The sequence below is a fragment of the Chenopodium quinoa genome, unplaced genomic scaffold, assembly GCF_001683475.1.
Source record: "Chenopodium quinoa cultivar QQ74 unplaced genomic scaffold, ASM168347v1, whole genome shotgun sequence".
NCBI classification, from domain to species: Eukaryota; Viridiplantae; Streptophyta; class Magnoliopsida; order Caryophyllales; family Amaranthaceae; genus Chenopodium; species Chenopodium quinoa.
In genome coordinates this window covers 530,889-602,977 of record NW_018744062.1, presented here as the reverse complement: position 1 = coordinate 602,977, position 72,089 = coordinate 530,889, and the positions used below count along the sequence as shown (strand labels likewise).

Genomic DNA, 72,089 nt, shown 5'->3' with positions numbered 1-72,089 from the left:
CGTTTCAAGGTGATGAGGCATATTTGGCACATGTGTTAATTGGCTCATAACATAAGGCATAACAACTACTCCGTAATAAATTTATATTACTCCGTATTAATTATTAATAATTGTTTGTCTTAGAATGCAAGGAAGAAAGAAAATTTTTAAGTACTAGTTTACATGTATATTTAATTTGTGCTTAGTAGTTGATTGTTTGATTGATTATAATATTGTTGGCTTCATCTTAGTTTTGTCTCGATTAATAAGCTATAGGCTTAAGAAACATTGAGAAGATACCTAGAACATGCAAAATTGTACCTAAGAACCTAATCTATATTGACAAAAATATTTGAATCAGATATCAACATCTTTTATATACACTCAATTACACATATAGGTAAGTATATTCAACGGTACTTTTTTGTTTAAATAACATATTTTATAAAATACTTTTTTTTACTCATCTTACGATATGAAATAAGCAGAACAATCTTTGGTTTTTTGTTTAAATACTCCGTAACATTTTTTTTTTAACTCATCTTACGATATAAAATAAGCAGAATTACCTTTGGGTGTAAGCATAATTTTTTTAATTATTTGGATATAAGATACAATGATTTTCCAATAAAAATTTCAGATTGAAATGAAACAAGAAATGAAAAAAATATGGCCTTAAAGCAACTTAAGTAAGGGCCTACACTTATCTCGAATTCAATTGTTATAAAATTAAAATGACCAATTGATTCACCAACTTAATTCTTATTTTTTTTTATCGGGTTTAGTGTGATTAAAAAGATTAACTGGTAATATTTTGATTGACATACTTTATTTCAACTTATTTTAATTTACGTAGTTTTTATTTAATTTATGTTATTTAAATTTATTTGAAATTAATTTTCTTCATTAAAAAAATATATTTTTTTCCTATAAATTTGATTTCTATAAACCTATTTTGATTTCAAAATTCTTGAATTCACCCTTAATATATATTCTAGCTACATTAAGGGTGTGATTTTTTTCAACTTATTTTAAAATTTTGAATTTATTAAAATTATGAATGTAATTGGTTTGAACTTGTGGGTATATATGTCTAATTTGTTATTGATGCTTATTTTACCTACATTAAGTTCAAGCTCAATCTCGTAAAAAAAATAAATAAAAATAAATAAAAAAAATAAGTTCCATCCAAATCCAATCTAATATGAAAGTCCTCCAAAACAAAATTTAAATCAACTTGAAAATCCATCAACTCTTAGGCTATTATTGATGCAAATTTTATTTGTAATGCTTTGACTTTTATACTTATTAATACATTTTAATTACTAATAATAAAATTAAAATTATAAATGTTGATAATTAAATATATACCTATATTTATTTTTCTTTTTGAGGGGAAATATATGCCTATATACATTGAGATAATTGTAACAAAGTCTCACATGAATGTGTTTTTTTCTTAGTTGTAATTCACCAAATAGTACCACTATAATAAAATTGTCTTTTCGTAGCGATTGTACATTCACTACAATATATAAAAGGTTAAAATGAGCGATTACAATCGATACAAAATGTTAAAATAACCGCTACGAAAAGGATTTTTTTTTTTCCTTTTAGTGTACAAAGTATATAAAAGGTATGAGCTGAGTATATAAAAAAAAAGTCAACATATATATTGCATACAAAAAAAAAAAAAAAAAAAAAAAAGTATGTAATGCTCCCTTTGTTTTTATAAGTTGATTCTTGATAATATTCATAAATTACAATGCAAAAAGTTGATAATATAAAACTATAATTATTTGAGACATTTCTAACAAGTATTAAAATGACTATGTTTACTCTTGTATATAAAGCATAAATATTACAAGTAGTCTAAGGGATGTATAAAAATGGTGTAAAAGTCAAAATGAAACACTTAAATAAAATTGAGGGAGTATATTTTTTCAGTTTAAAAGAAATAAAAACAGTCACTTTGATGACCTACCATATTGCTACCAACTACTGTCAATCTATCAGAAGAATTGTCTGATCAATTCAAAAACATTTGCATATGATTGAAATTAGTTAGTTGCTAAAGGAAGAACAATTGTGATCAACTTTAATTGGTCGAGCACAAGTAGATGAGTGTCCACTGCCGCACTGCGTATAAGGCCTTTAAGGTTCCATCTTAAAACCAATTGGTAATAAACGACTATGTAAAGTAAGCTATAGGAATTAATTTAGAGACACCATAAGTTAATTGTGCACATAAATAAGCATTGCAAATCATGTTTTCACATTACGTATGCCAAAGTTATTTTTTGATGCGGTTACATCAATTTTCATAACCCATTTTATCTCCATTTCAATATATACTAAACAATTAGTCTCAAGTCTATTCTCAATTTACATTTGAGTTATTTTTCCGACAACTTAATATTTGAATTAAGTACGGAGTAACATAAATAGTAAAGTGATGGGTGTGACACTGTATGTTCTCTACCTTGCGGCCTTTGAATTTGGCTTTCGATATGAAAACATAATGATCTATGGAGTCAGGGCAACTGGACAAAGGTGTATGTACGTCGTAGCCTTTCTAGCTAAGATAGGCAATCAAATCATATTTATTACAAATTGAGTAGTGCCAAATCGGCGTGTACATCAAATTAATTATTGAAGATGCTATTTTTTATGGTACATTCGTCGGTACGTAGAAATAAAATTCATCATGCAATGATAAAAAAAAAAATATTTTGGTAAATTGAGTAAACATATAGATAAACCAGTTTAGTTGTTATACATATTCTATATGTTTTGCATTATATCAATGGATGTAATAAACTAGTTATAGGTAGGGGTGGGACTTTTCAAACCGAACCGTGAAACCGTCCGTTACCGAACCGAACCATCACGGACCGATCCGTTTATAAACCGATAAATGTAAACCGAAAACCGAACTGAACCGTTCAATATCAAACCGAAACCGAATTGAACCGCTCAATGTCAACCCGTTACGGACCGTAAACCGATAACAAACCAAACTGCGCAAATCCGAACCGAAACGAAACCGAACCGAATGGTTTATAAACCCGTTAATGACCCGAACCGTTTAAACCGAAAAAAAACCGTTTAAACCGAACCATTTGTAACCCGCTAACCGTTTAAACCGACCCGTTTATGAACCGAAACCGTTTAAACCGCACGTATAAACCGAACCGTTATAATCCGCTAACCGTCTAAACAGAACTGCCATAACCCGTTAAACCGTTAAAATCGAACTGTTTTCGAATCGCAACCTGTTTAAACTTATCCAATTACAAACTGCTTAATTCAAATTGAATTATTTACAACCTAAATGGCTAAATAGTAAATACAATTAAATAATTAATGTTAATAAATGTAGATCTAATCAAACGGCTTAGGTTTATACAAAGGTTTATATCACCTAGATCTAGGCCAACGACATTATTAATATCGTTTTAGATTACTTATTTATTTTAATTACAAGATATATCATTTGTATCTTTTCATTCCAGTAATAAAAGTCCACCCAAATTATCTTCATTGTTCCTTGATATTCATGATCATCCAATAAGATAACACAAGATTGGAGATAAATAACATTAAAATTAGAGTAATATCAACAAGCAATTAAAAAAAGTCACCATTTTCATTGATTAAAATTCACAATACATATACCAATACATAATGAAACTACTATCACTACTACCCAGATTAGATTTCAGATTTATCAACTGAAACATCATCAAGTTTAGGGTTGCAAAAAATGATACATGATAAGATGAAGGGAGGAGTGAGAATGTGAGTGATTTGGGAGCAGAATCTTGAAGCAGAATCTTGAAGCAGCAGCCCAGCACCCAAGAGCAGAGGAAATAGAAGCAACAAGCAGGAACCAGCACACGCAATAACATATCAACAACTTATCCGAAGCAAGGAATAATATAAGCAGAAGGGACTCAGCAGGAACTTATTTTTGTTTTTCAAAATTGCTCTCAGATTTACGTTTATCGTATCATCACTGAGCAATGGTTGTTTTAACATAAAACTTGAAAAATGCTGCCAGCAAGTACATATACATTGAAGTCTCAACATAAATGACAAGGGCAACGATGATTCAAGAAAAATTAAAACAGCAAGCATAAGAAACAGCAGCAAGCATAAGAAACAGCAGCAACAAAACAGCAGCAGCAACAACTCAGCAGAGACATCAACCAAAAGGCAAAAGCACTACCAGCAGGCAGCAGCTCATAACAAGTTCAAGCAACTTCAAAATTATAACTTTTGTTTTTTAAAATTGCTCTCAGAGAGCAATGGTTGTTTTAACAAAAACTTGAGAAATGCTGCCAGCAAGTACCAAAATACATTTAACTATTTAAGTCTCAACATAAATGACAAGGGCAACGATTTTAAAAGTCGTGAAAAATGCTGCCAGCAAGTCTGAAAATAAATGACAAGGGCAACGATTTTAAAAGTCTTGAAAAATGCTGCCAGCAAGTCTGAAAATAAAAGACAAGGGCAACGATTTTTCAAGATAAAATAAACCACAATGAGACACAAATACCAGTTATGCAGATGAAGCACTTTCGGCTTCAATCTCTTTACCAATAAGGAGGACGTCTTCCTCAACATCCGCTTGATAACCACGGCACCAATTTTGGGTGGTAACCAATGCCTCAACATTCTTTGGCAAAAGTTTACCCCTATATTTGTTCAAAATACGACCACCCAAACTAAAAGAAGATTCAGAGGCCACCGATGTAATAGGAATGGCCAAAACATCCCTTGCCATATTAGCTAAAATAGGAAGAGAAGAAGCTTGAGATTCCCAATACTTGAGAACATCAAAATGTTCCCCTTGAATTAATCGCGAACGAGGTCCATTCAAATATGCCTCAAGATCAGCCAGAGGGCATCTAGTTGAATCATCACATTCGTCATCAACCTCACGCAACTGCAACAGATTTTTTATTATAAAAGTTAAATTATGACATTACAAATAAAAATAGAAGACTACCATTAATATTGAGTATATTGTATAACATAAATACCGTGAAAATATTTTGAGATCTCAACGTACGATTAGAATTTTCAGATTGAGCTGTGTTTGAAGAGGCAGGATTTCTGCAGCTTGTATTAGATGCAGTAGAATAAAATTTATAGAGGTCATAAAAAGCTTCCTTAATCATCATAATCTTTTCGTCGCATGCCTCATCATTATACAACGAGTTCAACATATGTCTCACTCGAAACAACTTATAACGAGGATCAAGAGCAATAGCAACTGAAGGTATCAAACTATAATCCTCCCAATAACTCTCAAACTTCTCAAGCATAACTGCTGCCATGGGTGCAAGTTTAGGGTCTTTAAAGGCTTGAGTAATAGCGTACTCAATTTTTAAAACACTAACAAAATACAAATTAGAAGTGGGATATTCGGTACCAGAAAATAACACAGTTATATCATTAAATGGCTGAAGGAAATCACAAATTTTTTGAATGGTATCCCATTCATCAGCATCAAGTCTATAAGAAATACCCAAAAACCTACTAGTATATAGAATCAAGGCATCCTTAGCTTCTAAGGCTTTTCGGAGCATTGTATAAGTGGCATTCCAACGAGTCACAACATCAAGACATAACTTACCATTAAAAGCAGAATCTAACTCAGACAAAGCATTCTCAAATTGAGTTAATCTAGAATCAGAAGCATCAATATATTTAACAACCTCACGCAATTTTTCAACACTTTCATGAACTTCTTTTAAACCTCTTTGAACAATAAGATTTAAAACATGAGCTGAACATCGAACATGAAAGAATTTCCCATTACAAGGAAGAGGAGAGCATTGCATTAATTCTGTTTTCAAATATTCAACCATAACATCCATAGAACGAGCATTATCAACAGTCATTGAAAAAGCCTTACCTTGAAGGTTCCACTCTTTAATCAGTTTAAACACAAACTTTCCAACCTCAACACCAGTATGGGGAGGGCCACAATATCTAAAATTTAAAATTTTAGACCTAAGAGACCAACTGTTATCAACATAATGAGCAGTCAAAGTGAGATAGCCTCGGTTAGTACATGCAGTCCACAAGTCACATGTAAAGCTAACTCTACCAGAAACATTAGCCAAAGACTCAAGCAACAAGGATTTATATTTATCATGCTCAGCAATAACATACTTTAACATAGTTTTTCTACAAACATGCTGCACCTTAGGATTCAAATATGCATGAAGTTCCCTAAGATATTCATGCTCTACAATATTTAAAGGATATGCATGGCAGATTATAGCTTTAGCAAACTTTTGTAAATAAGTTTTTTGATCAAATTGTGATTCGTTACCGGACTGGAGACCATGCTTTTCTAAACATGCATTAATATGAGCTCTACAAGTTGAAGTACCCGCTTTACCAGGTGCTTTATATTCTTTGCCACACAAATTACAACGAGCATAATCTACATTTTCATTACCTATCGTCTTTACAAAAAAAGTGTAATGCTTCCATATACCTGCGGTTCTTTGACGTTTATTAACAGAAGGATTGATAGTGCCGGTATTACTAGCATCATCAACCGAGACAGAGGCAGCTTGAGAGCTAACAGTATCAAAATTTGATTGCCTCTCATAGTCAAATTCATCATACTCGCGAGACATGACTGAAACAAAAAAAAAAACAGCATTTATAACTTATAAGTACCAAATTAAGTGACAGATTCTACTAATAGTGAGCAATTAAGCATGCATTGTCTCATGTGACTGACACTGAAGTCACGACAGTGAATCCTATTCACTCAATACCAAAATTCAACTAAATAGATAGTTCATATTTCAGAATTTTATTTGCACTAGTCAATGTTTCAAAATTCAGAATTATACAACAAACGTGATTACAACATATATCCTAACAGAATATAGAAAGTTATATACGATACAGTCACATATGTGTACATTTTAAGTACTAACTTTAAGCCAATCATATACAATGCTTGTATTCCAATAATATGGGTTAAAAATATAAAGCTAAAATCCCAATAAATAAACAATGCATGTATTCCAACAATAATAATCACATAATCTGAACAACCCATCATCATTACTTTTAAATCGAGCATAATAAACAACAAAACAGCACAAATCTACCATTTTCCCGTAAAAAATAAAAATACAATCAACAACAGATTTTACTCATTTTAGGCATATTTCGACTATATTCAAGCAAGAACAACAACAATAATCAAATACAAAAACAGAAAAACTGTATTAAAAAAAAACAAAAATGAAAAAGTAATTACCTTTGACGGCTTGAAGGAGATTTGAAGATGGAGAACTTAACAAAAAATCGAATAAATTAACAAAAAATTTACCTTAGGGTTTGACAGCTTGAAGGAGAGGAAGATTTGAAATCAGAAATCAGAAATCAGAACTTAGATCCAAAACAAAAATGAAACGAAAACAAAAACCCTAAATAAACAAACCGAAACAAAAACGAGAAAAATCAAAACGAAAACAACAAAAATTAACAAAAAAACGAGAATGTAAAGCGAGAAATCAGAAATGTAGATCCAAAACACAAATGAAACGAAAAAAAAAACCCTAAATAAACAAACCGGAACAAAAACGAAAAAAATCAAAACGAAAACAACAAAAATTAACAAAAAAAACGAGAATGTAAAGCTAGAAATCAGAAATGTAGATCCAAAACACAAATGAAACGAAATTGAGCTTGAGATTCTTGAGAATTTCAGAACGAAAGAGTGAGAAACTGAGAAGTTAGAGAGAGAAACTATGACAGATTGTGAGATTGAGAGAGAAACGGCTGAATGAGTGAATGAGAATGGCTGAGAGAGTGAGAGTGGGTTTTTTTTCTAGGTTTAGGTTTTACTTCAGTTGATCTAACCGTCCATATTCAATCTCAACATCTAAGTTAGATCTAACCGTTCATTTTTTTTTTTGTAGATTCTAGAATATTCATCTAGATCTAACGGTCTAGATTTTCTTTGTGCTTTTCTAGGTCTTTTTGACCGTTTTTTTTAATTATTTATTTATTTATTATTATTATTATTATTATTATTATTGTTAGTATAATTATTTGTTAATATTATTATTATTACTAGTTTACTACTACTATTATTATAATATTATTATAATTATTATTATTATTATTACTATTATTATTATTATTATTATTATTATTAGTTTATTACTTATAAGTTATAAATTGTAAGAAACGCAAATGTTTCAAAATTGAAATTGATTCAATACGACATAGTTAATGACTTAATGAGTTAATGGCTTAATGCTCATCAATATGACAATATCTGATATCTGTGAGTCTGTGATTGTATATCAGTATATATAATAAACTATAAAACTAATAATAACTTAATAAGTAATAATACTAATAACTAATAAAGTAATGAAAATCTAACCATTGTTTTTCATGGGCATTCAATCTAACCGTTGTATATTTGACTATTCGTACATTAGTATTGCATAATGCTTTCATCACCACTTTAATTAGTGATTTCGTGATTTCGTCCATTTAACTTATTAAGTTGTTTGAGTTAGTAATCTAAATAAAGTAACAAACTAAATAACGAATCCATTTAATCTCGTGTAAGTTATAATTTATAAGAAATGCAATGTTTGGAAATGGAAATTGATTCAATACGATATTGTTAATGTATATGTAATTATAGATTAATTATTATGTATATCATATCGTACGAATGTATGGTTGGTATCATTATCATACTATCATAAGTATCATTGCCTCATTGAATTATTGGTATGTACTACAATCTACAATCGATAAACATATTTACATATCTGATTATTAAAACTTAAAAGTTTAAAACACTTGTTGATCAATCTAATTGAATATTTGTACATTCTTAATTATCGATTTATCGTATTATAAGTATCAACTCATTAAATCATGGTCATGACGCGATCTTTAAAACAATCATGAATTCAATTCATGACCCAAACCGCTTATAAACCGAACCGACATGATCCAAACCGTTCATAAACCGAACCAATTGAACTGTGTAAACCCTCTACTAAACCGGCCCATTTCAAACTGAACCGACATGATTCGCACCGTTTATAAACCGAACCGATATTGACCCGGGTAAATCCGCCCCTAAACCAACCCATTTCAAACCAAACCGGCTTGATCCAAACCGTTTGTAAACCGAACTGACATTGACCCGGGTAAACCCGCCCCTTAAACCGACCCGTATCAAACCGAACCGACATAATCCGAATCGTTTATAAACCGACCCGCTTATGACCCAAACCAAATTTAAACCGCAAAGAAATAAACCGAAACCAAACCGAGCCGTGACTAACCCAAACCGAACCAAACCGACCCGCCAGCTAAACTAAACCGTTTCAATCCGAACCGCTCCAAACCGAAATCGACTAAACCGAGGTCAAACCGAACTGCCAGACCGAAGTCCCACCCCTAGTTATAGGTTATTGTTTATGCTAAATTTTGTCAAGTGAGATCGAATAGCAAAATTTAGGTTACAAATCAACCAAGTAAAACCTTAAATGAAAGTAACGCAAAAATAAAGAAATGACACAAAGGGTTGGTGATGCGGAAAACCCAAAGAAGGTAAAAACTGCGAGTATAATGAGGATCTACCAAACTTTCACTATGTAAAATATTTGAACGAAAAGGTTACAACATATGCTCGATGTATTTATGTAGCTAGGTTTAAAGGTGACTAGCGTTGATGATGCCTCCTCCTTTTATAGATTATTATTAGGGTTTAATGTAGTCGTTATAAAATGATAAGATGCCCTCCTTATCATTCGGAGCTATCCCCTTGAATACTGACCCTAAACTCAGCCCACTAACGGCTGAATTTAGCTGGCAAGAGACCAAGTTTTTGAAGCTTATATTATCACGACCTGGAAAATAGGGAGTTAGTTACTTGAGTTTCGTCTGTCAAGTCTTGAGTCTTTGATGCTTACACTCTGTCGTTGACGACCTTGGCTGACTTGCGTTGACTTTGACCTACTGAAATTTATCCATAACAGTTTTTTTTTTTCTTTTTTGGGTTAAAGGGATAATTCAAGCTTTATTTTCTTCGCTTTATTTAATGTGTTCAGTTTAGGCCTTGTTCTTTATAACTGCTCTGCTGACTTAATCTGCTCTGCTGAAATATGCTTTGCTTTGCTTAGAATATCGATTCTAAATCAATCAATAAAACAGGTACAGTAATAACTACGAAAAAAATAGTAAGAATAGGCAAATAGAACAAAACACCATCTTAAATTCTTAATGACAATAATTGTACATATTTTGTTGAGACTTGAGAGCATTATGGTTGCAAATTGAGCAAACGTAGTCCGTGAATGTTGGGGTTTACAATTAAAATTATGCTAATTCAACGAAGCTATATGCATGGAGCCCTCAGCTATTGGTAGCCTTGTTTGATGCTACTTGTAGGCTTATAGGATTATCACTGTAACACTGTACTTAATATCTAGTCGTATGTTATTACTCATTAGCCAATGATAACAATATCGATTTTGGAATGTGAGGTTTTAAATTCTTATAAAGTTTATGTACCATTTTACTACGTATGTAATTTAATTCCTCGATTTTTTTTAATATTGTAGAAAATTCATCATTTATGTTCCATTTGTGTACTTTTATATATATATATTTTTTGTTTCTTTTTAATTGACACGTTTGTGTTAGTCACATTTGCAAATGCATAACTTCAATCGTTAATATTTTTAATTACCGAAAAGCAAAAATTATAAAAAGTTGATTTTTTGAAAATATATCCCGTGACGATTCTAAGAAGACTCCACATTATTATGTTTTCATTACGTATAAATCGCAAAACACGGTTAAAAAAAAGTGTGTGAATAGTATTAAATAAAGTTAAAACGTGTCAACTAAAAAAACGGAGGTAGTATTACTTTGTACAATATCTAAATTAGTTATTATGCTTCCCTCTGCATTGTTCAACTTATTTAGAAATAAATAGATTTAGATAAGTTTAAATGAGTTATATAAATCAATTCATTGGATGTTGGTGTAGTAGTGATTGAGACTACACTTGGTAGGGAGGACTCATGTTTAATCCTTCACAACAACATTCGGGAGGAGACTGAAATCTGACCATCTAGAACTGATCCTCGAATCCGGATTAGCCCTAAGGGTGAAACAGGTGAAATTCCCTAAAAAAAAAAAAAACTATCTAAAATACCCATTCCTAGCAAAAGCCGAATGAGTGTAATCATTATATTGTTGACTAATATCAATGATCGTCGAATGAGTGTAAATAATGGAAGTATTTTTAAGTAAATTGGAGATAAATAATTTGTAGATCCAACTCAAAGTCAAATTGTTGTGCGAACAAACTTTTTTTTTTCTTTTATAACAAATAAATTTAAAATTAATACCAGTAGCATTGAAAATTAAAAAGACAATTCGGTGACAGGCTAAATTTTTTGGCATGCTATAGAGAAAACACAAATTATCTTCATGTTGGTTGAATATATAGCAGATCCCATGCAACTTTTGAAATCTCCTAAGCAACTTTAACTTTTTTTTTTTTTTAAAGGGGTATATTATGAATATCATGCCATATTACTTTAGACAAAAAAGTCATTATTTTTTTAAATGTGAAGTGCTCACCTAATTTCACTTAAACATAATTGTCATCATCATTTTAGACATAAGACAAACAAAACTCAAATATTTTGAAATTAGCTACTCCTATTTTCTTTATGTTGATAAAGGTTTACCACAACTAACACATCACAAAGATTTGAATTCGATATTTACAATTAATATGTACTCCGTACTCTGTATGTTTTTCTTATTGAAAAAATATATATCCTATATTTAGGAAATGTTCTTTTCAGCTCCCATCAGTTCAGTTCAGTTTAGTTTCAAATTTTTTTTCTCTCATAAAATATTCAATTCAGTCCAGTTTAGTTCAGTAAATCAGAACAAGCCCTTAGTACATATACGAGCATACAACTACATAATATCCGTGCCCAGTCCATGATGTTTGATATGTACCTATTAGTATTTGTAATCTTTTAACTCTTGCCATGCATGCATTAATACAACCATTACAATTTACTAAATAAACTAAAGGTCTGTTCTCATTGACTGAACTGAACTGAATTGAACTAATCTGAATTGAGCTGAACTTAACTGAACTGAACTGAACTGAGCTGAGCTGAGCTGAACTGAAATGAATATTTTATAAGAGAAGGAAATTAGGAGCTGAACTGAACTAAACTGAACTGAACTGAACTGAACTGAATTTCAACGTAAGAGAACAGGCCATAAGTCATGAAGTTTTATCGACTTTTATTAGTTTTATACTTCATTTTTGAATTTGCAACCAGAGCTTTTTTTCACCTCTTTTACTTACACAGTTTTCCATTAACTTTGTAAACACATTGGAGGCTTTTTCTCAGCGACTGCTTCTCATGGTTGGGTCAGTTTGAGGTAAAATAAAGCTGGAAAAAAATATGGGGAATATTTTGGACCGCTACAATTTTCTTTTAAAAATAGGTTATTTACTATAAAAACTACTGTAATTAAAATGTGTTGAGAGAACTTTTGGGAAAAGGAAATTAAATTTTTAGGGATGAACATAACAGTACAATCAACTAACTACTTTGATTTGTCAACGCATAAACATAACTTAGAAAACACTTGATAGAACTTTTGAGTATTTATTTTAAGGTATTTATTTATACCTTGTTAAAAAAAATCGGCTTAGGGCCTGTTCACATTTACTGAATTGAGTTGAACCGAACTGGATTGAACTGATAAGAGCTGAACTGAAATGAGCTGAGCTGAAATGAATATTTTATGAGAGAAGGAAGTTAAGAGCTGAACTAAACTGAAGTGAACTGAATTGATTGGGGCTCAACTAAACTTAAGCTGAAGTGAACTGCCCCTAATGAGATTAACTCTGATTTAGTAATTTGAATGTCACTAATTGTTTATAAATGCATTAAGTTATTGTTAAACAATAAAATGTCACATCCTCCTCATCATGTACTTTTGTACTGAGCATGAATTTATGAAGAAGTGAGACTATATGAGAGTGTTCACGAAGAAGTGAGACTATATGAGAGTGTTCACATCCTACTTGTATATACAATAATACAAGTACTACTTTGTGTTTTTACTCACATTTTATTTATGAATTATTCATATATTTCACTTTGATTAACTGTGATGATATATGTTTAAGGTATATAATAATGTGAAATCTTGTTAAATAACTTTTAATTAATAACTTCATAATATCAAATTTGTATAATTATTATATATTTGTATTTTGTAATTAAGGTACAGACATTTTTTTAAATATATATATATATATATTAACAAACAGAAAAAAATATTATAAGTTACGGAGCATTAAAAAAATACTTGTAGTAAAGTACTCGTTTTATTTTAACAAATTCAACTCAAAATCCTTAAAATCCATGCCGGTGGAATTATTTTGCAAAAAGAAAATGTAGGGAACACATATTTGAAGAGCACATAATTTACATGTAAACTTAAAACAACCCTACAAGAAATGAAAGAGGACAGAGCTATGCAAAGCTATTACAGGGGACCAAATAAATGGTAAAACTACTGTAGTCGTATCTAGCATCTAAATCTTTCAAATGTTTACGAACAAGACAATAAAGGTGATTTAATTAATGATAATGAAGTCACTTCCAACACCAACTCACTCACCCCCTTTTTTTTTTTTTTTTTTTTTTTTTTTGAGAAAAGGTGTGTGTGTGTGAACTTGAAACACATACTACTATTTACTACTACGTACAAAAAATGGGGTTGGGTATAAAAATATTGCTCTTACAAAATATTGGAGACAGAATAACCTTCCATTATACAATTATCCTCTTATTTACGTTGGTAAACCCTAATACACCATTTATTAAAGACATGTTCTTTTCAGCTTATTTTCAGTTTGGCTCCAATCAATTCAGTTCAGTTCCTAATTTCTTTGTCTTATAAAATATTCAGTGCAGTTCATTTAGTTTAGTTCATTTCAATTCAGCTCAGTTCGGTAAATCAAAATAAGCACTAAGTAGTATGAGTATGGATTAAAAAAAAAAAAAAAGGTAAGGTTGTGCAATACTCAACATAGGGAGTGATAAATGTATTTTTCCTTAACAAGGTTTAACCAACTAGAATTTGCGATTTGAATTGGGTTTTTGGGTTCCAATTGTTGGTGCTCTAAATTCGATCGTAACTAAAAATGACATAAGTCTCTAATGAGCTAGAAAGCGCCAATTTTTTGGGTACAAAGGTAAGAGAATGAGATGTTTCTCGCTATGATAATTAAGAATCTTTCCCTCTATTTTGACGGCTTTATATATATATATATTTTTTTTTCTAAAGGTCTCAAGAATTTTACATATTATTTCCAATTTAAATGCAATTTGGAACAAGTAGAACCTTACTATAACAACCTACAATAAAATAAATATATGCCATAGTAATCTATAGTGTCCTCCATGCACAATTATATAAGACCTTAACTAACCTTATCACAACAAAAATATTTTTCTAATTTCAATGCATGGAATCTAGATTAAAGAAATTTCATGATTAAAAAACTTGATATTGTAATAACAAACTGTTCTTGCTAATGAAAAACTAAATAAACAATTAGAGCTTTTGTATTATTATATCAAAAGCTAATTAATAGTAATGGACAAAAATATCATACATACATACAATAATTTCTTACTCCAACTACTCTACTAGTGAACTATACCATGATTTTTACTAATAATTAAATATAATTAAATTAAACTTGTTAATTAAACTATTTCTTTCTACACAAAATTATTTTTGGTGCCTTAAATCAAACCAAATTTGCTTAAAAACCTTAATAATAACTTCATGATACTCATCTGAATTAAGAGAAAGATAACAAGCTAATAAATCTTCCAAATCTTTTGAAGCTTTTAGATTATTTTGCACAATCATTTCCACCATTGATTCTTTGAAATCTCTTTGAGGATCAAATGAAGATTTTACCACTGCAAAACTCTCTGAAATGCTTCTTCTCTTCTTTGAACTTGTGCTCTTTCTTCCACTTGAATAATTACCATTTTGCCCCTGTTTTCTTCCCATTATTCTTGGAGAATTGATCTTCAATCTTACTCCTCTTTCTAATGGAAGCCTCTTTGTAGGAGTGTTGATCCTCTGTTCTTTCGAAGCCGGAGTAGTAATCAAATTTTTTTTTTTCGTTTGGATTTATGGGTTTTACTTCATGTTTGGTGATAATTGGAGGAAGTTTGAAATCAAATGTGGTAATTTCATTGAATAAAGAGTTTTTATCGACATCGATTACGATATCGTAATCCCCTGTTTTATGCTCTGCTTTGAGCAGAGTATCTTCAAACAGGGGAGGAGAAGATGGAGAATTTGATTTAGAACGATATGATTGATACGTAACTGTTGATTTACAGCTACTAGAGGAGATTGAATTTGTTCTTCTGCTTGATTTTCTTGATTTTGAAGATGATTTTGATTTTCTTGGAGGAGTATTAGGAAGAAAGTCTAGTTCTTGAGGTGGGGTATTGTTGAAATTGAGCTCTCTTGTGATGTGGTATGATTTTCTAGGTTGGCATTGAGGTTCGGGGTTTGAAACCTTCGACGGATCAATGGTGGTTTTGATGGTAGAAGCCAACACCGGTGGCGGGATGAGGTGGTCTTTTTTAAGCTTTGTGGGTTGAGATTTTGTAGTGTTTTCTTTCATTTTGTTGAACCAAGCATTTGGGATCATATCTGATAGCTTAAATTTCTGATTACCCATGATTTCCTCTCTTTTTTTTTTTTACTCTGTTTTCCTCTGTTTTTTAGGTACTCTGTTTTTGATTTTGGGTGCTCTGTTATGGTGGGGTTGAGAAAGGGGTTAAAGAAAAGTAAAGAGTGGGGGAAAATGGGTAGAAGAAAGGTGGGTTTTTGAAATTAAATAGAAGGGAGGGAGAGTATATTTTGGGGGTCCACAATGGTTGAAAAAAGTGGCACAATGTAGGAGTGAGGGAAGAAGAAGAAGAGGGTGAGGTGGGTGCATGATTTTCGTGGATTTTAGAAAGTGTGTGTGTATAATATAAAGTTTTGTTTGTATAGATTTTATTTAATTTTTTTGTGTTTCATTTTGACCACTTTCTATTTGTTTGTATCTTTATTTGGTTATAATAGCTAAAAATAACCATTACCCTTTTCTCGTCTTAAATTTTTGCCATTTTTGTGAAGTAAGGTGAATCTAGATTTGTAAGATTAACAATTTTTTTTTTTTTTTTTGGTGCAAAAGAGGGTAATAAAACCCGTACAAACAAAAAACGAAACTAAGAAATTAAACGTGGCAAAGCCACTCCTATGATATCCTCATTGAGAAGGGCACAAATCTCCGATGGTGCAACGTCAAAGAAGGCCACTTTCTCACTTTGGATAACCCCTAGATTAGCTAACTTATCCGCAACTTTATTCCCCTCCCTATAACAATGTACGACACGAACTGACCAACTAGAACAATTTAACAGGAAACGACATTTATTAAGAATATGGACACACTCTCCACCTTGGATGGCTGGATTCTTCAATGCTTCTATACAGGCTTGATTGTCCATCTGAAGTTCAAGTTTGCTGATCCTTTTCCTCATAGCTAATTCCAGTCCTAGTTCAGCTGCAAGTAACTCTGCTTTGTATGCAGAGCAAACACCAAAGCTAGCTGTGAAACCCCCCACGACTGCACCATTATCATCTCTCAAAATGCCACCACCCCCTGCTAGCCCAGGGGTGCCCTACACTTAATCAATTTACAATTTAACATGTACAAAAACCATACACTTAATCAAAATTTACCTAAATATGTTAATGTTTGAATAGAAAATATTTAGCCAATAAAAATTGTAAGGTCAAGGTTTGATCATAATTCTTTTAGTTACCATAAGATTATCAATGTAAATCATGTCTAATCCTATTTAAAGAAAAAAATAAATATCTTTTGAATTTATTGATTGTAGCTTTGTAACTTAAAGCTAACAATAAATTCGATTTGTACAAACTTTAATGTATTAAGTGACTGATCTAGAGGGATACACAGAGGTACATATGTACCCCATTCCGTCATAAATAAATATATGAATAAAATAAATTTGATAACAAAGAAGCTAGTGTAACATATGACCCGTCTCTTAGGTAGTGTTATATAGCAAAATCGAGTCCTTAGACTAACTCACTTTACTTTCTCAGCCAAATAGACCAATTGTTACAAATAACCGGTCTCTTAGTTGATTCCTTTTTTTTTTTTTAACCACAAATATAATCTTTTACTCACATTTTAACCACAAATATAATCTTTTACTCACATGTAGACCTCATTGTTGAAGGATGGGAACATTGTACATGCAAAGACTTATACAATAGTTAAACAAATTAATAACTCAAACTTTAGTTGGCAAAAAATGATATCACTCCACATATTACTTTCAAAATTTTTTTTAAGATTAATTTCATACCTCCTTATCTAAATTTCTGAATCCGCCACCGTGTTAATGTGTCTAATATTGTTTCAATTAGTGATTATAAGCTTCAGCTTGTGTATAATCCCACACAAGACTCAAATCAAAATAGGATTGAATATATTCTGTATATATGGGTTGGATGAAATGGACCTGAAAAAACCTAAATCCAAAATACATTGCTTACACTTGTAAGTGAAATTCTTTCATCATAGAGGTAGAAAACTAGACGCATCTTTCTTGTAGAGTTGTAGGAGCTGACCATCAAAGTCCCTATTGCAAGATTATTGTGGATAAACAAGGACCACTAGGTCCACAACCAATAAACCATAATTATTAATAAAAGAAATTTATCTTTTTCTTTGTGAAAATTCCCCTTTCACTTTTAGGACAAAGGGAATTCTTTTATTTGGCCATGGTAAAGCAGGTCATATATCAATTATAAATCAAAGACTTTGTCTTGTATGATATAAAGTGTAAGTAGCTTAATTCTTCGAAGAAGAAAGTTGAAATCTAAAAATTTATAAAAGATTGAGTTTAAAAAGTCCAATTATTTGAACTTTTTGATTTAACAATTTTATGATCAAGTAATAATATTTGAATTAATAAAACAACTAGATTAGTTCACCAAAATTTAGTTCGAAAGAGTGAGTTGAAGTCTGCAATTTATCATGATTCGATACATAGAACACGTGATTTATTCATTTTTTTAAATACTAAAATTAAGTCAAATGCTTTAGTATTTACATTCATGACACCTAATTAATACTTTGTAGATTAGTCAAATAACAATTGGACACTCTTAATAGTCCATGATAGGTTGGATTTGGACCAACAATTTAAACATCCAATCACTTTTTTCATACACTAGGACAGCTAACGCGCGCGATGCGCGAGCCATAACTAGCCATATTCGGAAGTTCTTTTGGTTTGTCCTTAAATCATGAATTTAATTGTTGATATGTAACAACTATTTTAGGGGTTTAATTGTCCAAGACAATTTTATTGTTTTAAAAAACACCATGACTACTAACATTTATGATAGAAAATAAGTAAATAAATATTTTTGAGGATATAATTGTCCAAATACTTTTCATTAATAGAAACTTGTACATATTAATGAGGGCATATATGTAAATACACTTTTTAAGGGATAAATTTGGCATCACACTATTCATAAGAGTAGTTTTATACTTTTTATAAGGTAGGGAAATGAATCGGATGGATAGAGAAAATTACTGATTCACCAAGTTAGAATGAAGATGGTTTTAACCTTTTAAATTTACTCTTGCCTTTACAAATTTTATAAATTTTCATTGGAGTAAACTAAGGTCATGGCAATTGGATTTTGATCACATATAACTATATAAGGTCAATATGATTTTATCCTAAAATCAATTAGTTATGGCCTTATGGGGCCTTAAGAATAACCAACCAAATTTATAAATTCTTCTTAGTACTACCCTTTTTATCAGTTTATGATAAATAGTCTAAAATTAAAGAGGAGTTAATGTGGACTTTATTTTAATTTGATTTAACTAATAAATGGACATAATTATGTCCAGTTAACCAATTGTACACTTTTTTAATTAGAAGTTTCGTGAGAAATTTCTCTACTTGAGTCCATTATTGGCTTCGTCTAGAGCAAATGCTGAGGGTGTACGAACAGTGTGAAAGGTGATATAGTACTCCCTCCGTCCCCGAAAGAACAACTCATTTGGGTTGATTACGTGGGTATTAAGAAAGTTAAATAAAAAGAAGTAAAAGTATATTGAAAATATAAATTTATATGAGGTTTGTAAAAAATAGGGAGAGAAAATAATAAAATTACATGGAAAATCAAATTTTATATAGGGAAGCTAATTTTGCACAAATATTGTTGCAAATTGGTGGGTGTTTTGATGCAAATGGGTCATTCTTTTTGGGACTAAAATTAGGCCAAATGGGTCGTTCTTTCGGGGACGAAGGGAGTAATTCATCATTAATTATATTACAGCTCCCCTTATTCATTTAGATACAAAAATAGTTAATCTAACTGTGAAAATACTAGTATCTATCTAATAATATTCGTAATATATTCAGCGTTACATGCACTATTTACAAATTCTACATTGAGAGAGTGAGGGATAACTCAAGTGGTTGGAGCTTTCTTCCCGATTCCAGGAGATCCTGAGATCGATTCTCACACGCCCTTGTTGCTCTAAAAAAAAAAAAAAAAACTCTACATTGACCATTGTTCATTGCATATTAGTAATCGATACATACATATAGCTTTATGAAGCTTAAGTTTTGTTTCAAAATGTTACCATAACTTTTTTTATAGGATTAACATACTAATATTTACAGTTATTATAATATGATCAAAGTGACACTTTAATATACATGTGAAATATTAAGAATGATAACAATGGAGGTCGGGAGGTGATACACCACACATTGGTATAAAATTACGCACCAACCATATTAATCTTTAATCTATTTGCTAGAGGCTACTTCGTAGAAGATACCTTTCTTTTAATGGAGTATGTTAGAATGAGTTAGAAGATATTGCATTTATTTCAACCCTTCAATAATTAAATCTAAATAATGAAATGTGTGCTTGTTTGAGGAAGTTATAGTAATCCAACGAATGCCAAAAATTTTGGGACTTTCTTGTTTTAACTTTTTAAGTAAAAAAAAATTCATATAATGTATGGTGAATAAAAAGCCATCAATTCAACTTGCTCAATATGCTCGCCCACCTTGCATATCTGACATAACTGACTAAATTTTATATGGTCTACTATAAATAATACGATTTTGACGTGAATTAAAACCAACTCGGCTCAAGTTGATTTAAAAAATTAGTTGATTAAGGGTTTGTTCTCATAGACTGAACTCAGCTGAATTGAATTGAACTGAACTAAGCTGAACTGAATTGGGTTGAACTGAACTGAAATGAATATTTTATAAGAGAAGGAAATTAGGAGCTGAACTGAACTGAACTGAAAATAAACGTATGAGAACAGAACCTAATATATTTCACGTTCTAGTTATTTAATGTATATTCAAATATGACCCAACACCATTTGGTTCAATCTAATTCGAATTTCATATAATTGTCTAATCATCCAAATTAGCATAAATCAATCGAACAAATTACATTAAATGAATACATATTGAAACTAAAACTTTCTAACTATTAACTCTTGCCTCTTGCATATTGCTTGCCTCTTGCATTCATGATCATCTCAACATCACCTCGATCTGGTTCCTAGGATAGGTCTATCTAAGGATTTTATCAGTTTTGTTCATTTAGAGAATTATAAACGCGATATGATTGAAAATAATGGGAAAAAAATACTCATGACCTAATGGATACACTTAGCTCAAGGTATTCTCGAGAGAGCAATTAAAGTAAATTTAAGCCATCTCAAAGGTTTGGTGATGGTGAACATAAAAGGGGTAGTTAAAGTAAATTGTGAACAAACAATTGCATGCCATACATAACCATGTTATACCAAAAAACAAAAATAAACAAAAGTTGCATGAAATGAACATTCGTGTGTTTCGGTATGGGAGCTTCATGGACTTGTGGTGACATGGAATCTTTATTGAGGATAGGACAATAATAATGAATTTAAATACGAAAGTATAAATGAATCAACGAACTACAAAATCAATTATTTGAGAATCTCACAATTGGACAATTATGTACTCCGTATAACATAAAAAGAAAATTTTCCTCTTAAAGATTGATCAATTACCAACAATAATAATAATGGTTATTTAGTTTCTCTATTAACTCTAGACAGAGAATTAATATATATACTAATATACTATTGCATTTATTATATGGAGTTGCTGATTTAATTAATACTCGTAATACTTTATACGCCTAAGATTTTAATATGGAGTATAAATACTGCTCGTCAACATATTATCACTACTTAAATCTAGTTTTACTAAATACGGAGTATGATTTTTGTTTAAGATGAAGAAAACAGATGGTCTTAATTTTACAAAACGTCATACATATGAGCTTGTATGAGGTTATACACTCCTTCCATCCATATATTGTTGGTGTCAACTTAATTCTTACTGTATTATTCAATTATTCAACATGATGTATGGCCTAACTAGTACTCATAATCATGCAATAAATCAAATTTACCTCAATTTGCTCAAGTTTTGAAATTGACCCTTGTACATATGTTAAATATGCGATGTACAAGTGAACATGCCCTTATTTGAGAACAATTGAGACACTAATATTCCATAGTTAACTAGTTAATACTATGAGTTACCCCCCTTTAACCCCCTCTCAACACATAATAGTGTGATGTGTTGTGCTTACCCATGCCCATGTTATGCTATGGACCAGCTCGATCCAGTGCCGTCACATTTACTCTCAACGAAACACACATCTCCGCGATACCCCCTCCCTAGCTACTTCATTAGGGCTGAGTCCCCTCTCCCTCTCATAAACTCTAGCAAGATGCTCCCCATAATTTCAGCTCCTCCACAAGTATGACACTACACTATAGATGATGATTTTAGTCATATTTGATTTTTGTAAGCTGTCAAAATCATGTTTCTATAGTTGCACAAACAAAGAACAAATAATATGCCACTTTACCTTCAATTAGTAAATTGTACACTGAATTTTGTACAGCATTATACATAGGAGAACATTTTAAGGTTATTTACTTTCATTTTGTTGTATCTATGTTTGGCAATTGACATGCATATCCAAGCAATAATGCACCTCTTCTGTAAGTAACCTGGCTATATGTCTTATCACTTTCTAGCTATTTTATCAAGCATGCTCAATTTTTTTGGCTTTACTTTATTTTAGTGTGATTTTTAAAATATCAATCAGTTACATAATAACACATGCCATGCATTTTGACATTATATATTGTTGTAATCCCTTCGTTTGAATTTAATTGTCACATCAACCAATAATATTACACTAATCATATGATAATAATTTCCTAATGAAGGTAATAAGTTTGAAAGTGGTTGTAATTTATCAATGAGTAATAACAAAAATATTAATGTATGAGGTTTTTTTTAGAGGTGCTTTTTTTTTTCTTTTTCTTTTTTTTTTTTTTGTGATAGGTGAGTTATTGTAGATTAGGACCATAAGGTAAGAGACATCCGTAATATTAACATATCCTGTATTATTCCAAATTTATCCCATAATGGGATAAGTAGTTTTATTTTTTTAATAATTAATGTATGATTGGTAAAGCCACAATGAATTCTTCTTTCCAAATATTTAAGGAGGATAGGAGCTTCCAAAGCCAAATTTGTCCATAATTATACAGCTTGTTCCATCTACATATAGTTAATTTTTTTGGTCCATTATTCATAAATGATAGCACAATATGGAAGAAGGCAATTAAAAGAAACGACTTCTGTTTTTTGTGCTCTAATTCAATTACCATTTCTTCTAATTAGGTTGAAATTCAATAACTTGAGGCAATCTATCAAAACTAAATTTGAAGGCTATTTTTTTTTAGAGAGAGAGTTATAACAGACAAATGATGTAGACAAGGTTCGATTACAAATATAGAGTAACCTTTTATTTCTCTTGTGAGTTGTGACTAATTTGTTAATTATTTTTACATATCGAGATGACAAAGCTTTTATGCTTAGCTTCTTACTAGCTAGCTATTGCATAGTGCTTATCAAGTGTCTTCATAATAGGGATAACATGGCTATTAACCCTAACTTGCATTCGAGGACAATGCATGACTTGATCCACCATAGAACACAATTAATTACAAATGATTATTTGATAATATTTAGAGGAGTTTGAAAAGTCAATTAATTAAGTCAAGTGAACTAGTCAATTATAATAGTATATGGGCATTATATTCGATAAAAAGTGTCGTAGAATTGAAATAAATATGGGATGTACATTATATTGTTTTACTCTCTAGAAGATTGATAAACAAAAAGGTGCAAAACAAGCTAATAAACTCACCATTTCTATTGATCTAGCTCATTAGTTCATATATATCATGAAAGAAGACATTTAGGGAGTGACAATGTCGTGTCGATCCAACAACATGCGTGTTCAATCATAAAATACATTAATAAGTTTATTTTAGTTAAGATTACATATTCACTCACATAGTGGAATTTACAACAAAAAATTACATAAAGTAAATTCTTGGGAAATTGTTTCGTGTACCTCCAAGTTTTTAAAAAATGCATCGTGTATCCTTGAAAACTTTTAAATACACCATATACTCTTGAGGTTTGTAAATAAATGCACCAAATACCCTAATCCTCTAACAAATACACATATCATTGACTTATCAAACTAAAATTATGCCCACACATTGACTCACTTTTAATATTTTATATTTATGTAGTAAAATTGCCTAAAAGCATAAATTACATACATCAAAATTTGAACTCCGTCAATCATTCTAAATCCTAAACTTTTGGGTGTTAGATTTGCTTTACTAATTAAGTTTACTTTATAATTAATTGATTTAACATTATAGTAGCATTAAGCTGTAATAACTTGATAGAATTTGATTCTTAGGGGTCTCAATTTAACAAAATAACATTTATTGTGAATCTAAGGGTATTTTGTGCAAGTTTTTAAAGTCTCAAGGGTACACGCAACTTTTAGTTTTCAAGGGTACACGATGTATTTTTTTAAAGGCAAAAGCTAACGAACGCCCCGGGGGCGTTGGATAAGCTAGCTAAAAGTAGAAAGATTAAATTAAAATGAACATTAATTACACCGATCGACGCGTGATTTTGTGATGCTTTCCCAAATTTATACCACTTTTGGTAGTACTTTAAATGCTTATCCAACGCCCCGGAGGCGTTCGTTAGTAAGATCCGTTTGGTTTAATTTTTGGAGTATAATAAATCATACTCCGTAGTACTTCGTAGTAAATAATATTCAAAACCAGTTTTCAGGTCTTAATTTCTGGTTGATATACTGTAGTTTATAAATCTCCATTAAAATTAGGACGATGTAATAAATTTTGCCAGCTTGTTAATTAATTTACTTTAACTGAATTTTCCTCTTAATTGTCCACTGTAATTATTTTTCAGACTTACAACTCGCACGGTCGCACGTACAAAAAAAAAAGTATTACCAAAAGTGGTCAGCCCTGCTCTGCTCTACTTTGCTCTGCTCTGCTTTGCTCTGCTGAAATCTGCTCTGCTCTGCTTCAATCTGCTCTGCCCTGCTCTGCTCTGCTCTGCTTAAAAATAGTACTTAAAAATAGATGCTTCAATCTGCTCTGCTCTGCTCTGCCCTGCTGAAATCTGCTTTGCTCTGCTGAAATCTGCCAGAAGCTCAAAAGAACAGGGTCTTATACTCGTAGAATATTTTTTCAATTCTCGTAATATTAAAACTAGTTTTGTGTCCCGTGCGATGCCCGAGTTGTTTATGAAGTCGATTTAAATCTATCCAACGTGGCGCGACACTCAAATTTTATTTTATTGAAAATAAAACTCTAAATTAACAATTTTATCCTAAAATTCTATCAAAATTTGATTCAAAATAGAATTCTAAACTAACTTTTAAATCTTATGAAGTGTATTTAAATCTATCCAACGTGGCGCGACACTTGGCGAAAAGTTAGAATGTCAAGTGTCGCTGCGTCGTGACCTGGCTAAAAGTTTAGCTTTATATATTAGTTATATGATATGATATGATATGATGGGTGAAGTAAATTTTTTTTTATTAGATTGATATTTGTATAGCTACAATAATACATATTTCTAGGGTACAAAATATTCCTCGTCCTGTTTTATCTAAGTACTACTTACATGCCATTTGTTATGATTGATTTAAGTGTATTATATACGTTGAATAATTTTATTTTATAGGATAAATAGAAATGCCCTCAAAGATTCAAGTTTAGCTAGATAACTCACCGGTCACCACCCAAAGATGACCCGAATCACACATATATAGTTTGAAACAAATTGATTTTATATGATGTATTTTTCATGATACTCCATGATTTCTTATGGAGGAGAAACACTTCCCAATTATCAATATATACATCGTACATACTAATGTTACAACAAATTCTTGTGAGTAATAAGTGTGAACATCGATTGTGTTATTGATCATACAGTGATATTTGAAAATGGGATTTGTGTTACACGTGTGGTGCGAAATAGCACAAAATTAAGTTTTGTCGTCGCCATTAATTTGTTTTCTCTAAGAAAGGAAAAAAATGACATTGATGTTTATGTCCAAACGTGTTGTTGGTGCAGGAAGTATTTGGTGCAGGAACATTAGGGTATGGTATGTTACGCAAGTAGACTCATATGAAACCATATACGAAGTACAAACATTTAGATTTATATAATATAAATTTAATTTTTGTTATTGTGACAATGTAGTGGTTGGACTATTCATGAGATATACGTACTCAATCTATCTCATCATAATCTTATATTATATACGTACTTGTATTAGAGGGGACCAAGTTGAAATAAGTTAGAATGGTGATAACGAACTATCGTTGATAGAATAAATAATTAGCTTTTCTGTGTGATTCAAGTACCATACAATTAACACTCACTCGTGTGAAGGGTGGATTTCAGCTGAAAATTATGTTGGATTTTAAGGGTTTCAAAGCTACTCAATTAAATTCATGCAACATTGAGATGGTATGGTGTGTTAGGTCTTAGGTCGTGGAACAACCACGGCCTTAAAATGAGATTTATTATCTAATCCATCCAAGATATTATAATTAACACTATATAGCTTATAGTAGATCCAATCGTCTACAAATTTAGTACTCTATTGTCACATACATGAACTCATAAACTCATGTACATACTTTTAGGGTAAAAGATTAGAGTCTTAATTGAGATATCTATCTTACTCTGAGCTATTATGGAATAAAACCAAACAGGCTTGCATGGTATCGGTTCAGTATAACTATATTATGGAGCTGGGCTGACTTAACATGTGAGAGGTACCGGTTCAGTATAATTATATTATGGAGCTGGGCTGACTTAGCATGTGAGAGGTATCAGTATACAACAAATGACTAACATCTACTTTTGTTTTTTGGTTTGTACATAGAGAGTCTAGATTAATATATAAGGATCTATCATACTTTTGGTTTTTGGTGTATATATAGAGTCAATAGAATCGCAAAGGCAATGATGTAAACATGATTCAATTCTAACCAGGGTTTCACCTCAATATTCGAACTAACTAAACTAGTTGACATCCACATAATAAGAATTATTGTAATTTATGATCGTTGAAAAAGTCCCATAGTCATGCACTCATGCCTATATGCCATGCTGGCAATAAATGAGAGAAATCAATAAAGAAATAACATTTGCAACTTACAAATCAAAGCAATTTGATTCTTTGAAGCCTTGAATGAATGATATGAATTGAAGAATAAAGCCCCACGGTCCCCCTTGGTAAGCTAGCTAGGAGGTTGTTGCCTAATTTTTGTTCTTTACAATTAGCCGCTTCTTGGATTCTTATCTTCAACCCTCGTCGACGTCGACTTCAAAGCCTTATTCTAACAAATTGGTTTCGAGGGTTTAGAGCGTTTGATGACTTTGTGGGAATTAGTAGTTCGATACACATAACCTTAATCCTCTCCCGTACTTAAATAATCGTTCAAAATAGTACTATTTCCGTTTCATATAAGATCATTAGCAACATTTTTTGTCAATAAAGAATGTTTCATATTATATACTTTATAACATATGATATTTCTTTACTCTCTCCGTGTTTTAATAAGTGTTACAATTTAAGTTTTTTCACTATTTACATAATAATTTTGACTTGATTATTTATTAATATACAAAAATTAAATGTTATTGTTTGATTTATTAGAATGTATATACATTCATATTTAAAAATTTCCTATAATTTACTAACATATAATTAGATAAATTGATGGTCAAAATCGTGACTCGCCATGCATATTTGGTCAAATTGTAATACTTATTAAAACACGGTGGGAGTATTAAGTTATCATTTCTTTCATCTCCTCATCGCATGCATCTTATATTTCTTTCTTTGTTTAACATACACTTGCAAACAAATTTTGCCTATAGATCCGTGCAAAGTCATTAATTGCCAATAATAAGAAATAGGAATAGTATACAATATACTTCGATAAAACATGCTTGGATGCAAAATTCAAAATTTTATGAAGTCTGCTCTTGCAACAAGTTGACTTTATTAATGAGTGACTAAGTGTATAAAGTCAACTTGTTGCATGTTTTAAGAAAGGGAGGAAGTATAAGATATAGGATGTGTTCAAGAAAAAATAAAAATCAACGACAAGAAGCTAAGGAACGACTCTTTAACAAACAACCAAACTTAACTAGTTCTTGGTCTAATCCAGTCCAACCTAGACTTAAACCAACATGCATGAATATATGGTCAAAGTCCAAGACCAAATGACTCAGACCAATAAAAAAAACGACCAAGCTAAATTTAGGACCATCATAGTACATTAGGTTACCCCAATCTATGGTAACCAAGAACGTACAACTGACAACTGATCGAGCTGGTTGGACCAGTATTGTATGAGAAGCACGTACAACCTTATTATTAAGTTAGCTTAGCTTGTACTAATGAAGGACCATTTATTCTAAATCTTGAAGCTGACACTTATATGACAGCCTAACTTTGACATATACACTTGTTATAGGTGTATGGTGTATTGGTGTAAGGTAACGTAAGGTGTGTGTGGAGACTGATTTTGAGACACCCTAAAATCCTAAATTGATATTGTCATATCTCTATATAAATAGAATAGAAAATGCGATTTCACAATGGATGCGTCGGAATTACATTTAAATTTCATTGTGAGCTTAAATGTAATTGAAATGAACTTATCTAAATCTAGCTTGAATAATTGAATTAACGGAAAACATCAATACTTTAAAATGGAACTTTATTATTTGGTGTAGAAAAAGTCACAAATAGTTTAAGAGCATGTTCTCTTACGTTGAAATTCAGTTCAGTTCAGTTCAGTTCAGCTCGATTCAGTTCAGTTCAGTTCAGTTCAGTTCAGTTCAGTTCAGCTCGATTCAGTTCAGTTCAGTTCAGTTTAGTTCAGTTCAGCTTCTAATTTCCTTTTCTTGTAAAATATTCATTTCAGTTCAGTTCAGTTCAATTCAGCTCAGCTCAATTCAGTTCAGTTCAGCTCAGCTCAGTTCAGTTTAGTTCAGTTCAGCTCAATTTAATTCAGTTCAGTTTAGTTTAGTTCAGTTCAGTTCAGCTGAGTTCAGTCAATGAGAACAGGCCCTAAAAGTAGACAGGTTTTGAACTAGCTTAGGTTGATATCATATCCAAAATTTCAACCAACAAACTAACCTAGCTAATTGACACCGATGTCTCATTAGTAGCCAAAATATATGAGCCAAGTTTCACAAAATTCGTAGTTTTTGGATTACTTAATTGAAATGGACGTTACCTTATGCATTGTAATAATTTATTAATATTTTTATTGAACAATTTAATCATCATGAAATATTGTAGGTTCGAGCTAGCTCAATGTTTGTTGAAGATTCAATAAGCTTAATGATAATGTTTGGCGAATTCTAGGTCATTTCTCCACATAAAAAGCTTATTATGTAACAACATACATACAGACACAACAACATATTAATTTGCATGTAAATAATCGTGATTAAAGTTACACTATAATATTTCTGTTGAGAATTTCTATTTTAGTATAAATATAAGATTGTCCTAACTTTTGTAAACCTTTTCATTTCAAGAAAATTGATCATATATATCCTACATGTAATTGATGGAGGGAAAAATAAAAGGATATTTTCATATCTCTATATGAAGAGAGCATAGAAAAACACACTCACAATGGATGCACTAGAATTATATTTAAATTTCATTGTGAGTTTAATTAAAAGTAATTGAAATGAACTTGTCTAAATCTAGCTTGAATAATTAAATTAATGGAAAACATCATATACTTTAAAATTGATCTGAACTTTATTAATTGGTGTAGAAAAAGTCACAAATAGTTTATGAGTAGACAGGTTTTGAACTAGCTTAGGTTGATATCATATCCAAAATTTCAACCAACGAACTGACCTAGCTAATTGACACCGAAGTTTCATTAGTAGCCAAAATATATGTGCCAAGTTTCACAAAATTCGTAGTTTTTGGATTACTTAATTGAAATGGACGTTACCTTATGCACTGTAACAATTAATTAATATTTTTATAGAACAATTTAATCGTCATGAAATGTTGTAGGGTCAAGCTAGCTCAATGTCCGTAGAAGGCTCAATAAGTTTAATGATAATGTTTGGCAAATTCTAGGTCATTTCTCCACGTAAAAAGCTAATTATGTAACAACATACATACAGACACAGCAACATATATTAATTTGCATGTAAATAGTCGTGATTAAAAGTTACTCTATATTAATTCTGTTGAGAATTTCTATTTTAGTATAAATATAAGATTGTCCTAACCTTTGTAAACCTTTTCATTTCAAGAAAAAATCGATTGATCATATCCTATATGTAATTGATGGAGGAAAAAAAATGAAAGGATATTGTGATGAGAAGATAGTGGCAAGGGTTGTGATGCCACACGCTTGAAATCCTGGAAAAGTCAGTAATTAAAAGACATTCATCTTTCAATTCTGGAAATTGGGGTTGTAACTATTTTGGATTTAATATGCTTCAGAAATAAATAAAGAGGATCAGATAATCATAAGTTGGTCCCCTATAATATACCCGTACAATATACACCTAAAGCCTAAAACTTCTGCGTCAAAGACTACATGTTAATATGTTGGATTTTTTAAATTTTTATTTTTTTATATAGGAAAATAGGTTGGAATTTTATTTATTTATTTTATTTATTAGTTTATAAAACATTAACATGTTATTGTTCATTTTTGGGACCATGATGAAATTGTCTCATTAAATGTATACAAAAATTTTATTCATTGATGTCCATTTCTAGAAGTTACATTTAGATCAACATAAATATATACCAATAACATTTTTTTGTGATATTTTAACAACTTTAATTTAGAGAAACTCCTTTAAAAAAAAAAATAGAGAAAATATTTATACTTATCTTTATTTATTTTTTGTTATATTCACTTACTAGATTATCCTCGTGCGATGCACGGTTAGAATTATTTTTTTTGTAACTTATGTTCGTTTGCATTAGATTGTAAATAAAAAAATTAGAATCAGATATATATATATATATGAAAACAATTTACAATTCAGGATACATATGAACCACATTATTTACAACTAATAATTGAAATAGTTGAAAGAAAATTATTTAAAGATGCATATTAATGAAATATGAAGGAAAAAATACTCAGTATACAATTAGAACCAATGTTATCAAAATTATTATTTTAGCTTCCAATTCAACAATTAACAGGTTTGTATAGTAGTTAAAAGCATCTATTTGATTTTTTTAGTCATAATTCATAAAACAATTTTCAAAGCAACAATAGAATAGTTTAGCTTTTAAAAATAAAGATGATATCATAAAGCATTTAGGCGGAAAATTTTTATATGAGAAAACGACATGTGTACAATTTTGGAGAAAAATGATGTCAGCATGTTTTGTTTTAGTATTAGTTAATTGATAGATTATTTATGGATCAAACTAAAAGAATTTTAACTTTAATTGTCCATACACCATTCTCGTTCCATAATAATTGACACAATCGAATTTGACACACTTGTCAATGCATTATTTTGACCCTAAATATATAGAGTGAATATAATTATTCTAAAAAAATATTTAAAAAGCTGATATTATGAAATTTTACATTTATATATTATTATAAGTTATAAAAAAACCATGATTAAAGTTAATACATAAATAGTGAAAAAAAACGTAAAGTTATCAATAGTAATGGGATGGAGAGAGACATAAATAGCATGTAAAATCTTATTAGGTTGATCTCAATCTCAATGTATAATATTCATGTATTAGGGTCTGTTCACATTTACTGAACTAAATTGAACTGAGTATGTTATGAGACAGGGAAATTAAAAGCTGAACTGAAGTGAACTGAATTGAACTGAACTGAAATTAAGTGAAATTAAGTAAAGTTTAACATGCCCTTAGCTTTTCATAATTTACAATCAAATCTAATTAATGTTATAAAGACAAATACACTAATCAAACCGCGCAATATGTACACTAAAGATCGTGCAATATGTAGTGAGCTAATAGGAAGAAAAAAAATTGAAAGATTAGTTATAATAATGTTCATTTCTATTTTTTTTTTTTTTTAAATTGTTGTCATTTAGCAATTTTAAAGTGGAAACGGATGTCCGTATCTTTGTAACTTTAATTTCATGAACGTGCAAGATTGCCAAGATATAGTGTTACTTGAGTCATTTTTGTTGCTAGCAGCCGCCGTCGCCGTCGACCGTATTTTGTTTTGTCTAGTTCAAAAATTGGCCGGTACAAGTACAAGTTACAACCATCCATGGTTTACGAACATTACAATGTACAACTTGAATATAGGTTAAATGTCCCACTAATATTCGTCTTATTACTCTAACAATCCCGTTTGGAGCTTTGGGTAAGAGCCAAAAGAAAACGTTATAATGAATTTGTATGTAGATTTGTTAAGTAATTTTTGTAATTATTCAAGTTAATGCATCTCTAGTACTTGGCTTTTTTCATAACTTTTCAATAATATATTCATTGACAATTGAGACTATGAGAATAGAAATAAATATTTTCCTGGAAAAAATGGTTTTATGGCACTTGTAATAAACATAGTCTTACACAAAGTTTGCACAAAATTTCATTTCGGTTGATAAGACGGTTGCTTACCAAACTAGATTAGATTAAGTGAACCGTGAACTGAACCAAGCATAAGTCTAGTAAAAGCAAGATCAACAAATTGCTTGCATCAAGTTTGAAGTAGTGGAGTATTAAAATGAGTTTGATTGTAAAAGTTGTATTCTTTTCTCAAAATTTGTGGTTTACAGAATTACAAATCTATATTATTATTGTAGATGTTGAAAGACTATACATTAATGAAATTGTTATTCTCATCCATAAGGAAAAAAAAAAAAAAAAAAAAACATTTTTTTGTGGGTCTTGAGGCTTAATAGGAGTGATAGTAGAAATACTTCAAGCCCAAAAGCTCATCATAGATAGTGGCCCACTGGTCCAGGCTCTCTGTAGTAGGGCTGAAATGGATATGATGAAAAGTTAAATAAATCCCCATCGAAAAAGCCCATATCTTCGATTATTTTACAAATCAATAGTTGATAGATAACATCCTAAGTGTTTTTTTTTTTTTTTTTTTTTTTTTTTTTTTTTTTTTGGGTTAATAAAAAAAAAAGGGTGAAATAAACAAAGTTGAATATAAAATCTTCAATTGTATTCTTAAACTATAAATTGTACATTAGAGAAGGTAGGTTTTGTGACAAAATATTACTTGTATCCTTTATAACAGAAAATGGGCTTTATTATTGGTTCGAATAGTCTGCAGCTAAAGTGAAGCCCCGCCTATAACAATTCACTGATTGAAGTTAGTGAAATGAAAGGATTCAAATCATGAGAGTCGGATCAAATCTTCCCAATCTCATTGTACATTTTTCCTTACACCTTCTTTAACTTTTAGATTAGACGTTCTCGATCCTTACCAAATTTAAATTAGTGAACAAATATACTAATATTTGCACAAAGATCGGAAATATTACGATCTTATTCTCCTTAACCTAAAATATTTGCACAATATCTACTAATTAATCAAATATTCTATATTAGAATTCTTATAAAACACTTGCAATCTCGGGTGGTTTCCTATGTTTTTGTATGTTTGCCTACAATCAATATTTGTTGAGGTTAAGAAGTTTTTTTAATTTATATAGTTTGATAAATCATTATTATGATTCTTCGTGTATGTATAACTGGATTGGAGCATGAAAATTTAAAGTTTATGAGCTTAATACTTGTCTATTAGAAGGGAAACTAAATTCTATTAAACAACCTAATAACTAATTTAAGATGTTATATACTATGTAGTCAATACGAGATATATGTTTACATGTTACTCCCCCCGTTTCATAATGTTAGTCCCGTATGGAATCAATCACATAAAATAAGAAAATAAATATATTTGGAATCTAACATTAAAGTACAACATATTTCATAATTAGTTTACCTTTTTTTTTTTCATTAGGAAAGCACAAGCCATGATTGCATAATTTAAGGTGAAAATTTCCTTACTTAGAGTCATGTCATCAATCCACAATCAATTAATTAAAAAAAAAATCAAGTTATAAATGAAATATATTTAATATGGGTAGATTTTTTTAAAACGCGCAAAATAGTATAGGGGACTAACATTATGAAACGAAGGGAGTAATTACGTTCGAGTTTTCACATACATATTTTACCGGAATTAGTAAAAGAAATTTAAAATCTTAATCTTAGAATTTGTGTCTTCGATTTCTTCTAAAATACAACCCTTTCCTTTCATACAAGATTACAAGAGTGAAGAATGTTATTTGGTTTGTACGTTGCCGTCAATTTACCTACTTTTAATAATAAAATAAAAATAATAAAAAGAAAAATAAAATTAAATGGGTGTTATTGGATCAAATATTAATTAAAGCGGGTCCTCCAATACCATATACCAATTGCCAACCTGGACTGGATTAGATCGGCCCACTACTAGTCACCAAAGTCAATATTTGTATATCTTTTTTACAGTAAATAAATAAATACTTGTTAATAAAATGTGACATATACTTAATTTTTAGTCAAGTTTGACGGCCAAAATTTTTGTTGAGTTTTTAAATTAAAAATTTATTTAAATAATTGAATTAGCCAGTCAACATGTAACGTGTAAAACAAGGAACAGCCTTTGCCTTGGTTACTGGCCCCTAATCATGTTTTTTTTTTTTTTTTTTTTTTTAATAAAAATAAATATAAAAAAGAAATTAATTGATATGGTATTAAAATTGAAGTCAAAGTTATTATTCATGAAGTTCAATGAAAAAAAAAAAAAACAAACATAACTTCCATCTTCAAATTAGGGCCAAAACTTTGTGGTTCAACTTTAACTAAACTATGACTAATTGAATTATTGAAATTTCCATCCATGCACTTATTTCACATATACACATGTTGATAAATTAATTCTTCTATCTTCTAAATTATGTCATAATTCTTGAATATTAATCAAACTTGGATTGAAATTTTGTATTTGCCATCATTCTTGTTTGTTCATATCCTAGTTTACGTGTGTCATTGTTGATACAAATAAAGTTGTGTATGTACGGGTGCAATGCATTTTTCTTATCTTATTTTATAACTATTCAATAGTGTCCATTCATTAGCAATAAAAAAGCCAACTTTTTCTAATGACTAATAGTTATGTTTTGAAAAAAGTCTAAATAGTTCTAGCTAATGTCATTAAAGAATTAATTCATCAACGACATGATTATAAATAGCTGATATTGAAATCACGCGGTGAATAAAATGTTGAAACAAAATCCTGTATAAGTATTATTTTCTTATGGATTCATCTCAAGATCGAGTAATACATACTCCCTCCATCACTTTTTAAGTTTTTAACCTTTATGCTTATACCATTTAATTTTTTTCTCATAAAAAGATTCCAAATATAAAAATTAAATAGCGATGGAATTTCATTTTCATTTATATCTGTAAATATTCCAAATAGACATATCAACTGAAACTGTATAGAGTAATAATAGTTTTTTTTTGTTTTGTTTTGTTTTGTGTGTGTGTGTTTTGCATGATACAAGTTAATTATTAATAGCTTTTAAAATCATAATTATTAGGTTAATGATATGGTGCATCTTTATTCTTTATTCTTTGCACATCATATTATATGCTTTTTGGTGTGATTAGTTACTACTTTATAAAAACGTCACTTTCTAATCTAATATATATAAATAAAGTAGGCATTTTTCGGGAGCATTTGACGCGCCACATAAGAAAAGGTATTATTTTGTCCAATGAAAAATTAGATTAATAATTTATTTTAGAATTAAAAAATTTACTCGCCACCTAAGCAAAAGTGACGAATAAGATTTAAGAATTTTGACACATAGGTAAAAACAACGAATAGTAAATAATTAAAATTTAAATTACTTTTAAAAACCAATAGTTATCTTCTCTAAGAAAAAACAATAATAAAAAAAAAACTAAGTAATAATTATCTTTTTTTACATATATGGATGCAAATTTTTAATCTCTCCCTAGAAAATGTTGTAAAAGTCTGATTTTAATAATGTACTCATCGAGACGAATAAAACTAAATCTCATATGACTAATTTCCCATAATATTTTATAGTTAAACGATTATAAATGAGACTAACATTTTAAACAAAACGAGTATATTAAATAAACGCATAGGCAAAAGACTTATTTTGATCAATTAAAAAACGAGATTTGTCATTTCTTTTTTGAATTAAAAATTTAAATTTTCACATAAGCAAAATTAGTGAATAAGGTTTAGGATTTTAAATTCAAGCGTCTAGTGCGTCACATAAAATAAATAAAACAACAAAAGATAACTTTAGTGTTAAAATTAAAAAAAGATCTTATGATATTAGGAATTTTATCCATATAACTAATGAATGATCTTCATAAATATACACAATTTTAAATTAAATAAAACAATTACTAGAACCGTGCATCACACGAGCTTACATCTAGTTAATAAGGATTATAAGTTCTTTTGACTATATAGTACTAGAAGTAGACTAATTAAGTTAGGAAGAGTATACTTGTACACTAAATCTTAAGAAATAGAATCTTATCTAATCATGCAAATAATTGTGAATACGATCAATATCAACAATAATCATCACTTACTCAAAAAGTTTATAAATAAGACAAGGTTATTTTTTCAACTAAAATCAATCATATTTGATCCGAAAAGATCAATTTAGATCAATATAAGTCGAAAACTAACTATATATACGTAATAAAAACAACTAGTGAATCAAACTAACAAAACTTATATTAATCAATAAAATCACTTCCATTACACAAAACAATTAATAAGTCGAAAACAATTTGCCAACGAGAACTAAAGGATGATTTAATTATAGAAGTGACAAAGATAGACATATGAGAAAATGTTGTTTATATTTCACATGCCGTCCAATATTCGAATAAAAAGTAGGTATTGGAATCAGCCTATTACATCACTATGATATGCTTTAACTTTTTTTTTTTTTTTTCCTCTCAATTCTACTGTATCACCTACCAAGTATATAATGAATTTGCATAAATAATTTACAAATACAAAGTGTCAAAATCTAACTAAAGAATAAAGGAATGATTAAATAATAATCCTAATAACAACTATGAAATCAAAGAATGAATAAAAGAATAGTATTGGTCAGTTTTTTTTTTTTTTTTTTTTTTTTAAAAAAAATATATGATCTTGATAAACTTGAGCTTGTTTATGATCTTCTAAGTATTGAACTCATTGTGCCTCTTGCTAGGGCCAGAATTAGCCTTAGTGCCCCTTGGTAGGGCAGCTAAAACCAATGACCTCAACTTCATGTTGTTATACTTGCTCATGTTGTTATTATCTTCAACGTCGAGGTTTGTGCCTCCTCCAGCATTGCCACCACTTGGAAGCGAAGATGGTTGCTCCACGGCAGCCTTAAAAAACTGCATAGGCAGAGCAATGTTTAAGATCGGAGCTGAGGCGGTCCCAATCAAAACATTGTTATTTAGAGCAAACCCTTTTAAGAGTGGCCTTGCATGGCAAGTAGTAACCAATAATACTAGCAATGATAACATAAACAAAACTTTTGATGCCATTTTTTCAACTTTGAAATAAAGATTAATAGATGATGAGATTTTTTAAATTTTGGTGTAGTTATAAAATAATAAAGCTTCTTTTAGAGGAAGAAAGAATAAAAATGAAATGAAATATGGAATAAAATGAGGTGCTATAACCTAAGGTTGAGATTTATATAAGAAAATCTAATACAAGGGGTGGTTGAGGTATGACAAATAAAAGTAAAAGGTAGACTAATATAAATATTATGAAAGTTCGTTGAAAGTGAGGTGGTTTGAAACAGTGTGTAATCGTGTTTTTGGCTTGGTTTTAAAAGGAGACTTTTTGTAAAGTACGAGTAGTCGTACGTAGTAGTAAGTAATGCTGTGCCACCTTTGGTGTTGTTGGGGGAATAGGATTTGGGTCAGCTATACAAGCCGTGTCGGTGCTAACATACATTGAGATGGGCCTTGTGGTAGTTCATTACATTTATGTCCGCACTCGTTCTCACTTTGGGCCTTCTCAAATCGGTACATAAAAATCGTATGTGCAATCGGTTGTACCTATTTTTTATTTATTTTTTTGCAAAGATTTATGTCGTTCAATTATTAGTGTTTGTAAGGGTTTTATTTTATATGATATACTAGTTTAGTTCTTGTGTGATGCAAAATTTTAAACAAAACACATTGTAAGATTTGTTTATAATATGGAGATAGAAAGTTTCTAATTTTTTAGTATACATGGTAAGTAATTTCTACTATAAGCATATTACTTATAAAATATATGTTAAAGGACCAACTCAACCAAAAGCTTAAATTGATGGTTGAGGCCCAGGAATATGTTTTATACTCTATCACTCCCCCTCACACGAGAGCCCGTTTGGGCTAGAAGTGTGGATGCAGCATGGGCTCTCCTCATACCCAGCGCTTAATATTCCACTTGAAAGTGGAGGTGGATGAGATTCGAACCCGTGACCTTTGTGTCACGCTGGCTCTGATACCATGTTAAAGGACCAATTCAACCAAAAGCTTAAACTGATGGTTGAGGCCCAAGAATATGTTTTATACTCTATCAATATACCAAAAAAATAAAACATAATGAACACTTTTGAACATTGAAATATTAATATGAAAAAAAAGACTCGGTAGGGATAAAGAATAAAGCATATGAATGGTTTACTAGATAAAAAAAAAAATCAAAAACTTAATGACATCATTATAGCAAATTTGCGAGAAAAAAAAAAATTATGTCAAAGTCAAATGTGTACAATTTGAAGAAGGAATGGTGTCAATTAACAACGTTTTGTTTTAGTATTAGTTAATAGATTGATTAAGAAGTTTTGAACCCAAATTCTTATTTGCAATGGGTTGTATCTTTGATTTTAGTAATCAATTTCTTTTAAAAATCATCCATTTTAAGTTAGGAGAATGGATTGGGCTGTACCAACTTTGTCACCAAACTTGCTAGATTGAAGGGTTGATTTGGACTGTTTGGGTCAACAGGATATGCTCTCATTGATTAGCCATGCATGTCAATACTTTCAAAATTATTTAGGGTGACTTATTAAAATGCTCAAGGGCGACTTGTGCTAGAAGTCGCGTGTAAGGGTCTAACTTGATTACTTGATACGTGTTTCATTTATAAGTATAAATTGAATTAACAGGTAGCGTCTAAAAATTCTAAGTAGAGAATAATCTATTTGGGATTATGCCAAATGATTTACGATGATTATTGCTACAAGTATTAAATAAACCTACTATTATTGGAATGGTCACATTCACATAGGGGTGGTCATAAACAATTCCAATGGTTCTTTGATACTAATTTTAGTCAAATAAGTCATTGGTCCGAATAGAGAAATCATTAAATAAGGGTGGAATGGCTGCGCTTCCACGTTCATATAAGGGAGTAGAGGAAATATATGCATGTTATAAATGACTTTTCGTATCAATAATGAGAAAATTAGGTCTTGTTTCATGTTTCCATCAACAACCACAATAGCCCTTAATGTAATTAGGCATGAATTACATAATTAATGGACTCTTTACCCAATTTATAAGCCTTGTCACTCATGTACAAGCAAAAAAGGTACTCCGTCCAAAGTTACACTTGTATTCTTGGTATAGCCCTATACCTAGAGTTTTTTTTTTTTTTTTTTTTTTTTTTTTTTTTTTTTTTTTTTTTTTTTTTTTTGAAGGTAAGGGGAAAGACCCTAACTGTAGCTCAATGCTTACGGTTTTTTCGTCCGGTATTTACAGGTCGGATACTTTTAAGTGAGGAAGAAGGGTAAGAGATCCCTACTAAAACCCTCAAAGTGTCTTTAGGGGGGATTGAAAGCCTTACACCTAGAAATGGGCGTATGGTAGTTGATCATACTCAACTCGTGTCTTCGTATAATAGTATTATAGCACCTATTATCGATCAAGCATGACTCATCATGGTACAACATGATGGTCTCGTGCCAATTCAAGCCATCAAATTAGACATTATATTGCGCTAAATATCGAGTCACGCAATATATATATAGTTCCGATGCATAGAAAATATTTATTAGGCTGAAGTTTGACCTGGCATGTTGATTTCTCACGACCTAATACGAACAATGTTGTGGTAGGTTGCATCAAATTCGTGATAAATCATTTCTTATTATTTCAAATGTGCCCAAAGTGTCAATTTTAAATGGGACCTTGTAAAGCTTTTGCTTTTCCTAAAGATATTTACTTTGTCTTTTCATAAGGTAGTTTGAGCGATGGAGGTATAAATTCACAAGCTTGGTCAAGATCTTTTATTATCGTGTAGGAAAAAAAATACAATTTTATCTTCATGATCATAAGTAAAAAAGTGTTTATCAAGTGGCAATTTTATAAATAAGTTAATACATTTTATAAAATACAGGTCCCATTAATAATGACTGGGATATTTTGTTGAGTTATTTACAAAGTTGTCCCTGTATAAACGTTTTTTGTTTAACATGAATACAAACCGGAGCTCCCTGAGAAAGAAGTATGAAAACATTTGACCAATCAAAATAGAAATTTGTCATATGTATTTTACCACGTACAAGTAATATTCATTGTTCTCACCTAGTATTAACTATCATGTTTTCTTTTACTCTATTTAAAAATAAAATAAAATTTTATCAAGAAAATCAAAATTTATACTCCGTATTACATTATTATGGTGCGAAAAAACATTTAGAAGAGCCGTCATAAATTGATTTAAACTCTAAAATATTAGTCACTGAGCTATTATCATATTAGTACATGCTAAAAATTAAAATAAAGATATAAGTTGGGCATGTGATATGAAGCCTATTACATGAAATATTAGAATAATTTGAGGCATCATCCAAATCATACACTCCTACAAAAATCAAATAATGGAGAAATTATAAAATATTGCTTGTAAATTGAGGATTGCCGACACCTTAACCATAATGGTAGAAATATTCTTTTCTTCACACTTCAGAGAAAATAGTGCAGTTGTAAAATACAAACAATGAAACATAGAATCAAACCTATTAAGCTCAAAAGGCTAGACTAGAGACATTGTAGAGATCCAAAAAAATAACCGCGTGAAAGAAAGACAAAAAGAGTACCAAAAAAAAAAAAAAAAAAAAGAGTTGGGTTTTAATTAATTTAGGTGGGAGACAAAAATAGATGGCATTCACTGTAACATTTAACATTGTTGGCGGCACATTCAGTTAATTCGAAGTTTGGGCCGTCATATCATATCATATGACCCACCTCTTTTCTTTTTTTCTTTTTCTTTTTTTTTAAATGTCAAATTTATTTTTATGTTGGATAAAGGTTTTTTATCATGTCAATGATGAGTAGGCAGATAATGTTTTCAAGTAGATTTTGGTATTGGGATTGTCAATTTCATTTTTTTTTTCATTTTACTTTTTTTTTTTTTAAAAAAAAGGTGATGTAGGAAAAAATTAATGAGCAATGACTAATAAAGCATCCCTAATTCCCTATTCTATTAGAGTGGAGAATATTTTTACTTTTTAGCACCAAGAAAAAGGAAGTAATTAGTGGAGAATATTTTTCCAATTGTCAAAAATTGTTTTTCTACCTTGTATACTGTATAACTTATATGAGAAGAATTAAGCAACGGTTGAGGTTCATATTCAACTAATAGTTTGATTTATCTCATAATAATTGTCCCGAATAATAGATAACATAAATAAAACTCGCATAAAAGACAAAATTCACAATCCAATCCATTATCAATCTATAGATTAGGTTTATGAAAGTGGGACAGGAGAATAAAGGAAATACTCACTCAGTGACTTCAAAATATAATACGGAGTAAGAATCAGGCTAATCTACCAATTTACCAACTACACCAACCTACACTTTCGAATGCATGATCAATTGATACGAAATTAATATGCTCCAAACATAAATACTAAAATATTTGCATTATTCCTCACATTTTTGTTTTAGGTCTTAGCTATCTTGAGAAGAAATGTCAAAGAATAGATGAGAAACTTTGCAGCATACAGAGAAGTTTGGTGATAGATAAAGGAACACTGTTTCTTCTACTTGGCATAGGTTTTGTCTACATGAATAAGTTAACTTCATATTCACTCAGACATGCTTAGAGAAAGCCAGAGGCGGCGAGGCTGGCAACAGTTAATACAAGACAACTTGTTGCCTTAATTCAAAGAACGTCCACTAGCTGAATTTCGGTGTGGGAAAAAGACATTAACGATTCATAAGACAGCGTTCGTTTCTATCAGAAGCATAAGCCACTGGACAACCAAGTTAGCAATCTAACAAGACATTAACGATTCATAACAGAACGTTCGTTTCTATCAGAAGCATAAGCCACTGGACAACCAAGTTAGAAATCTAATACAGGTGCTACACTGCAGTAAACTCGACCAAATCATAGCAGAAAAACTGAAGCAAACTTTCGATAGTTAAAAACAGAACTCAATGTTCATCAGACATTCGGACTACCTTCCAGGATTAATTTCACACAAACAGCAAGTTCTGAATTTTAAGTTACTGCTAGTACAGCTTAGTGTTGTGTTTATCTCGAAAGGGTTTTGGTGGAACAAGTGTAGCTAGCTAATAACAAACAAGAAGTTCTATGTTTATTCAGACAACAGAAAAACAAATGACTATTGACATGTTTTGTGTATAAATGATCAAAGGAAACAATTACAACTATGTAGGACATGTACAAATGATATCGGAATTAAATTCAAAGGCGAAAAAAAGAAAAGAATTTTGACAAACTACCTTTGTTTTTGTACAATTAAACGACAATGGCACATACTATGAATTCATTGTAATGCCATGGTCATAGAGAACTCCTCCAATACATCTCCTTCCAAACCAGCTGCCCACCTCCGGAGTATTCGCATTAGCGAGGCAGCTTTCCTCTTAGCCCTTGCAGTCCCTGTACCCATCAACTCCCAAATGGTCATTTCAATGGTTGTTATCCTTGCTAGTTCGGCCACCATTTCTGCTCCTCCTTTCCGACAAATAATTACTAGGGTGGCAATCGCGCTCTCCTTTGTTCTATCGGTACCACTTCTCAACACGGCCACTAGTCTCCCGATCATATGGCTAGCTGCAGCAATTGCAACAAAACCCCCTTTCTTAACAACCGTTTCCATAATAGTCATTGCTTCCTCTGGTAGCTCGACCATAACCTCCTTTATCATATCCAACACCCCACCTTCAACCAACCTCCCTGCAGTCTCTCTATCTCCCGCTAAGGTCAATATCGCGACTAAGGCATCCCTCTTAGAGCTCGTAGGCCCTTCCCTAGCAAGCTCGAGCAATCCTTTAATAACGCGAGTCTTCTTCCCAAGCCTCTTCCTATAAGCACTCACCGCGCATAAACTATACATTGTAGCAGCCGCATTGGCCTTAGCTTCCCATGTTGCACCCGAACGTAGCACCTCAATTACACCATTCAACGCACCATCAGTCTCCATGATCCTAGCCTTATTCGCCTCAAGAATCGACAAATTAAGTATCGTTGTAACAGCATTAACTTGTAGCTTCGGATGATCCAACCCCAAGTACCTTACCAACAAGGGGATTGCCCCGGCTTCCCCTATACAAGCTCGGCTATCCGAGTCGGTCTTAGCAAACACCCTAAGCTCATATATAACCCGGTTAACCATATCAACCGCCTGCGACTCAGACCCTAACTTCTCCAACAAAAACGACACCGTCATCTTCGTCGCCTCGAGCGCCGCCTTATTCAAAGCGACGCCGTTTTGACCTTCACTACTCTCGGCCGCCCCAAAGGGAATCCGCCTCTCCCTACACCACATAGCAATCAAGCTCTTCAACGCTCTGTTAGACACCAAGTTTGTGTTGACCAATGTTTGACCAGTCTTGGGACACGTGTTATGACCTGATTCGATCCAAAGCATAATTGAGGTTCGATCGTACGTCTGTCCTGTAGCCACAACAACAGGGTCAGACATCAGATCAAGCGTAATCGGACACCGGAAATCCGCCGGAATATTCGCCTCCGACGAAGAATTCCGGAGAAAATTTTCGTCGGAATTTTTGCTTGAAGAAGCGCCGAAAAGCACGCATTTCGTGTATCTCACAAGTCCGATCAACGAAATCACCTCTGATTTTGATTTCTCGTCGGTTTGACACTGAATTTCGTCTTCCAACCACTCGATCTCCTCTCTGCAACTCGCTGAGTCGCTCATTCCGAGTTTCGCGAACAATTCGGCGAGTTTCGAGTGATCAGGAACAATCTCCTTCTTAATCGAATCAAGCATGGTGAAAACCTCAATTCGCAATCGATTATCGGAAGGATCAACAAACGATTTATCTTCACGGCACTGTTTGATCAACAAATTCCGCAATTCATCAACATCTTCGCTCAAATTCAGCTCACTTTTGGGGAGAATTTCAAGCAAAGTCCACAAATCCAAAGTCAACTCATGAAAACTACTGGAAATCGGCTCAATCTGCATCAGAAGCCATAGTTTGCTTCCGCCATTAGAGCAATCTTCAATCAAAGCTCTGATTCGCTGTAAAACGATGAACATCTCTTCGAAGCAAAGAAGCGAAGACGGCGAAAAAAGCGCAGAAAAACGGTGATTAAACTGCCGGAAAACTTCTTCAAAAATGACGGCGAGAAGACAGCATTTCCGTATAATCGAAGTGGAGTTTCGCTTGAAGAGAAAGCGAGGAGGATTGAGGGCGGAGATCTCTGAGGAGAGAGAGTGGAGTGCGCGGAGGAGGTCGGCGGTGGAGAGCTGAGGAGAGAGAAACGACGTCGGAGATGGTCGTCGCCGGCGTTGCGGGAAAATCGTCGGAGAAACCGCCATTAATGGAGGAGGAGAGAGAAAGAGAGAGAAAAATTCTCAGTAATAATCAGATGAAATGAAATTATAAAAGCATATATTATAAATTGAAATGAAGGTTTTTTTATGTAAGAATAATAAAAGGTAGATTGATTGGAAAATTTTTAAGACATTAAAGCCGAAAATATGGAAGACTTTATTAATAATGATAATTTTATTACAGTGATATTAAAAATATGAAAGTTGGTTTGTTTAGTTTAATTTTTTGAATTATTCTTTGAGGTGTTTGGTATTAGCACTACTACTAATTTAATTGATCTTATTCTTTAATTGTGTGCTTGTTAAAATTATTTTTGGTCAAACCAATATAGTTGAATGGTTGTGCAAATTTTTTTATGTTTGTGTGCTGTATGATTAATTCAAGTTTTTATAAATAACTTGTGCTACGTATGTGATAATTGCATGACCAAATAGTTGTCAAGAGGTTTAGGTAATAATCAATAATGAATAATGGATACATTTATAATTTAAGTATTTGCGATCAAGTTTTGTAAGTTAGGAGATAAGCGAAATTGATAAGGTTTAATTATTGAAATAGGTTTTAAAAAAGTATGTTGTTCATGTTCTATAGGTAATATGAGAATTAAGATTGAATAGTTTGTTACATTTATCTACTTTGTATCAACATTCTTGAAGTTTTTTTTTTTTTTTTTTTTTTTTTTTTTTTTTTTTTTGGTAATTATGGATCTTGCTAACGAATGAGGATTTAAAATAATACCTAAACTGGTATTAATTTGGGAAAACATGATAAAATTATGCGTCGATCAGTGTAATTAATACTTCGTATTCATTTTAATTTAATCTTTCTACTTTTTGGTAGCTTATCTAACGCCCTCGACACATTCGTTAGCTTTTGCCTTTTGCTTAAGAAATTTATATCTTAGTTTGTAGAAAAATGTAAAATGGGAAAGCAACTAAGAAAATAAACATTTTCATCTTAATTAGATTTTGAATACAATCCCAACATTTTAACCAACTACTGGTATGAATAGTAGTTGACATCCACATCTTAAAAATTAGAATTTTAAAAAACGGGATTAAACTGCTAAAAAAGCACGTAAAACATGAACCCTGTGACATCTTGAAAATAAAGAAAGCACGAGGTACCTACTCTTCTAGCTTTGGTTAATTGGTTAGTACCAATTCCATTATAGCATGCAAAAGTAATGCGACGGCTGCGCATACAATACTGAAAGCAAAGCAATGAAAGCAAGTATGGTCTAATATATACAGAGTAGAATAGTAGATAGCCACCATTATGTTGCTTCAAGCCATCAACTAACACAAGAGTATCCGACTAGTCATTGCCTTCAAGCAACTTAATTGGCTAGCTACTTCATTCATCACCATTTAAGTTTGGTACCTAATGTAGGACATAAATCTTTGTATAGTTTTTTAAGGGCATTTTTGAAATTTTACTTTTTAAAGAGCCCGGATAATTTTCTTATATTATCCATCCGTCAAATTAAAGAAGTTACAAAACAGTATTTTTTAAAGTTATTAGTTACTCAAATTTAATCTTTTTAACGCTTTTTATTATGTACTCCCTTCGTTTTTAAATACTTGTTCCATTTCTCTTGGACACGCATGTCAATGCTAATCTCTTATCACTAATATCTTTAATCACCAATAAATATAAATTCTAAAAATTAAAAATTAATAATCTATTTATTGAGATGATTCCAACAAGTACCCACAAGACTTTATTTTTTCTTATGTATAAATCACAAACATTAGTCAAAATAGGACAAATAAATAGTGCAAAACATAGAAATGGAGCAAGTACATAATTATTTGGATTAGTACAACACAAATATGTTTAAATACGTATTTATAACAAGAAGATTTTTGTTATCGATATAACTTGTATGATGATACTAGCATTACTAGGTTAAAATTGCAACAATGATGGATTCTACAAAGTTAATTATTAAACTATTATCAAGAAGGGATTCAGTAATATTACACAAGTGTTGGTGAAGTGTTCAAGGTTCAGTCCTTGTATGTTCAAATAAAAAACCAACCTCCACATACATCCTCAATTCAATGAAGTCATGCATGTTTTCCTCTAATCAATTACAACCACTTGAACCTCTATGCATGGGAGAACAAAATAAGGCAAATTAAAAAGGGAGGCTGGAAGAACATATTCATATATAATCTTACACCACACTCGTAAATTTAATTTCCCATACAAAACCATATGTTGTTAAGTGTCAATTTTATAATTACAATAACCAAGGCTATAGTTTCTTTGTAAATATACTTGTAGGTTGGGAGCAAGTGTGGAAAAAAAAAACCCCTTAAATTTTGCTTTGTGAACGGTTGTATACATGATGAGTTCCTCCAAAATTCCTTAGAAATATGCATGCAATAGTGGAGTATAATTGATCAAGTCATTCAAATTTGAATTGCTACTAGACTTTATCTTATTCGGGAATTAAAATTACTCAATTTGCTTCTAGATAAGGAGGAGATTGTAAAATTACTCAATTTCCATTACAATCACATGGTATGGTATCAAATTCAACGTTTGCCGTATTGAAATCAATTAACCCAATCAAGGTTTTACATCTTTTGCAATAGTACAACTGTACAAGTAGTTAACGTTTTTGAAAGACTATTCTTTTTTGCCCCAATTGGAATGCTATCTCCTTGGTTGAACTTACCCAAATTTGGTACAACGGATTTGACACCAATTATTTTAAGGATAGATCGGGTTACTCCTTTGGAAAATGCAATCATTATTGATTTTGGACATCTTGCTGTCAACATGCTACTCGTCGATGGTGGCTTTGGGGAGGGCAGTGGTGGGGCTGGGGTGGCTGGGATAGTTTTAGGTTATTTATTTATTTTTTATTTTTTAATTTTCTTTTTTTTTTAATTTTTTTTTAATTTTTTGGTCAATAATAAAACGACACATGGCTTTATAGGCCCACTTAACGGATTTCTAAACAGAATCAGTTAAGTGGTGGTAATACCCATTTTTTGGAAAATTGTGTGGTGTTAATATATATATTTTTTATTTTTATTTTTTATGGAGGTGTTAAAAACTATTTTCGGGTTTTTGTGAGGTGTTAAAATCTAAAAAATCCTAATATATATGCATAGTAGTTAAAAAGGATGGGAAATAATGGAGGGTGTATGTTGTACTAAACAACTATTATCATGAGCAATGCACTCATATAAGCAAAGAATGAAGAAAATAAACCAAGATAAAAGTACAAAATAAAAGTGAAATGTGAAGTGTGATCCACTTTTTTTTGCTTAATGCATCTTAGCATACTTGAAAGAGATAGGTGCAATTGACTGAATTGAGCACCATAATGGTATTCTGCATTCCTTCCTCAACTTGATTAATTTTCTTCGAAGAATTGATTTTTATTATTTGTATGTATATATTTTAAGTGTTGTACTCCCTCTGTTCTTTTTATCTTTTCATTTATGTTTTGTGAGATCATGCAACTTTGACCAATAATATCTCTAATTTCGTATAAATAAAATTGTACAAGTAAAAACTGTAACAAATCTAACAATATATCACACATTCCCACATGATAATTTTTTTTTTTTCCTATTATAATAATTATAAAATATGGCCAAATTTTTACGTGAACCATATATGAGAAGGTAGAAAAAGTGGAGGGAGTACAACATTTAAGGCATTTAGCATTGCATAAATCAAAAATCAAAAATAAAAAATCATCAATCAATAACTGTATAGTAAAAGATAAAACAGTAATGACACGTGTCATCGTATGATGTGTCTTTAAATATATATATATATATATATATATATATATATATATATATATATATATATATATATATATTTTGTTTTATTACCTTGGAGAAAATATTCTTTTAAGTAAAGTTTAATGTGGTAAAAAAAAATTGACTAAAATGTAAATGACCTTAATTGTAAGAAAATTATTATTACTGAGTATCTAGATCTTTAATTTTAGAAAGAATAAAATACAATAACTTCTTTAGGAAAAATATCATATATGCAGTAGATTATCAACATAAGATTTTTATAACTTATTTTGTTGAGTGAATTACCTTGATAACCAATATTTACGTAAGAACATCAATCAAAAACTATATAATTTATTGATTGATAACTATTACTTATTATATAAATTATTACTCAAATATAATTTAAAATATATTGGCATCTAATTAGAGTTCATACCAGGACGAAGAAAAGTTGAATAAGAAATAATATCATATTTTAGGTTGCACAATTTTAGTTAAAATAGTAGAGATTTTAATAGTGTGTACAAAGAAAATTTATTCGCAAAGTTAGTACAAAACTTTAAAAAATTTCATTCAGTTAAAAAGAAAAATAACACTTTAACAATGCCACACTGAAATACATAAAATAACTATATGCTCAAATGCTTAACTTTAAAGTACATATTTAGCTAATCGGTTTTTTCATGACTAGTTTCATTTCTAAATGTTTCGGTAGTTTAGTTCACACTCATTTTTGACATTTTTTCATTGATTAAATAGTTGTAAATTGATAATAACACTGATAATTACCGTGCATGACACATGACCTAAACTAGTTAGATATTAACATTATAACACGATATTAATCAGATATTAACACATATTTTTGGTGTTAAGGCCCAAAAACAAATGTATAGGGCCAGCCCTAAGACCCAAAGCGCCTTATTGTCAATTTTAATCATTTGAATCAAAATTCAAAAGTATATGAGATGAGTTACCAATTGATCAATTTTGAGTTTCCATTTGCTTATTGTTTTCCTTACCAATTGATTGAAAAAGTCATCCTAATAACAAACAGTACCACACTACTACTACAGTATGTTTTTTGAACATAATTAACATGGATAATATTCACAATATTTCACATTTAAGTTTCTTAAGCATGAGCCCAAATTACATGTAGCTTAATAATTAGGATTGGATGTATATGTAAAACCATATAGGTAGGTATAACAAAAATTTTAAAGCTTATCTAAACATATTTAGATGACACAAACTACACACAAGCATTGTAATACATAAAGACAAAATTGTAGGTTATGTGAATCTCTTCATGTGAATTATTAGGTAGATTGCAAGAATGTTTCCGTTCAAATCATAATCACTATTATTAGATGACAAGTTCGGTTTAGATACATGTTAGGTAGACTTTGTCGATCTCTTTTGTATGAAGGACAAGGAAATTCTCATGATAGAGAACCAATATTGCATGCTTTAATTAGGAGAGTCATTAAAGATTTAACATTTATATATAATATCAATAAAGTTAGATCTCGTGTCACGCACAATTATTTTCACTATTTATGATTATCTCACTATATTTAATAATAGAATTGAAAACCGTAAAAAATAAAATAAAATAAAAAGGAAAATTTGTTAAAAAAGGTACTCTGTATTTATGTGTTTACTTTTTTTGTGAACCTTATATGTTCAAAGTAGTGAAGAGGATCCTTATAATAAGTTACTTTTGTTATGAGGATCTCATGTCACGCACAGTTATTTCATGACATATTATTAACTCCACTACTTCCTCCGTATTTTAATAAGTGTTAAATGTGATCGTGTTTTAATTAGTGTTATACTTCCTTTTTGGCAAAAAAAACTATATTTATATAATATCTCTCTCCTCTTTGATTCCCAGGCCACCTAAATCTACTACTTTTTTTTTATTATTTTTTTCTCTTACAATCATTACTTTTCAAAAAAAATATTAACTCCATTATATTTCTTTTATTATTTTTAAATACTCCAACTACCCCCCACTCGCCTCTTATTTTATTTAAGTCAATTATATTGCCTAAAACTATGTGGTAAAAGTTTAACACTTATTAAAACACAAAGGGAGTATTTTTTGTTACAATTTTTTAACACTCTAACTAGGGTGGGTATAAAACTATAAACTAATTGTCAAGCCGCATAAAAGGGGCTTGAGTTTGCTATATTAAGTCCGTTGGACAAGGCTATTCAAAAGAATAGAGGATGTTTGCAACTCTTACACAAAAGTACTCATACATTGAGGAGGATTATTTAGATTGATAACTCATGGTGTTAAAAATTTGTGGTTAAACAAATAAGAGATATGCTATGTATCGAGTATTTATGCAAAAAAAAAGGTTGAAAATCAAAACTAACTGCTAGTTTCCTTAAATTTCAAACTAGACATTGTACTTCCAAAAAATAAGGGTATTTTGTGTAATTATTTAACAAAGATAGAGCATTTGGTGAATTAAATTTTATTGCTAACGAAACTTTAACGCCAGAGGTCACGGTGTGAATATTAACAAATGTCAGTGGCATTTGGTGAATTTTGAAAAACTTGAAGGTATTTGGTGAATTTTTGAAAAGTTCAAAGGCATTAGTTGAAAAAACCGTATTTTGATTGTAATATTTTCTAAATAATGTTTAAATGAACTAAGTAATTTTAGAAAGTTTATTTTTTTTTAAGCCTAGAAAGTTTAAATTTTAAACTAAAAGTATTACATTACAAAAAAATAAAACGTATACAATATGATATTCAATTCTTTGCCTGGAATAATAAGGAAGACATACGTATTTAAGGAACATTCAAACATATGGAGTATATTATTATGAATTAAAACCGCGCTTTTTCTGTCCTCTCCAATTTCCCAATGAAACAGCAAGCCGTGAACATCGTCCATCACACTTCTTTCATGTGATTTAGGGCTCCAATTGGTGAAATTGAGATAATTTCATAATTTGGTCAGTTAATTACGAGCTTAATTGCTTCAATTTTTTGATGTATTTGATTACTTGATTTTTAATTTTCAACTTGTTTAAGAATTAGGGTTTGGGGTGGATGTTTTTTGTGTATAATCTTGTTCATTATAATAATTTGTTAAGTTGATGGAATTGTTGCAAATTTAGTGATTTTTATTCATTTTTCTGTTTGGTTGCTTGATCACAATCATGAATTACGGAGTAATGACTATTCCGTTTCATAAAGTTCTTCCCATTTACTATGTAGAGTTTAGATTTACCGGAAATATAAGGAATTAATAATAACAGAGTATAAAATAATGAATATTCCATTTCATAAAGTTCTTTCCACTTACTACATAGTTTGATTATAAGGAAAATGAATTAAGTAATGTATGTGGAGCCTCATGAAGTGGGGCCTAATTGAAATAAAATAATACTCGAGTATTTCTTTTTAAGAGTTGAAGTTAGGAACGACTTAAAATGAAAAGTGAGTTGAACCTTATGTAATAATGTTATTTCGTATTATGATTTTAGTATGATACAAATGTGTAATTTCTTCTAGATTATTATTGCAATTAAGCATCATTGTTGTAATAATGTAGTTATGATTCCTGTTGGCTATTGTGATGGATTGATGGCTTGGTTAACCCCTTAATCTTGTAGAATGCTTCATTAGTGGTGTTTATTGTGATCTTAACTCTTTGTCTGAATGTTATAATCGTTGATTTTTTTTTTAGAATTGTGTAACAAATTTTCCATTTATTCAACATGCAAGAGTAAACGATGCACGTACTTAAATACTACCTCCGGTCCAAATTACTTGCAATTTTGGGTATTATTTATGAGATATAAAATAATCCTAAGTTGCGAGTAATTTGGACCAGAGGTAGTAATAGATTTCGAAGCATGTGGCAAAGTAACTAGATCATAGACATTTCCTTAGCGCAAATTTAAGTTCAGTAACTTTACAATACTAAATAATTTTAATTTGTCACTATATGCCAATTTTCGTAATCTTGTATATTTGTTGCAGAAAATGGGTGTTGAGAACTACCATGTGATTGAGCTTGTTGGTGAAGGTTCATTTGGGAAGGTCTATAAAGGAAGGAGAAAATATACAGGCCAAGTAAAGTCTCATCTTTCGTTAGATTTTGCTATTTAATGATATGTTATTATTTTTCATTAAGAAAGTCGGGTTTATGAATTTTAGATTGTTGCTATGAAGTTCATAATGAAAAATGGGAAGAGTGACAAAAATCTTCGGAATTTTAGGCAGGAGATTGAGGTAAAAAAGAGTATATTAGAAATAACATTTTCAATGGACTGATATATGCTGATATGTAGTGCAGCTAAAAATAGAGCTACCATTATATATAGTTGAATTATAAATTTGTATGTACGTAATAGTGTAATACAAAGTATAAATATTTATCACTTAACTAACACTGAGTGTTACATTTTTTTGTTAAAAATGCTGAACTAGTTTTCACTTTATTTCCATATAATTTATTCCATGATTCACTATTGCTTTATGAACTGCAGATCCTTAAGAAGCTAAAGCATGAAAATATCATTGAAATGCTCGACTCTTTTGAGACTGCAGAAGAATTTTGTGTAGTTTCTGAATTCGCTCAGGTTATTTTCTCTCCACTTTCATAATCATTTTCTTAAGGACAATAAGAAGTATGGGCATATTAGTTATATGGCATTGACATAGTTGGTGATGTGAACCGTGTAAGTTCTCAATAGTTATTATTCTAATGTACACATAATAGCGAGCATACTCCTGATTGTCACTTATAATGTCGTAGTGTATGCTTTTACTTCAAATTTACCTTACCAATTGCCACTAAGAAGGCTCCCGCTTTTAGTGAGGGTAGGAGAGGCTTATGTATGCAGTTTGCTGTGTATGTTGCCAATTGATCCAAATTAGGCAACTGGCAACACATCATTTGCAGACAGATTATATTTGCCAAATTTAGTCTAATTACTCCATTGAAGTAATAGATAAACAAATTTATGTGATGTGCTGACTAATATATCTTGTTGTAATACAGGGTGAACTATTTCAGATTCTTGAGGATGACAAATGTTTAACTGAAGCACAAGTTCAAGCAATTGCTAAGCAGCTGGTGTTATTTCCTTTTCGTTTCTGTTATCTTAGCTTTATGAATTATGTCATAAAACTATACTATCATTTCAAAAAGCATGTTATTATTATTGATCTTTCCACTTGAATAAGATGGCATTAACTGTCTCTGTCCAAAAATCCAGGTCAAAGCATTGCACTACTTGCATTCCAATCGTATTATTCACAGGGACATGAAGCCACAGAATATCCTCATTTGCTCAGGCTCCACTGTTAAGGTTAAATTGCCTGTAGCCTTAATTTGTCATTACCATAGAACCTTTTCTTCTCTTCAGTTCCTTTTAAATCATCTTGTCCACACCTTCAGGGATGCACTTGGCCTACTTGAGGTGACAGTATAAATCTTCTTCTTACTTCTATTTTACAGCTTTGCGATTTTGGGTTTGCACGTGCCATGTCAACAAAGACTGTTGTTCTTCACTCTGTCAAATGTCAGGCTTATCTACTGTTATTTGCCCCCTATTATATCTTTCTGCTATAATGTAGTCTGCTTCTCCAATGAAAGTTGGGTATCACTTATAAAATTCATCTTTGACTCTTTGAGTGGGTGCTAACTTGCTTTAGTGTTCAGAGGTTTTGATTCCTATTTCAGTCGTTTATTCAATGTTGTCAAGCTGTCAAGACCCTTAATATACTCTTGAACAAATCTCTGTCTTGGATCCAGTTGTTGAAAATAAAACAATGATATACATAATACATACGATTGGTGCCCATATGTGTTAGCTGCTTCATTGTAGTGCTTTTTGCTGCTGATAATATTTGCTTATTCCTGCCTCTTTTTATAAGGTACACCATTATACATGGCTCCTGAGCTTGTTCGTGAACAACCATACAACCACTCAGTTGACTTGTGGTCTCTTGGAGTCATTTTGTATGTACCTTGATATTTGCTTGCAGTGGCTCAGTTCAAATTCAATTTTACCTAAATGGCTGCATTTCTCTAACTCAATCAAATGTAAAATTTCTTACTTGTGCATGCAATAGGTACGAGCTTTTTGTTGGCCAACCTCCATTTTATACAAATTCAATGTATACACTTATCAGACACATTGTCAAGGTATATAGGAATCAAAAAGATCATTTTTGTATCAAGGGTTCTGAAAAGGAATGCTGTTGTAATATTTAAGCTAATTTTGGAACCGATTAAGATATTTTCTCAAGGCGCACAGACCTCTAGCAGGTAAATGATTGGTTCATTCTTTTTACTTGACTTGCAGTTGTACTGGAAATTGGATGATAAATACTTCTTGAACCAGGATGTGATTGTTGTTTGTATTAGTATGTAAGACTGTGGCTGTTACTTACTGTGTCATTGTGTTTCTTTTATGCCCATAATTCTTAGTTTCATCTGCCTTTGACGATTGCTGTTTGATAAGCTTTAGCTGTAATAAAAGATCTCAACTAGCTTTGGGAATCAATTAGTACTATTCAGTAAGTTGGGTTTGTAATTTGTTTGCAGCTCTCTCAATATGTAGCTGAACACATAAATTTTTGTTTACACATGTTTTACTAAGTAATATGCTTATGAAGTTTGAGTTCTGCAGACAGCAAGAAAATTGTATGCTTAAGCTGCAGAATTATAACTTATTTCATGTCTAACTTTCACAGAAGGGGAGCGCTTCATAATACAATTCAGTCGCTCAGAATTCTTTCAAATTTAGTGGCAGCTGAAGCTGTTACAAGTACTTGTGTGGATGAAATAATCTTTGATCTTTTGGGGCTTACTTCTTCTCTTATGAGGGAGAAAAGTAATGACTTGTGTGATTTGATTGCTAAGGTATGTTGTCTCTTGTCAATTCTATGCAGTTCCCAAGCAAGGTTTAATTATTATTTTTAAACAGCGGAGATGTTGTTAAATAGAGAATTGCTTTGGTTATTACTAAGAGACACCTAGCTTATTGCTCTTTTAAGAAACAAAAATCCAATGCGACAAAGCTAGCTTAGGTGCGTGTTATCAAATGCAGTCTCTACTACTGTATGTCATTTTCCTTCTTTGCAGACTTTGTATATCATCCGGATATTAATTGATGGTAGCGGACTCAGCTCTGGAACCTCATATTTCACTCAGTGGGTTGCGCTAGTTGAGTTGCATTCACAGGTACTCCTTTTCCTAGAGGTTTTTGCACTGTTGGGCACTTTAAGCTGCAACAGTTTAGTATGTACATGTATAAGTTTTTCATATAATGTATTAGTAAGCTAGTAACTGCAGTATTTGACAACAGTCAAACAAAAATTAAGAGTTCAAAGGAACAATTATGATAGTTTATTGATCCTGACATAGATTAGGAGTACAATTGCAATTGCAAATTTGCTATAGGTCATGAAAGGTCAATTATATGTTTTCTTACTTCCTGTGATATACAGTACTATATTACAAGGGGAGTCAACTCATTATATTTTTGCTTCGTAAGATGATATTTGGTTGCTTAAGATGTGGAACCATGTGAAAGAATGACAAATTATGTGCCATATACAAATATGTTACTGCTCTAGAAAATTTTAGTGGTCATGTGTACAACTGTGCATGCTATCAATTATCACTTTCTCAGACCCGGGATTGACTTTTTAACTAGTCCAGAGTTGTTTGGTGGTGTTCCTCTATATGTCATCAAAATTTTTAGTATTTAGGCACCTTGGTTTTACTAAATATTTAACCCTTATTAAAATTTGCAATTGTACAACAGGTTGCTAGCAGCTCAGAAGATTCAAGTGGCAGAGTTCTGTATTAATCCAACTCTTGCATTGCAGTCATGTTAAATCAAGTTATGTTGGCTGTCAAGGAACTTGATTTTTCTGCCCCCGTTAACCTTATTGAGACGTCGAAGCAAATCCTTGTCCATGCAAAATCAAGCAACTTAGTTGAATGCTTGTGTATGAGCTTAAAAACCGCAGGAACAAACCATTTGGGTTCTGATAATTTTTTAATTGCTGCCTCTGAAGGGTGTAGAGCACTTTGGTGTTTGGTAGATGCATTGGAAAATCTCTCTTTGAAGGAAAAATCTAGGGCATTTCCACTCACCTCCTTTCGCAGACATTTGTTAGTCCAAAATAACAATACGGACTGTGACAGGCTTCCAGACATTGGAACAGGCTCTGAAAAGGTTGTTGAGGCTATAGCAAAAGCATTTTTGAATTTTAAACCAGTTCGAGCTGTTATGCGCTACTGCCTTCACCAGTGTGCTGAAGAAGTCCTCTTAGCTGCTATTCAGGTTTGAAATGCCCCCAATTTTTATTTCATCCCTATATTGGAGAGTTTGTTGCTGTTTGTTAGGAATGCTGAGTAGGTTATTGCTAGGAATGCAATTAGGTCTCTTATTCTAGACACTTGTTTTAGAAGAAAGGAAGAACAGCTTAGTGAAAAAGAGAGATAAGTGGAGGGCCTCATATTAAGAAAATCAGTTAGAAAAGAAAAATCTGTTAGGAGTGGAGTTAATGCAAGTATGTAAATATTATATAAGGAAGGCTGTAATAAAGTCATTGAGAATTGTATAGTGATAAACACATTGCGAGGAATTTACCCCTCGAAGAGTAAACCTTTGTAGTGAGCTACAGAGCTAGGCTATACTGATCTAACACAAGTTTTACCAAGCCTTGCTCTAGAATTCATCTTAACTTCTGCATTTCTACTAAATTGCTTCTCATTCTGTTTAATCTTCCAAAAAACCCAAAAATACTAATCTGATTTTTGTTATTAAACTGCCTCTTAGTAAAGGTTTCTCTGAATTTTTTCCTTTCAACATTCATCTGCTGTCCAAGTGTACAAGAATTAAAGGACTCAACTTTTTTTTCAGTCACATCAACAACCTCATTGACATCAAGCCAACTGCTGTTAAATGCCATAACCGCAGATTTCAATAGGCATGCTTGCTTTTGTCTTAACCATTTTTCCACCCACAACGAAGCTTTTGGGACTAATGATTTAAGCCCATGTAAGGGTTGTGGAGGAATATGTAATAGGATAGGCTCAATATGAACCCACGGATGTTCTATCCAAAACATATGCTATACAAGTCAACAAGGGTCTTTTGATGATGGGTTTGTTTCTTGGATGCAGGGTTAAAGTAAAACATCGAATATCATGTCAATAAGAATGCAAAAGAAAACCATGAAAAGGTCTTCTTTCAGATGCCAATGATCCTACAGTTCCTAGGAATTAAAATCAGATAGTTTTTGTAAATTTTAGGCTCAGGAGTCGGGATTTACTTTGATGGAATAATGCATATTATCAAATGTATCAAGAAGTTCAATACTTAACTGGCTTTCAGTTTTTGTTATTAATCTATACATATTCATATTATAACCTGAATTTTTGTTTGTTCAGCTGCTACTTAGGTGCTGCATGCACAGTGAAATTGTACCTAGTATACTTTGTGGTCTTCCGAGATCTTTTCCTGTTGAAGCTGTGATAAATGGTGGAGGAGATGAAGCACTTGTTTCTGACATATTTTCTCTAATATCTCTATGTGGATCATATTTAAATGAAGACTCTGGTGAAGCTAATGGCTTAAAGTGCAAATACACTGATCTTAATGGACTTGTTTTGCATTCATGTCTGCTGCTTGCAACAATAGCACAATCTTTTCATTCAGTTGGAAGAAACTCAACAGGTCTTATTCTAACAACTTCCTCTGAAAAACAGCAATCACGTCTTTCATCACTTGCTCGCCTGTTTTCTTCTAGAGGAGTGATTGCCTCATTTGAACCTCATCGTGAATCGACCATGCTAGCATTTGCATCAATTTTATCTATGGAGAGTGGAACATCTGTTGCACCTTCAATATCTGACATTGCAATGCCTTACATCCCTTGTATTTCTGCTCTTTGTGACTACCTGAAAATGAATCACAAAGATGATCTGGAGATTAACCACACTACAACAAATTACATGCTTTCACCTTGGCATGGGTTGAGGGATGGATGGGTTGGCTTGCTCAAAACAAAATTGAGATGGGGAGGACAGTTGGCTATCAAACAATTTTGTGCCACTGGAACTCCACAATTTCTTCTGGATTTATTGTGGAAAAATCTTGTCGATTCCCAAGCAAAAGATCATTTACAGGATCTAATGGGGCTGTCTCCTGTTGGAGTTGTATGGGCTGTTTCATGTCTAAGTCACTGCCTTACATGTAGTGCTGTAATTTTTCGAGATGATGCTGGTGAATGTACACGTCAAGGGTATTAGTGACTTGTTATCTGGTTCTCATCTGAAGCTCATTAGATCTTGGAGTGGGCCTGGTGGGGGGAAGAATGGAGTGAGAGATATTATTAATGTAACGATCGAGTTTTTGGCTTTCCCTTTCATTGCCATTGAAAATGCCTTTGGTATTTCGTCTGCCTCTGCATCCATGAATAGTGGGTTTCTTCTGAATGTCAGCTCACCTGGTGCAAATGTGTATTGGGAGGATGAAGACATCATGAAAGCAATTAAGGAGAGCATGGAAAAGTATGCAGGGATTCTTGTAGAGGTTAGATAATCTCTCATCTATCTTTGCAAACTTTACAATTTTATTTGTTCAGTTAAATTCAGAACTTTTATGAACCATGATAATTTCCAATGAGAGATATGTAAATCACAGGTTTCATTGACCATATATGCATATTATGATATCATCATTTACCCCGATGAGCTGCATTTCCTTACCTTGGATTTTCTTTATGCATATTATGACTGTTAGTAGAGAGGAAAAATAATCTATCATTAGTATCATATCAATGCAAGTCTATAAAGCCATTGTTTATTTATTAATTTACACTAGTCCTGCATTATTTCACCCTTCCTTACCTGTTTCTGTCAAGTTTGCAGTCAGGGGTGCCTATTAGAATTTTGCAATGTGCTGATGTTTTGGGGATGGAGGACACCAAAAGGCCGGTTGCATTCCTTGGTAAAATGATCAGATGCAAAACATTGGCAGTAAACCTTGTAGGAAAGGGGATGCTAGAAGCTGCAAGGATGAGAAGATTGCTTGATGGTTCATGTCCTAAAGAGGTCATCCGGGATATGCTTGTGATAGTGTCTGACCTAGCTCGTATGCATGTGGTCAGTTTCCTTACTGTAACTGAATACTCTTTGCATTTGCATGCTTTTCGTGAGACTGAAATCACTATTGATTGTTCTAGATGATGTTAAGGATCTTGTTTCACAATCAGTTTTCAAAAGTTCATATTCATTTTCCATACAGCATATTAGATTAATCTATTTGAATGCTAGACATTGTCAGATAATTTTAGCACCATGCCAGACTCATAGAACTTGCTTCTATTTTTCTCTTCTAGAGCTGATTCTTCATTATGGTGAATTTGTGCTGGTTGGGTATTGGAAGGCATTGCCTGCTTCAGTTATTGTTTCCTTTATGCTTTGCAGGGTTTTTACAAGTACATTGAGAGGGCAAACATAGTGATACGCATAAAGGAGTTACTCGCGTCTAATGATCCTACTTTTCGTGCAAAGGCTTGCAGTGCTGTAGCAAACATGTGCCGGCATAGCTCTTACTTTTATGAATCCTTGGTAAGTTATATACAGTAACTTGCCTTTCCATTTGAGGCTTAATTAATCAAATCTTATGTTTATTGATGCTTTCATTTAGTGTATTTGTGTTTTGTGATCATAATATCATTCTTTTCCCTTGTAATTCTTCCAAAAATAAATTATATGCTGATGTGTTTCTTATTGCTTGATATATAGGCAAGGCATGGTATCATAAATCTTCTCATAGACCGATGCATCGATTCAGACAAGCATACCAAGAAATTTGCCTGTTTTGCTGTAAGATTTGTCACTTCAATATCTATGGTCATGCATATTATTGCTCTTGGACTGTTTTCAGTTTGCAGGAAAATATACTTCTATCTATATTCCTTTGCAAACCTTTGAAATGAAGGCAATCTTAGTTATGTTGATGTACAATTATAAACTTTAGTTGCAATGAATTTTCTAACATCTCATCTTGCAGATAGGAAATGCAGCCTTCCATAATGATTCATTATATGAAGAACTTAGGAGGTCAATCTCTCATCTGACGAATCTGTTGCTATTACCTGAGGAGGATATCACAAAATTAAATGCCGCTGGTGCACTGGGTAATCTTGTTCGTTACTCCAACCTCCTTTGTGAAGATATCGTGTCTCATGGTGCAATTCAGGTTAGTTGTTACTTGTCATCAGACTCATCACATTAGGATATGATTGTGCTTGTTTAGCTGCTCTTTTGTCTGACACCAAACTGATCTGATATAAGATTGAAGTCCTTTACTCCCTTACTATCACATCTGGTGTACACTCTTCATTTTACCTTAAGTATTGGGGTCAGATTCTCGACATTTGAACATTAGTATGTATGAATACATAATATTGACCATAACTTGGAAGGCATGTAGCAATGCATTTCTCATGGCTATTAATACTTCAGTCTAATATAAGCTATTTGTATCACTTGTTCCATGATCATGACTTGTTTTTATATCCGTATATGATCAAACAGGCATTACTTAAGCTGGTCTCTGATTGCTCTAAGCTAGCCTGGAACTCTCCAAGCGCGGATGCTAATAATGAGTCTCCTTTAAAGAACGCACTCTTTGCTTTGAAGATGTGTGCAGACTATTCACCTAGCAGGAATATCATTTGTTTGTCGGAGTCATTTCAAGTGATAGTGCAGCTTCAGAAATCATCTGAATCTACTATGGCAGAATATGCTAGGATCATATGTAGTAAAGCTGGTGGGGCATAGAGCTGCCTATAATCTTGTAAACTGAAAATGTGTTTGTATTGCGACTTGTTCTTGGGCGAGCAATCCTTTATGCAACCCCTATTCCCAAGAGTCTAGTCTTCGACTAATTTGGGGAGTTCAATCCTGGCTAAAAGATCCTTATCCAAGGATCATTATTTTAACATCCTCAGAAAAAGACCATCCAATATCTCTTAGTACCAACTAATCAGACATGAGTCCTAATCAGACATGAGTTTAAATATATTGCCAAGGCTTCAACTATATTTGAGTTTATTACTACTAAGCCCAAGTGCCAAGGATCATGTTATAGTGGGCTTTAAAGCCAACGTTGACAAGTTTTTTTTTTTTAAAATAGAACAGTAAAATAAAAACTTATGTTATACTGATTAAATACATTTAAAAAAAAATAATAAAAAAATAACCCCACTTAAATGAGAAATTTTGTTTTACGAGTTTGATAAATTTGTATGATAAATAGTCCATATGAAGTAACATATATCAAATTCAGAATTTCTGGTTTAAAATTTAAATTTGATTGATGTTATATTAAAAGAACGAAATAAATAAAAAAAAAAAAAAAATAGAAGAACGAAATCAAAGGTGAAATCTTAATCATGACTAATGAGATATAAATTTATTCTTGTATAAGGAGACATCTTAATTCCTAAACCACATGCAATTAACAGCATCATTAGCACAATGAAGCCAAACAAAGAATCAATAACATAGTAGAATTTCCCAAAGAAAAGCACTAAAATTCCTCCAACTTGTCTCAAATTACCATATTCTTAGCCACCAAAACCTCAAGTCAATGCGGCAACTGTGAGAAAGAATAACAATAACGTAATCTTTGCCCATGCAATTATGCAATTACATAACGGCCCACTCAACATGTACTTGTTTGTAGAGATGTCGGTTTCTGACCCGAACCGTTAAATCCGACTGTTTCGAACCGATCCGAAAAGGAACTGAACTGTTTAAAACCCGTTTTTTGGAAACTGAAAACTGACCCGACCCAATTTTTTCCAAACCGAAACTGAACTAAACCGAATTTGTGCAAACCGTTACTAACCCGACCCGTTATCAAGCCAAACCGTTACAACCCGAAACTGAAAGCAACCCAAACCGATTACGTTTAAACCCGATAGTAACCCGACCCGTTTTAAACCGAAAACCGTTAAAACCCGATAAAAATCCGATAAACCTAAATCGTTCCAACCCGTAACCCGTTGTGACCGAACCGGTTATAATCCGTAATCCGTTGTGATCGAACCGTTTACGACCCGTAGCCCGCTATGACCAAACCGTTTAGAACCCGTAACCCGTTATGACTGAGTCATTTACAACCTGTTACCCAATATGTTTATGATTTAATCTGTTTCAACCCACTACTCGATAAACCCAACTTATTTATGACTTGACTTGATTATAACATGACTCGTTCCTACCCATTATCTGACTAATTCGACTCGATAATCATCCGACTCAATTTTAACCCGATATGATTTTGATTAGAAACCCGTTTCAAATTGGGTAAACTCGTTTTCAAACCAACCAAGTTCAATCTAAACCGATTATAACCGAAACAATAATAGTTGGACCCGATTTCACCCGATCTATTTTGAACCGAAACCCATTTTCGAACCGACCCAGTTAAACCCAAACTGATTATGACCCGAACCAATTACGACCCGTCCTAATTAAGACCCGAACTGTTTTTAACCGAAATCCACATTAAATGGGCTAAACCCGTTTTCACACCGACCCAATTCAACCCAAATTGATTATGACCCGAACCGACTAGAACCCGACCCGATAAGGACCCGATCCGAATAGAAACTGCAATTAAAAAAACCAAACCGAACTGACCCGATAATTTTCAAAACCGACCCAAACCGACCCGCTTATTATTTCAATCCGTTATAAACCAACCCGTTATAACCCGAAACTGATAAACCCAACCCAAACCCGAACTGTTTAACCGAATTGACACCCCTACTTGTTTGCGACATTCGGTCTCCCAAACGCTTGCACAAGTTGTACAAGTTCTCCTCGGTCTAGTCCGGTCCAAATTCGGTCCATGTTTTTAGATTAGATGGGGTTTGTTTACGAACACTCTAATTAATTTCATGCATATATGGTAAGAAACTTAAAAGTAAATACAAGAAAGAAACTTATATAGACCGGATTATCTATACACAAGGGACTCCAAACCAAAATAACATCACATAACTTTCTCTTTGTCTACAACGTCGTCTTTTGAACAAATTGAGCCTCACACTAATATAGCCAATATAGGTATATTCATCTTTAATATTGTAAAACAAATACCCAAGCTGGTTAAGTACTACTTAGGATTCTATAACAAATGATTAGTTGAAAACTTATTAAAATGTTATAAAATCTGTATATTCAATAATATGGAAATTATCATTGCATAAAAGCTTTAACACATTTTGAAACCTTAATGGTATTTATTTATCATGATTAATTGATTATGGCTTAAAAATAAATAAAAAAAGTAAAAATATACAAATTATGAAAAAACTAATTCTTTTAGTCACACACTTGTTAATTTTTATAGATGCTAGATATATTGTTAATTAAAAAAGATTCAAAACTGGTTTAAAAAAAATATTCAAAACTTTTTATAATAAGTCATTTATAATTTAATACAGTATTGAATATTGTGAATTGTTAATACATAATTTAAATTGTGTTTTAAATAATTTGATGCATGCATTGTGATACATGGATGAAAATGATAGAATAATTTATTGACATTAGTGGTCGATTAACAATAACATAAGGAAAAAAAAAATCAAATTGAGACAAAGATATTGACTATAATAATGTGTAAAGTTGAATGTTCGTTGATTGATTGGTATATTTATGTAAGAACCCCTCCTTATATAAGAACCCTTTCTTATGTAAGAACATCATATGTTCTAAACTGTTTCTTATGTTCTAAATTTTTTTCATATATTCTAAAAGTTTTCTATTTATGTTATTCGAAAGCTGGTTTCAGTGTCCTTTGTGTTGGTTATATCTTGATACTGTTTAATTTGAGCAGGATGTTACATAAGAAATCTGCTGCGGTGCTATTTGTGGTGAGCTCCCTTTAATATTAGGGGGTTTTCTGGCCCAATATATATAAATGGAGTGTTGGTTTAGTTTTTTCGAGTTACAATACACTTTGTACTGCATCAAAAAACGAAAGAATGATATAAAATATATATACAACTTTAATGTGTTTCACATTATTTGTTAATTTTAAAATTAATGTAATTTGTTTCAAGTATATAATATGAATTTGCTTTTTTTTTTTTTTAATGAATTATAATATCGATTGAATTGACTTATTATATATATATATATATATTTAAAAAAATAGATTTTTTTTAATAGATTTGCTAAAACAGTATAACAAAAATAAAAGTTATGAACTCAACATCTCTCATAGATAGCGTGATTATATTCGTTAGAAAACAGTATTACTACGTATTAGTTTATTTGTTGGTTAGTTGGTTGTCATACATAATTATTTTTTTGGATTTTTTTGGTGTAATTTAATAAAAAGTGTTCTAAGAATAGATATTGCGAATCAACAATATATTTTATTCTCCTTTGATACTATATATAGGTCTACTAATCTTTTAGTCACGTTATTGAAAAACTGCAATTAGTAACTTAAAATGTTGCGTTTGTTATCGTAATTGTATAATTGGGTACTAGAACTGTTGCAGTTAGGAATGATTGAAGTTATACATCTTTTTTTATTGTGTTTTTTCTTTTTGGTACATTGATGGTTTAGATAGATGACGGGTTATGAGTTTTGATTATTAGAGATGTTGAGATATTGTTAAATGTCTACCAATAAACACTCATGATTAAAACTATATATATATATATGTTTGGGTCCAATTTAGTCAAAATTGGGCCTGAGCACTAAATGATCCAATTAAAAGCCCAAGGTCAAGGTTCAACTCTCCAATTGCTCAAAAGTCAAAAGTCAGCCCACAAAGTAAGCCAATTGGGCTAAAGCCCAACCTCTCCAAATATGATGAGGTATAAAAGCCCTCATATTAACACATTCAAGGGGAGAGTCATATTCTTACATAAGACATCTCATAACATCACATACGAGATCAGACACAACAACAACACAGGCATCATCACTTGCATTATCTCATACACCGATTATTGCAGCTCATATGCTCATTCTCGCATTGAGGAATACTCCACAAAAGCCTCAAGCTACAAACTCTCTTGCATAGTGTCTTCCTTTTTACACATTGTACTGACTTTAGCATCGGAGGGGCCTTCCTCGGAAACACCCCCGAGGCTAGTTTACGTGTGTTCACTGTGCAGGAAACCTTCGGCCCAACACAGCTTGGATCGAATCCAGTCTTCTCCATTTTAGTGGACCTTCGGCAAGGTCCCATTGTTTTCAACCGAAACAATTTGGCGCCGTCTGTGGGGAAGACTTTCAAAAATCTTTAAGCCAAATTCCTAACCAAGATCATCTTGCAATTATCTTAGCAGCCATGGCTAAGAACCGCAAGAGCAAAAGCCTCCGTCAAGGAGCGGGCGAAAAGCCTAAAACCCCTACACCATCGCCCTCGCCGGACCGGAACTCTCCCAAGGGTGCCGGCTCGGGGGGAGGATCACACAAGGAGGATTCCCTATCTCCTATAATGCATGACTCCCAATATAGGCCGGACCACTCTCGGTCTAGCAGGGGTCAGTCTGATCATAGGACATATTCGGTGTCCCAAAGCCAACCATCGGCTGCACGGCCTCATTACCACACTCGGCCGGGGACCCCTTTGACGGGGCCCAGTTCGGAGGAGGTGGCAAGAGCGCTGGCAGTACTCATGGAGGCAATGAGGGCACAGAATATGCCACCGCCTCGTGATCGAACTCCTCCGCATACCCGGCATCAGCGGAGGAAGTTAGACCATGACGGTGGGAAGCTTCCTTCCTTCCGGGAACTGGAAGAGTGGGAGGAGGATTCTTGGAAAAATGAAAAACAGAGGAAGAAGAACTCTCAATTATTTAAAGGATCCTCATCCTCAAGACCAGCAGCGCATAAGAGCAGCAGCTCAGCTTCTCGGCCAGAATCTACTCGCCGGGAACCTGAGACTGCTCGCAGAAGCGTCCTTGACCGACTCGGCGGCCAGGAACCGAGCGTGCGTAGTCGCCTCACGTTCCCTGCAGCCGAGGCCCAGACTTCCCAGCCAGGGACGAAAACCACTCCTACCTCTCTGAGAGGGCGGAGCGCGGTCCCTTCGGCCAGGAACAAGGGCAAGGCCATTATGCTTCCCGCTAGTTCACCATTCGAGCAATGGATACTAGAAGAGCGCGTACCCACGGTTAAAATACCGTCGCATATCACATATGACGGGACCACGGATCCGAAGGACCACGTGGCCTCGTATGAGACTCATATGCATCTTTGCCCCAGATCCGAGGCGACTTGGTGCAAATATTTCCCAACCACTCTCAAGGGGGTCGCGCAAGCGTGGATCTCCAAGGGAGTAAGGCAAGGCTCCATAACAGGTTGGGATGATCTGTCCTCCAAGTTCAGGAGCAAGTTTTCCACGGCAAACCGCCGAGAGAAGACTACCGCAGAGCTCATGGGTCTGCAACAGGGGGAAACCGAAAGCCTCCGAGACTACCTGACCCGTTTCAGTAACGAGTCATCAAGCGTCTCTCAGCTGGACCAGGGGCTAGCTGTTTTTGCAATGCAGAATGGCCTTCAGCCAGGAAGATTCCTAGACTTCATGGTCATGCATACCCCGCAGACCTTGGAGGAAGCTCTTAGTGCTTCGGATAAGTTCATCCGAGCCGAAGAATGGAATAAAGCAAAAACCCAACCTCAATCCGGGGGAGGGAAACAGAGGCAAATACCCTTGTCTGAAGGCCAAGGCCATAAGGCAAAGGGAAAATCAAAGGCCTCGGAGCCATCTTCGGCCAGCGACCTAAAGAAGGACAGGTTTGCCTCATACACAGGCAGATACGAGTCCTACACTCCGCTCTCTCTTCCACGCGCCAAAATTTACAGTGTGACGAAGGAGGAGCAGAGTTACCGAAAGCCGAGACCACTCCCAGAGTGGTATCAGCGAAAAAATAAAAATCAGTGGTGTGAGTTCCACGAGTCTTCGGGCCACAACACTGAAGAGTGTATCCAGCTGAAGGACCAGATAGAAGACATGGTCCGGAAGGGATACTTGAAAAACTACATCGCGGATCACCGCGAGAAAAAAGAATCCGAAAGGTTAGCAAAGGACCCTCGGCAGGACCTTGATTTCCCCCGGAAAAACAGTAAAAAACCGGAGGGGAAATTCCCTCCGATCAATGTTATCTCGGGAGGAATATACTCTCGGAGGGAGCACAAGCGTCACCTTAGAGCTTTGACTCACCAGGTGAACAACGCTGACATTCAATCTCCCCAGTCGCCGGTGCCGAACATGACGTTCACAGCCGCCGACTGCCGGGGGATTACGTTCCCTCACGAGGATCCGTTGGTGATCATCGCCACGGTGGCCAACCACGACGTCAGTAAGGTCCTTGTTGACGGTGGCAGCGGAGCAAACATTCTGTTCCGAAAGGCCTACAACCAAATTAAGCTGAAGCCCAAGCACCTTACGCCGGTACCCTATCCGGTATCCGGGTTCAATGGGGCTTCAACTTATCCAGATGGGAAGGTGACACTTCCTGTCACCATCGGTTGCGATGAGGCAGCCCGGAACGTCATGATTGAGTTTTTGGTCATCGACGCTCCTTCAGTGTACAACGTGATTTTGGGGAGACCCATAATTCACGAGATCCAAGGGGTCGTCTCAACTTATCATCAGCTGATGATTTATGTCTCAGACGCCGGCTTCCCCGAAAGGATACAGGGCAACCAGAAGGACGCCCGAAGGTGCAACTACCTCAAGCCATCCAGTAGTCGCCCAGATAACGACAAGGATGAGGAGGAGAAAGAAAAAGAAAGAGAGCCAAGCACAAAAAAGCCGAAAGGCCTAAGTGCTTCGGCCCAAGGATCAGTGCCCAGAGAAAAAGGTCCCGAAAGGGAAAAGGTTGACTCTTCATCTGAGCCGAAAGACTCAGAGAGCCAGCCGAAGAACACAAAGACTGGGACACCTGCTGACATTGGCAGCAGACCAGATTCTGAAGAGTCCAGTCCATCAGCAATGGACATGGACCAACAGACTGAAACAGCAGAGTTGGCCGAAGGAGATGCTGAGAAATGTGTAACAATCGGGATGGACCTTGATCCTAACACCCGTTGTGAACTTATTCAGCTCCTGCGGGATAACAGAGATGTGTTTGCTTTCTCGGCAGCTGATATGCCCGGGATAAGTTCAGACCTCATCTCCCATAACTGAAGGGTCCATGCAAGGCCTCTCAAAATTGGGGATCTTGTCCTTCGGAATGCTGCTGCAGTTCAGAAAGGCCGAATCCATGGGAAGCTCTCAGCTACATGGGAGGGACCTTATGAAATTTATGATGAGCTTCAGCCAGGGACATACCGACTTCGGCAGTTGGATGGAACTGAGTTGAAGAATCACTGGAATGCTGATGTACTGAAAAAATACCATGTGTAAACCCTTCGGGGCAGAACAATCTTTGTAAGTACATTTTGAACTAATGACAGGCCTTGGAGCCGCCATTTATATAAAATTTACAACTGTTTATCCTTTCAAAATTTTCTTTGTTCTATCTACTCTTTGAGGGTTTTTTATTCAGCCTCGTCTGAAGCCTTCGCCTTCGGGTAACTGGGTTTCAGATTGCTGACAAAACCTGTCTTTTTAAAGAACACCGGTCTTTCAGCTGAAGTCAAACTTCAGTAAGACTTGTTCTCCAAAGACATGAGTCCATGGACAATTCTGGGATATTGCCTTAACTGAGCCTTGTATCCCAGAGAGCCATTATCCGAAACATTGCCTTAAGTTGGCCCTGTGTTTCGGGTATCCATTTTTCAAAGATAGCCAGAAAATCAAGGATAACAGCAACAGTTGAAAATTTTTAAATCAGCCTCGTCTGAAACCTTCGCCTTCGGGTAACTGGGTTTCAGATGGCTTACAAAACTCAGTCTTTTTAAAGAACACTGGTCTTTCAGCTGAAGTCAAACTTCAGTAAGACTTGTTCTCCAAAGACATGAGTCCATGGACAATTCTGGGATATTGCCTTAACTGAGCCTTGTATCCCAGAGAGCCATTATCCGAAACATTGCCTTAAGTTGGCCCTGTGTTTCGGGTATCCATTTTTCAAAGATAGACAGAAAATCAAGGATAACAGCCTTTTTAAATCAGCCTCGTCTGAAACCTTCGCCTTCGGGTAACTGGGTTTCAGATGGCTTACAAAACTCAGTCTTTTTAAAGAACACTGGTCTTTCAGCTGAAATCAAACATCAGTAAGACCTGTTCTCCAAAGACATGAGTCCATGGACAATCCTGGGATATTGCCTTAACTGAGCCTTGTATCCCAGAGAGCCATTATCCGAAACATTGCCTTAAGTTGGCCCTGTGTTTCGGATATACGTCTTCTTTAAGAACGCTGGTCTTTCAGCTGAAGTCAAATTTCAGTAAGACTTGTTCTAAAGAGGTTAGTCCCAGAAAGCTAATATCCCAAGCATTGCCTTCAGTTGGCCCTGTGTTTCGGATATCCAACTTTCAGACAATCTTCAGTAAGACTTGTATCCCAGAAGCATTGCCTTCAGTTGGCCCTGTGTTTCGGATATCCAACTTTCAGACAGTCAATCTTCAGTAAGACTTGTATCCCAGAAGCATTGCCTTAAGTTGGCCCTGTGTTTCGGATATCTATTTTGAAGAAGTTCAGAAATTGCTTATTCAACTAAAGTCATACTTCAATTTCTGTGGGGGCAAGAAGCACGCAGTGCAGCTATGTTCGGCAGAGTTGAAGAAAAGAAACAGTAAAGCATTCAAAAATAAAGCAACTGAAGAAAAAAATTTTGAGCTACAAGTTCAATAATTCAGTATCGGCAGCCGCCCACAAGCGGAAAATAACAGCTGCCGAAATACGTACATAAGCAAAAAAATAAAACTGCTGTACGACAAGGCAAGCTGAAGCAAAAAACAAGGCAAAAAACTCAGAAAGCGGCAAGTCTAAAGTTAAGCACATGATGAACCGCAAGATTCTGAAGACGACTGCCCGAGTTCCTATGCTTCAGCCGGAGGATCAGACTGATCAGCGTTGAGTCCCATGGTGTCCTCAGCCCCAGCAGCAGAAGAGGCGGGCTTTGCACTTTGCCGAGCCTCCCTTTCCCTCTGCTCAACTTCCAACTCCAGTCTTTCAGCTTCCTCTTCGGCTTCCTCAGCCTTAAGAATTTCAGCTTCAGCTGGAGTTGCATACTTCATGTGAGGGTCTTCGGGATTTTGGACCCACTCAGCACATTTAGACCAGTCCAGCTTCGGCTCAGCATGAAGGCAGAGTCTTCGGCATACTCGGAATCCGTTTCTGAAACCCATCTCATATTCCTCTTGGGTGTAAACACGGACTTTGAGTAAAGCCTCAGCATCAGACAGCTTCTTCTGGGTCTCCTCCAAGTCTTCCTTGGATTTCTTCAGCTGTTCAGCGACTTTGGAGGAGGAACCCTTCAGCTCATTCAGCTCTTGCTGAATTTGGAAAGCCTTTGTCTGAGCTTGGGCCACTTCAACTTTCTGGATCAGCAGTTGATCCTCAGCCTCTTGGAATTTAGCTCTTTGAGCTTCAGCAGCAGCAGCAGCCTCTGAGAGTTGGACGTCTTTGGCCAAGAGCAACTCTTCAGCAGCCATTCGGCTGGCTTCAAGAGCCTCTAGACGCTGCTGCACTTCAGCTTGTGCAGCAGTTCCTTCTTGAATTCGGCTCTCAATAGCAGCCTTGAATTTGGAGACGTCCACTCCCATATGCTCCTGGAGGAATTTTTCCCCTTCCATCAGTGGGGGAAAAACCTCCATCTCCATAGCATCGCAGAAGGTTTTCAGAGCTTCGGCAGCTTTTTTACCGTACTCCTCAACCTCCTGCTGCTTCTCTTCAGCTGCTGCTTGCTTCAGCTTGGCAAGCTTAACTTCCTCTTCAGCCACCTTCCTTTCGTGCACAGCAGCGTCTACCCTATCTTGTAGGGTATCAATCAGCTCTACAGTGAGAGTCTGATTGTGCACGAACTGAAAACAGGAAGACAAAAAAAAAAAAATAAGTAATAAGAAAAAAAAAATAGAGCTGAATTTCGGAGGAAATGAAGGAAAATTACCTGCATCATCAGCAGTTGGTTAGACCTGGCTGGGTCAGGAACTGATCTACTGGATTCGCCCATCCCAGCAGTGGCCTTCAGCGACCAGATCCTTGCCCTGTCTACTTCGGACATGCCAGCAAAATTGCCGAAGTAGGCTGCAGCTCCTTCTCGGTTTTGACCCCATATGAGGTCCCAGATGTGATCTGGGATTGGAATTCGGGGGGCCGAGAAACCCATTTCTCCAGAATGCAAAGTCTGGAAAGAAGGGAAGGACGACGATGGAGCTTGATTAGCTTTGGTTGTCTCAGCATCGTCCTTCTCAGAGGAGTCAAGTACTATGACCTCCTCTTCTTCAGGGGTGAGGACGAAAGCCTCAACCTCTCTTGCGATATCTGCCGTGAAGCCTTCAGCACTTGACATCACGGCATCTTTATTTTCGTGCTCAGCAGCACTCTCCTTGATTTCTTCTTGGACCCCTCCCTTAGGTTCGGGAGTTCTCTGATCCACCTCCATCTCAGGAGGTGGCGGAGGGGTCTTTTGAGGAGATTGGGGTGTTGGCTGGGGAAC

The 72,089-nt window shown here is 33.1% G+C and overlaps 1 protein-coding gene and 2 pseudogenes across 1 annotated transcript; 1 reads left to right on the top strand and 2 right to left on the bottom strand.

Moving 5' to 3' along the window:
* Positions 1 to 14,662: 14,662 nt before the first annotated feature.
* On the bottom strand, positions 14,663 to 15,969 carry LOC110690657 (annotated as a pseudogene).
* A 26,464-nt stretch (positions 15,970 to 42,433) lies between these two features.
* Positions 42,434 to 44,998, bottom strand: LOC110690656 (U-box domain-containing protein 16-like). Its single transcript, XM_021867511.1, has one exon. It carries the CDS (start codon positions 44,634 to 44,636, stop codon positions 42,612 to 42,614), a length of 2,025 nt encoding a protein of 674 aa, XP_021723203.1. The 5' UTR covers positions 44,637 to 44,998; the 3' UTR covers positions 42,434 to 42,611.
* Positions 44,999 to 52,446: 7,448 nt separating this feature from the next.
* LOC110690655 lies at positions 52,447 to 61,846 on the top strand (annotated as a pseudogene).
* Positions 61,847 to 72,089: the final 10,243 nt, after the last annotated feature.

Bases quoted from the DNA above. Each gene is read 5' to 3' on its own strand.
- LOC110690656 (XM_021867511.1), bottom strand. From the start codon at position 44,636: ATGGCGGTTTCTCCGACGATTTTCCCGCAACGCCGGCGACGACCATCT.